General features: G+C 55.3%; 1 protein-coding gene across 2 annotated transcripts; it reads left to right on the forward strand.

Moving 5' to 3' along the window:
* Positions 1-23,975: 23,975 nt before the first annotated feature.
* DHRS3 (dehydrogenase/reductase 3) lies at positions 23,976-60,651 on the forward strand. Of its 2 annotated transcripts, XM_054579722.1 has the most exons (7): positions 23,979-24,743; positions 24,915-25,064; positions 52,702-52,845; positions 53,193-53,312; positions 53,644-53,882; positions 57,796-57,921; positions 60,139-60,651. In XM_054579722.1, exons 2-7 carry the CDS (start codon positions 24,915-24,917, stop codon positions 60,221-60,223), a joined length of 864 nt encoding a protein of 287 aa, XP_054435697.1. In that variant the 5' UTR covers positions 23,979-24,743; the 3' UTR covers positions 60,224-60,651. The 2 variants fall into 2 exon arrangements, with proteins under 2 accessions (XP_054435696.1, XP_054435697.1); XM_054579721.1 differs by having other exon boundaries at positions 23,976-25,064.
* The last annotated feature ends 2,640 nt before the right edge of the window (positions 60,652-63,291 follow it).

A 63,291-nucleotide genomic window follows, 5' to 3' on the forward strand; every position in this document is an offset into this window, starting at 1 on the left:
CAGCTGTAGCCCCTCTAACCGAGCATGTAAACACAGCCCCTGGCACTGGGGATGCAGCCACTGGACTGGCTGATGTGCCTGTCTCCGCACCAGTGTGTCAGGAACACCAGAGCCATTTGCCTTTATCCGGCAGGGCCCACAGTAACCCTTTACAGTCTTGCCTTTGGGCTTGGTCCATCATGCTTTTGCAGGAAGTAGATAGTATGCTACCTCCACACGTAAAGTTTGTGGAAGTCAATAATATACAGAAATCAAAATCATGACAGTCCACCCAACATCACACCGATGACCAGCACTATCTTGATGATGCTGGGCTGATTGGGTCATGTAAGCTGAAAGTGACAGATTCTGCAGAGGCTGTATCAGTCCGTGTCCAACCAGGATACAGAGACAATGAGTCAAAAGATATGAACAGCCACTTCCCCTAGGGCAAGACGTTATTATAGGGGGTATGGCCACAGCTAACTGGAAGGGACACCAAGGGAGCCTTGCTCCAAAACTGCCTGAATGGTACCTAGGGAACCTACTGGCCACTGTGTGGGTGGGTCACAGTGTGCGGCTAGAGCCAGGCAATAGGGAGGCCACTCCCTGCAGGACTCAGGGGCTGGAGAAGTTCCACGCTGCGGGAACCTGTCCTAGAGGAACCACAACCTGCAGGCATCTGGCCATAGGAGCACACCAGAACCAGGAAGATAGCTCTGTCCTTTTTCAAAGTCCTTCCAGCAGTCTTTATTGGCAAACCTTAATGCTGTTCCAGGTGGTGTAAAGAGTGTGTCGGGAACTATAAACTCGGTCTAAGGTTTTACTCTGCTTGCAAACTAACGCCTTCCCCTGCCCCAGTTCCATGGATACATGTCAGCAAGCATGAGCTACTTTGCTTAGATTAAAAAATGAAGCAAACAAGATAAACCTTGTGTGAACGTTGATTCCCCTTGCTCCTGACGTCACATGGGAATGGCACAGAAAATGGGCTGATGAATCTCGGCATTGGAAAACTTGAGTCTTTTACAAGGAAGCAATCCTGCCTGGCCTTTCTCATTTTTTTTTTCTTTTTAATTAGTAAACTTTATTTTTAGAGCAGTTTTAGGTTCACAGCAAAACTGAGCCAAAAGTACAAAGAGCTCCCATAGACCCCCTGCCCCTCCACACATACAATGTTCCCCCACTATCGACATCCTGCACCAGGTGGTACATTTGTTACAACTAATGAACCTACACATCTCATCGCCCAACGTCCGTAGTTATAAGTTTTTGCCCTTGGTGTTGAACATTCTATGGGTTTTGACAAATGTATAATGATACATCCACCATTGTATTATCATACAGAATAGTATCACTGCCCTAAAGACCTCTGCGCTCTGCCTCTTTACCCCTCGCCCTCCCTAAGCCCTGACATCCACTAGTCCTTTTACTGTCTCCTTAGTTTCATCTTTTCTAGAATGTCATATACATGTAGCATTTTTACATTGGCTTCTTTCAATAAGTAATATGCACCAAAGGTTCTTTTTCATGGCTTGATAGCTCACTTATTTTTAGCACTGAATAATACTCCATTGTCTGGATGGACCACCGTTCATTTGATCTGTTTACCTATAAGGAACACCTTGGTTGCTCCCAAGTGTGGCGGTTATGAATAAAGCTGCTATAAACATCTATGTGTTGGTTTTTGTGCGGACATAAGTGTTCCATTTATTTGGGTAAATACTAAGGAGCACAATTACTGCATCACGTGTTAAGAGTGTATTTTGTAAGAAATGGCCAAACTGTCTTCCCAAGCGGCTGCGCCACATGCATTCCCACCAGCAATGAGTGAGAATTCCTGCTGTTTCACCTCCGCACCAGCGTGTGGTGTATCAATGTTTTGATTTGGGCCATTCTAACAGGTGTGTAGTAACATCTCACTGTTTTTTTAATGTGCAATTTCCTTGTGACATACCATGTTGAATATCTTTGCACATACTTATTTGTCATCTATTGATACTTATCTTCTTTGGTGAGGTGTATGTTTAGGTGTGTTGGCCATTTTAAAAATCAGATTGCTCTTTTTTTATTGTTGAATTTTAAGACTTCTTTGTATATTTTGGATAACAGTCCTTTATCAGATGTGGCTATTGCAAATATTTCCTCCTTGTCCCTGGCTTGTCTTCTCCCTATTTTACCATTGTCTTTCACAGAGCAGAAATGTTGACTTTTAATGAGGCCCAGCTTATGAGCTATTTCTTTCATGAATCCTGCCTTTGATGTTTTTTCTAAAAAGTCATCCCAGTGCACAAGGTCACCTAGATTTTCTCATATGTTATCTCTTAGGAAGTTTTCAGTTTTGCATTTTATATATTTAGGTCTACGGTCCATTCTGAGTTAATTTCGGTGAAAGATTTCAAGTCTCTGTCCAGACTTTTTTTTTTTTTTTGCATGTGTTCCAGCACCATTTGTTGAAAAGACAATCTTTTCCTCATTGTGTTGCCTTTGTTCCTTTGTCAAAGCTCAGTTAACTGTATTTATTTGGGTCTACTTCTAGGCTCTCTATTCTATTCCCCTGATCTGTTTTTCTCTTCTTTTACTAATACCACACTGTGTTGACTACTGTAGCCCTCGCCCACTTAGGTACACTAGACAACACTTCTACCCTACACTTGGGGATCATTTTAAACCGTGAAATCATCAAGAAAACCCCCCCACAAAACTGCAGAAAGTGTGATGCCAAAGAGGCTTGTTTACAGTAGGAGAGAGAAAATGGAAAGGCAGAGCACCGCCTTCTTCAGCCTCATATGGGAATGTGAGTGTCAGGCAACTCCAATATATTGCCACCCTGCACGGGTACATGCCTGCAAATGACTGCACAAGCACCATGGATATTCGCATTGAGGTTACAAACGAAATTCAGCAAGTAAGTGAATTCACAAACACTGATTTTGCAAATGATGAGGATTGACTATGCCACTTTTGAGGCAGGGTATTTCGACCTACCTGTAAAGTCAAACCTAAGGCTTCCAGTTTCCCTTGGGGCCCAAGGCAAGAGAAGGTCCTGAAGCTCATCGAAGTTGGAGTGAGTGTGTTCTTGTACTTGGACTTTAAGATCCAGCAGATCCAATGATACTCAATAGGAGAACCCCAATGCCTCCAGGATTTGGAAGGAAATATAGGCCCTCTGCTACAGGTAAATATTCCCCTTTTGAGGAACAGTAGATGGCTTTGCTCCTGGACCTTGGTAGACACTGAACGCCTGATCATGGGCCATCAGATGACCATGCAACCTGTTGTCTGACACACCCAGCTACACGGTTAGGCGTGTGCCGCAGTAATCCACCATCGAATGAAAATAACATGTAAGGGACTGGGCTTAGTCCGGTCCAAGGGTACATGTAAGTTGCATGAGCAGGTAGCTCGGACACCCTCGATATCAACCCCCACGCCATTGCCTCCTCTTCCTCAATCCATGCCTGTGGCCTCATGAGGGTTCCTTACAGCCAGCTGACTGAAGAAGAGGACCCCAGTGGCAGGTTTCCGTGCCCCAAACCCAGCATGCAGCCCCCAGCAGGCATCTTCGTAGGGACAAGCTGGGGGACCTCTGTACCCCGGCCAACTCCTCTGCCATCGGTGGGTCACAGCCACACGTTCACTAGGAAGCCTGAGCCGTCTTCCAAGTCTGTTGTCTCCCTCACCCCCAGGTGGTGGCTGCACCTGCCTGTGTGAGATTCCTAAATTCTTTAGAATCCGTTTTAACCCCCTTTTCGTGTTAACCACTGTTTATTACTTATTATTTAAATTCATTTGCCCTTTTATGATTATTGGTGTCTTCCATAGTGTTTGCTATGTGCCAGCCATTACTTTTAGTACTTTACACATTTTCATTCCTTTCATCCTCGTGGCAAGTTATGAGGTGGGCACTAGAATCATGACCAATTCACAGACGGGGAAGCTTAACTCACTGTCTGGACCCATGTGCTCAACCTCTTCACGCTCCATGCTGTGCTCACCCTTAGATACTCTCTCCCCCTTCCAACCTCTCCCAGCCTCGTCACAAACTGCCGTTGGGTCTTCCTCTGTCTCCTTCAAAAACTTCAATCCTGTTCTCCCTCCTCTGTCCCTACAGCCTCTGTTGTCAAGACTGGTCCCAGCAGCAGCCCAAAAGGAGACCTTAAGGTTGCGGTCCCCACAGGGCCCAGGAAGAGCCCGCCAACAGTGCTGGCATTGGCTGTGATGTCCTTCCTATCTTGGCCTCCTCTGAAGTGACTCTGGCCAGCTCTGTCCGGGCAAAGCCAAAAAGCCACGCCAAGTCAGAAACTTGACATCTGCCCCAACCTCCTGAATGGCGGGGCTCAGGCGCCCCTCGGGGCTCCCCTGCTGCAACGTGCTTTTACAGTGGGGGAAACTGAGGACCAAGAAGGCTTGCTGATTTGCAACCGACCAAGCTGAGACTAGGAGAGACAGGCATGCCTGCCCTGGAATATTAATAATACAGATACGTATACATGTTGTCAAGAAATAAGCAGTGGTTGGGTGGGCCATTTCTGTCAGGGAGAAGAGGCCTAAGAGGTTCTCAGAGGGCGAGTCCATTAACGTCAGCACATCGACCATCCTGGCACAGTGTCAGACGCAGAATTCGTACCAGATCCACCTCCATCTAACTCAACCTTGGTGGCACGCGGAGATACAAGGGGCAGTTTACAGGTCCTAATGCCCAGGCTGAGCGCCAGACCAATTGAATCAGAACCTCTGCGGTGGGGATGTGGGCAACGGGATTTCCCAAACCTCGCCAGGCCCTGCCAGTGAAGGGGAGGCCGGGAGTGACCCGTCTGACAGAGAGAAGTGACAGGGGTGCGGGTGCCGTCAGCACTGCCTGAGGGAGAGGACAAAATGGGTTTGGAATGAGCAGCTCGTGGACAGGTCTCAGCGCTGGATTCGATTAGAGTCACCGGAGAGCTTTTTAAAGAGACTGAGGCCCAGAGGCTGACAGTCCGCGGGGGGCGGGACCTGGGGGTGAGTGTGACTTTAAAGGCCCCCGGGAATCTTAAAGCAGAGCTGAAGTAGTGACCACACTGGGTCCTGAGACTTCCCCACCTCATCTCCCTGCCTGTCCCCTGACATTCTTTCTTTCCCTCACGCACCTGCTTCAGAGCCCTGCACTTGCTTTCTGTTCTGCTTAGAGCAGGGCTGGGACTAGGGTGTGGCCAGTGGGGCACTGGCCTTGGGCACAAAATGAAGGGGCCAACACCCTGGGCCCCCAAAAAACACAATCCTCTGGTCTGATGTTTTAAGGGATCAAAATGAATGCTAAAAGTATCACAATTTTCAATAGACAGGATCCAACTCTGCATTTACACAACTCACCCAGCCTGCTGGGTCCTGCCTTTCTAACATAAATGCTGATATATTGTTCATCACAATTCGTTTTGCAGCACTATTGGTTTTTTAATATTGCATAAAAATATTATTTATATTGATTACCGAGTGTTTTTGGCGGCCCTTTAAATGTGGGTCATAGGGCAAGTGCCTCACCTGCCTTACCCCGTTCCCATCGGCTTAGGATGACCTATCCCGGCCTCCATAGAACCGGCTCCTCCTCATTGTTGGGTGGGCCGGGGCTCAGGTTTTACCTTCTTGGAGAGGTTTTCTCTGATTAGAAAAGCTAGAGAAGCACCCTGAGTCATTCCCTCCCCCACGGCCCTGTGTTCTGTTCATGAGAACTCACCCTACCTGTTGGGTTTCTCTCTCATTGTCCAGGCCCCCCATTAGAGCCAGCGCCATGGAGATCCTTGTGTCCCCTGGACCTGGGGGATGATCTGACACAAAGTAGGTGCTCAGTAAATATTTACCAAACAAACCTTGGTTTTACTCTTAGAAATGATATCATCGCTCTACAGAGGGGAGGTACCAGTCCTAGCCAACTCTTGGGGTGCTCTCAGGGGTCTCAGAAAGGGAAGAGTAATCTTGAACAAGGTTGAGGCCAGGAGGTGGGAGATAGTCACCTGCCTTCTAACAAAGGGGAAACAGCGCACCACAAATTCAGATATTGTTATTTCTACCACCAGGTGGCGGTACATCCTAATCTCAAGGACATATGTAATGGAAGAAGCCAAGCTCATGTCGTTGTTGTTTTTTAATTTCTTTTTCTAAGTATATTTTATTGGTTATGCTATTACAGTTGTCCCATTTTTTTCTCCCCTTTTTCCCGCTCCACCTGTACCCCCATTCCCTCCAGCATCTGCGACCTTAGTTCATGTCCATAGGTCATACATATAAGTTCTTTGGCTTCTCCATTTCCTATACTATTCTTAGCCTCACCCTGTCTATTTTGTAACTACCAATTATGCTTCTTGTTCCCTATACCTTTTCCCCGATTCTTCCCCCTTCCCCTCCCCACTGACAACCCTTCAAGTGATCTCCATTTCTTTCATTCTGTTCCTGTTCTAATTGTTTGCTTAATTTGTTTTTGTTTTCTTTTTTAGGTTCAGTTGTTGATAGTTGTGAGTTTGTTGTCGTTTTACTGTTCGTAGTTTTGATCTTCTTCTTCTTCTTAGATAAGTCCCTTTAACATTTCATATAATAAGGGTTTTGTAATGATGAATTCCTTTAACTTGACCTTATCTGGGAAGCACTTTATCTGCCCTTCCATTCTAAATGATAACTTTGCTGGATAGAGGAATCTTGGCTGTAGGTCCTTGCCTTTCATGACTTTGAATACTTCTTTCCAGCCCCTTCTTACCTATAAGGTTTCTTTTGAGAAATTGGCTGCTAGTCTTATGGGAACTCTTTTGTAGGTAACTGTCTCCTTTTCTCTTGCTGCCTTTAAGATTCTCTCCTTATCTTTAATCTTGGGTAATTTAATTATGATGTGTCTTGGTGTGTTCCTCCTTGGATCCAACTTCTTTGGGACTCTGTGAGCTTCCTCTGGGACTCTCTGAGCTTCCTGGACTTGCATATCTATTTCCTTCACCAGACTGGGGAAGGTTTCCTTCATTATTTTTTCAAATCAGTTTTCAATTTCTTGCTCTTCCTCTTCTCCTCCCAGCACTCCATGATTCAGATGTTGGGACATTTGAAGTTGTCCTGGAGGTTCCTAAGCATCTCCTCATTTTTTTTTTTTTTTAATTCTTGTTTCTTCATTCTGTTTTGGTTGAATGTTTATTTATTCCTTCTGTTCCAAATCTTTGATTTGAATCCTGGTTTCTTTCCCTTTACTGTGTATTTTTCTTTATTTCATTTTGTATAGACTTCATTTCTTCCTTTATTTTGCAACCATACTCAACCATTTCTGTGAGCATCCTGACTACCAGTGTTTTGAATTCTGCATCTGATAGGTTATCTTTCTCCTCATCACTTAGTTGTTTCTCTGGAGTTTAGATCTGTTCTTTCATTTGGGCCATATTTGTTTCTCTGAGCACACCTGTTATGTTGTAAGGGACAGAGGCTTAAGTATTTGCAAGAGTGGGACAACTCACTCTGCTGCAGTGTGACACTGTATGTGGGGAAGGGGTCAGAGAGGCAACTATGCTGCTTGCTCAGCTCTCACCCTGCTTTCAGTCACTTCCCCCTCTATCCACAAGTGAAGTGAGCCTTTGAAGTGCTGCTCTGGTGCTGATTCCTGGGTGGATGGGCTTATGTACATTCTAGGACCCCGTGGGCCCCTCCAACAGACTCTTCTGTGAGGCTGGCAGTTTCTCCTGCTGTCACAACCCCCACAGGTTTTTATAGCCAGAGGTTTTGGGGCTTTCTTTGCTCACACGGGAAGCTTGGCTTGCGTGGTCTGTCTCACTCCCCAGTTGTTGCCCTTGGTTTATCCACACATGAATGTGGGACTGCCCAGTCTGTCGGCTGCCACCTGGCACACAAGACTGTCACCTTGCAATGCATCCTCTCTTCCCCGGCTGCCTGTCTCCGCCCCTCCCACTGGTCTGGATGAATGTTTCTTCTTTAACTCTTTTGTTGTCAGACTTCCATAGTTTGATTTTCTGGCAGTTCTGGTTGTTTTTTGTTTTTAAATTAGTTGTTGTCCTTCTTTTGGTTGCGCAAGGAAGTGAAGTGTATCTATCTATGCCTCCATCTTGAGAATCTAACCTTTTCACATGGGTAAATTTTCTCATGAGTCCATCCATCCATCCATTCATCCATCTTTTTGTTCATGAACACATCTTTTCATCCAATTATTCACCCATCCATCCATCCATCCATCTGCATAGGGCCAGGCTCCAGGCACATTGCAGCCAACAAACCAGAGTCTCCTGGGGGCTCCAAACCCAGCAAGGTGATTTGGTGAATTAGAATTCCACCCTGTGCTGAGGGGTGATGTTTTGAACCCCATTTTACCATTGAGAGCGCTGGAGTTCAGGGAGGCTGAAACCTGCCCAGATCTCACGTAAGGCAGTGAGCAGCGGTCTGGGGACTCCCTCTCCCTCTGAAGGGCCCTGGGTCCCTCCCTCCCTCCCTCCTTCCCTCCCCGGGCTGGGTTGCAGGAGTGGAGCTGCCTTTCTGGGGTGCACTGGGGCTGTGTGGTGGTACCTGCCCCTTCCACCCCTACCCCATGTAGGGAGAAATTCTGGGACACCAACTTCTGGGGAAAATGAAATTGGGACCAGGCCCTTCCAGGAGGCCCTGGCCTCACAGGACAGTGGGAATCCTTGACCTGGTTTCCCCTCCCACCCCATCCCACTCCCTGGGCTGCAGCCCAAGCCCCCTGTGGTGTAAGTCAGCCCTTAGAGCCTGCTGACCCAGCCCTGCAACAGATCCCTTGAGGATACTCCCTCTAGCCAAGAATTCCAAGAATTCAGGGGGCAGGGCCCTTAAAAAAACAGGCATATGACTTACTAAATACCGTTTGGGCAAAAACAGTATTTCCATCCTGGCCTGAGAGGGCTCTCACTTTGAAGCCAGGCTCATCTTCCCAACGGAGAAACCAGGCCCACAGGGGCAGGGGCCAAGGGCCTCCCCCACCTCTCTGACTTCCGCGGCCTGGCCAGGAAATCCTGAGCCACGTGCAGCTGCTGAGGCCTTTCCTGGGAACAAGCTGCCCTTTGGAGGCAAGCAGTGAAGAGGCAGTCTTGCCTGAAGTGGAAACTTGGTTAGGTTGCAAATTCAAGGGAATGTTTTCCTTATTGAGTCTGACACGTACCAAGCAATCAAACAAGGCTTTTCTAGCACCCATCTGAGTATTTACAACCTCTAAGGGGTAGCAGCGTAATGAACAGGGTGCCCATTTGACAGGTAAGGGAATTGAGGCACAGAGAGGTTAAGTAACTTAGTCACACAGCAAGTGAATCACAGAGCAGGAATCTAAACCCAGGGACCCTGACCCCAGAGTCTGTGGTCTGACCATCGGGTGTTAAAGATGACGAGGGGGTCATGACCTTCGATTCTCATACTCTGACCACAGTGAGATCCCGCCATCCCTTTTAACAGAGCTAAAAATGACATCACAAGGGATCATTAGCACCATTTCCTGCAACACAGGGTTGACAGCCCCCCGTGAGCCAGGGTCCTGTCTTGAGTGTGACGAACCGTAGCAGAGGCTGGTGTGGGGGCTGCTCAAGTCCCTTGCTGCCCCTGCAGGGGGACAGAACTGCTCAGGGGTGGAACTCTCTGGTAATATAACCTCAAATGCTCCTTAAAGGGTGAAGGGGCTGCCAGGGGCCAGCCCTTCCTTTGAGAATTTCACCTACGACATCTCATCAAGTCCTCACACAGCCCCCGAGTGTCCCCGATTCACAGATGTGGAGGCCAAGGCTCACAAGCTGTAAGAAACCTGTTCCAGGTGAGGCAGCTGATAAGTGGCAGAGGCAGGTGTAGTCATTTCCTATGGCTGCTGTAACCACTTACCACCAATGTGTCTTAAAACAACCGAAATTTATTCTCTCACAAGTCTAGAGGCCAGACGTCCAAAAGTTAGAGCACCGGCCCGCCACACTCCCCCTGAAGCCTCTGAAGGGGATCACTCCTCCAGCTTCTGGTGGCCCCCAGCGCGCCTCAGCCTGGGATGCAGCACCCTGGTCTCTGCCTCTGTTGTCACGTGTCATGTGCCACGTGTTAGCCCCATCCCTGTGTGCCTCTCTTCTTTTATAATGACACATGTCATTGGATTGAAAGTCTATTGCAATAACCTAAGATGATCCAGATTCTTAACTTAATCACACCTGCAAAAAACATTTCCCAAATTCGATCGTGTTCCAGATATTAGAGTGTAGACATATCTTTTGGGGGGAACAGTGTGACTGCCACCCCGGTTTTTAAAAAGCATAAGGCTGGGCAGGCACACAGTGCCTAGGATGCCAGCCCCTGGGAAGGGCTCCTGCCTACCCAAGGTGGAACTTAAGACACAGAAGACCCATATCCTCAAGATGCCTTGTCACATGGGGACAACATACGCATAGCTTGGGACTCGTAGATATTGGGAACAAGGAGCCTGGGTGGTCTTTTCACCTCCAGTGGTTTCCTCAATTCCCCTACCCTGCCCTAAGCAAGCCTCCCTGGTTGCACGCTGCACCCTGCCTTTGCCTTCGGGACCTCCGCAGAGAGTGAATCTGCTTGTGTGTCCAATGACATGTCCGGGGGGAGGGCAGGGTCCACACCAACATCCCACATGGGGTCCCTATGGCTTTTGTTTTGTTTTGTTTTGTTTTGAAGTAACAGTTTGATCAAGATATAGTTCCTGTGCCATACAATTCACCTGCTTAGAGTGTGCCTAAGCAGTGGTGTCTAGTGTATTCACAGTTTGACAATCAGCACCACAATCAATCTTGGGGTATTTTCGTTGCCCCCAAAAGAAGCCCTGTACCTACTAGTAGTCACTCTACCATCTTCCCCAGTCTTCTCCACCACTCAGGCAGCTGCCAACCTATGTTCTGTCTTGTGGGTGTGCCTATTTTTGGACATTTTCTATATGAAACCATATAATATGTGGTCATCAGTGTCTATCTTTTTTCATTTGGCATAATGTGTTTAACGTTCATCCATCTTGTAGCATTGTAGGTCAGTATTCATTTCTTCTTTTTTTTTTTTTTTAAGATTCTAATTATTTATTTTTTGAGAGGGGAAGGGAGAGAGAAAGAGAGGAAGAGAAACATCAATGTGTGGTTGCATTTCACGAGCTCCCTGCTGGGGACCTGGCCTGCAACCCAGGCATGTGCCCTGCACTGGGAATCAAACCAGTGACTCTTTGGTTCACAGGCCGGTGCTCAGTCCACTGAGCCACATGAACTAGGGCAGTATTCATTTATTCTTATGGCTGAATATGCTATTGTATAGATAGACCACTTTTGTCTTATCCATTCATCAACTAAGAACATTTGGGTTGTTTGTGCTTTTTTGGCTATAATGAATAACACTACTGTGCACCTTCATGCAAAAGGCTTTATGGGAACATGTTTTCATTTCTCTCGGGTAGATACCTAAGAGTGGAGTTGCTGGATCAGGTGGAAACTCCATACATTTAACCCTTTGAGGCCCTCACAGGTTTTTAATGAAAAACTGACTGCCCCTCGCCAGCCATGCGCCTTTGGCCGGGTGACTTGACCTTCCCAAGCCTTAGTTCCTTCACCTGTGTAATGGGAATTGACTTAATAAACATTTACTGAATATCTACTCTGGGCTGGGCCCTGTTTTGGGTTCTGGAACACAACAGTGACCTCAGCAGACAAATTCCTGCCCTCAGGAGCCGACTTCATGGAAGGACCCACAGAATAAATAGACAATTTAAATGCAGTGAGTTGGGTGACTAGCGCTACCTAGGAAAATAGGACAAAGAGGGAGGGGAAGGGTGTGGAGGCACGGAATGAGGGCCAGGTGGTGTCACTGGGTTAATGGGGCTGCCAGGAAGGTCTCACTGAGGAGGTGACATTGAACAAAGACCCAGAGGAGGGGAGGGAACGAGGCCCGTAGAGATGGTGGATTGCAGTCATCCTTACTTGTGGGATCTTTTACCAGAAGCAAATGTACATGTTGATTATTTATGTCCTCCCCGTTTCAGGCATCAATTCCAGTGAAGCCATTATTTACATTCCTTAGAAGTCCAGGGTAGTGAACACACCGGGAGGGGATGAACCTATCTGCCTTGGGGCAATCTGGGAGGGTTCTGGGAGGAAGTGACATTCAGCAGCGCCTTGAAGGATGGGTAGAAATAAGGAGGGACCAGCTGGCTGCAGCCCCTGACCATCAGGGGCCCTCTGGGTGTCTTCCACACTTTCTCAAGGGCCAGGCTTTCTGAAGTCAGGCTGCCTCTGGGCAGTGCCCAGGCTTGGTGAGCAGAGGGCGGCTCCCATTCTCTCCCCTGCTCCACCCCCCCTCCCCCGCCCTCCACAACGGCAGTCTTTGTTTCCTTCCCAGGTGCAGCCTTCCTATCCGGATCACCCCCCTCCCCACTCCCCAGGATGCCACACCCATGGACAGGGAGCTAACTGGAACATGTGAATCCAGGGGCAGGAGAGAGACAGAAGACGGCAGGTAGCCGCTTTGCTTCCCGGCCAGCCTTGGGGAAAACCATCTTGGCGCCTGGCCCTCCTTTGTCTCAGGTGAATCAATAGTCATTTCATTCATTAGTTAATTCGTTCACCAGCGATTTCCCGCACATCTCCACTGCACCAGGCTCTGTGCTAAGAACGCCAGATGACTCGGGCACCACTGTGGCCCTCCCCCTGGGACGAGAGGCCAACGTGGAAGCAGGCGTGCCGTAAAAGGCTCCCGGCCCCCCTCCGTAGCACCTTCCCTGGGTGCAGAGCCAAAATCGCACAAGGTCTTGGGAGCCAGATGCAGGGCTGGGTGCTGTCCTGTGGCCCTGGGCAAGATAAAATTGCATTCCCCTCGCTCACAAATCATGAAGGATTCAAGACGCAAGAGTAGAGCATGAACCCAACGTGGGGCCTTCTAATGGCGGGGCCCATGTGCCCACATGGGTTGCACGCCCATGAAGCCGGCCCAGCCCCTGCCCTGTAGAGGCGCCCAATCTGTTGCAAGATTTGGACAGGCTGCTCCACCTCTGCCCTTCAGTTTCTTTACCTGTAAATTGGGTCTGTACCCAACTCTTACACCAGGTTGTCATGGGCATTAGATGAAATGTATTGATAAATCTACCAGAATAGAAACCAGCATATAGTAGATCCCCAATAAATAATAGCTATTATTATTCCAATAGGCTTAAAAAGGGGGAGAAGGGCCAATGGGTGCAAGAGGGGGCAGTTCCAAGAGCAGCTTCATTAGAAGTGGTGAGTCCGCTGAGCCTTGAAATGCAAGGGTGTGCTCTCCTCAAACAGAGAAATGATACGATCCGTCCTGATTTGTCAGACTGTTACAGTGACAGACCAACCTCCATGTTGTGCTTTATGTATTTGTTCATGTTAATTTATCTTTCCTGGACACACATCCTCTGGCCCACATACTCTGGGGCTAAGCGGCCTGGCTGCCCCTCCTTCTAGCTGTGTGACCTTTACCCTCCTCCATGCTCAGTTTTCCTTATCTGTAAAATGGGTGTGATAGCGGGACACACCTCAGCATGTTGTTCTGAGGATCGTGCACTGAACGCCCTGAGCACAGGCTGGCCTGTAGGCAGAGCTTCTTATTTTAGTTGCAGGAAGGAAGCATCTAGAAGTTCCTGGGATGGCAGGAATGAGCTAAGACCAAGCGGAGGGAAGGCTTACAAAATCTGACCTGTGAGTTACTCTGCTCGGGCTGCCATGACAACAAACCACAGGCTGGGCGGCTGAAACAACACGAAGTTCTGCTCTCACAGTCTGAACACTGCAAGTTCTAGAGAACGGTTGGGTGTCTCTGGAGGCCTCTCTCCTCGGCCTACAGATGGCGGCCTTCTCTCTGTGTCCTCAGGTGGATTCTGCCCGGTACACACACATCCCTGGGGTCTCTCTGTGGCTGAATTTCCTCTTCTTGTAACGATGCCAGTCAGACGTGCATTAGGAACACCCTGACAGCCTCCTTTTAACGTCATTGCCTTTTCAAAGCCCTGTCACCAAATGCAACTGAATTCCGAGGTACTCAGGATTAGGGTGCCAAATATGGATTTAAGGGGAACACAGCTGAGCATGTAACAACCAGCGCTCTTCGGAAATGTCAAGGTCATGAAAGATGAAGAAAGGTAGGAGACCAGGTGGAAGGAGCCAAAAGAGGCATAATGACTAAGTTCCACGTACTCCTCTGGACTGGATCCCGGACCAGAAAGAAATTGTTTGTCTTTTGTTATAACGGATGTTAGTGACACAATTGGCAAAATCTGAACAGGCCTGTAGATTACATAACAGCATTCTACCAATGTCAACTTCCTGATTTCAGTTTCTTAAAAAGTGCTGTTGTTATGTAACAGTTCTTGTTTTTAAGACATATACATCGAAGTATTTGGTCCACAATGTACTCTCAAAACAAAAGAGAGGTAGATAGATAGATAGAAAGATAAATGATAGATGGAAGGATGGAGGGAGCGAGGGAGACAACATGTAAAATGTTAACTAACACATGAGTGAAGAGTACACTGAAATTCTTGGTTCTATTTCTGCAACTTCTCGATAAGTCTTTTCAGGCCTGCAGTTTAAAAACTTTTAAACACTGAGCTATGAAAACCTAGGCCGTAGGTAACCATCCAGGGACAACAGGGTGGGGACCCGGGAGGAAGGGAAAGATACCTGTGGAGTATCAGGCAGCCTCTTTTCAACCGCAGGAAATGGAAGCAGAGAGGGTCCAACTTGCCCGAGGCTGCACCCATACCCAAGCCCACGTGCAGGCGGGGCAGCCAACATGGACACTCACTCTGTCTCGCTTTTGCCACGCCCCCCCCAAGCCAAAGCAGCCTCTCAACGCAGCCCCTGGGGGAGCTGGGTAAGTTATGGCTGGATCTACAAACCTGTGGTTTCCTCTGGGTCCCCAATTTTAGGGGCAGCCTCGATCCCTTCCGGCCCCACAGACGTGCAGCGCTCAAGTGAGATGAAATAAAGACCCAACATGATCCGAACAAAGTGTTTTTATAAACTCATGAAAAGAGTCCTTATTAGAAAGGCTTAGGCAGGAGGCAGGCGTGGGGGTTGTGACATGCCTGATCACTTCTGCAGACCCCTGGCAAGCGGTGATCATTAGCAGATTTTGTTCTGGGCAGGCTCAGTGTCAGCTCCACAATATGGGATTTTATGGGATTTGCGCGCAGAACTTTCCTACAAAGCAAGGCATTATAGGACGGATTAGGCAGTTCCAGAAAGCAAAGGCTCTGGCTCCCCGGTCTGATGTTTTAGAGGATGTTTTAAGAGGCCCATGGTCAGGGGCCCTGTGGCCTCCGTCAGAACTCTTGTCTCCTGCTGACGCGAAAACAAGCGTGCTCGTGCAAAACGATCCTCGGGCGGATTTCTCCTCGGGACTATGTAAGAAGGCATTTGAAAGGATGAAAATCACGTCTACTATCATATCACTACATGACTAGCATCCAGAGACGGCCACTGTTACCGTTCTGATGCGCTTGTTTTCTGTCTTCTTTCTGTGTGTGCACATGCGCGTGTAGGGAGGGACAGAGAGAGAAAGACCAAGCTCTAGGGAGAGAAAGCAGCTGAGAAAAGGGTGTTGAAGTAAAACGGAGCTAATGCGGAGTTCCATACCTGCCATTCATTGACCCCATGACCTTGACCTTCAATTCCACACATCAAAACAGGGAATACAGACTACCCCAAGGGAGCCGTGTTGACTAAATGAGATTAAATTAAACGAATCCAAAGTATTTCGTGTACTGCCTGACACACAGCAAATCTTGACTAAATGGCAACAAACTAAATACGAATCTGTACCTTAAACTTTTTCTTTCCCCGAGCGGCATTACACAAGCTATACAAATTTGTATCCTAACGCTTTAAGGGTTTTGGTGCTATGATTGTGGGAAAACAGACTTCTATTTCCAGGGACTTAAAAAAAAAAATTATCCCCTGCTCTTTCGACTAAATTGTTAATGATGTGGTATCTTGTCAATATTGAGCACACGTTGGGGGCGTTGTTCTTGGTCTTTTCCTCTGTAATCCACCACCCCAGTGTGAGCTCAGCAAGCAGCTGACAGGCCACATCACGCCATCTGGAAGGTCCTTTTATGCCACGTGAGCCAGCACCACCACTAAAATTGGCACAGCTTGGACAGGTTACTGGGCCTGTCTGGACCTCAGTTTCCTCCCCCATCGAAGTCAGATGGTACCAGTTCTCCCTCGGCAGGTGGCTCTGGTGGCTACCAAGGTAACCCACGGGCAGCGTCGTGCCAGTGAGAGCTCAGTAAAAGATACAATAATAACTATTATTCAGCTTCTTACACTTAAAAGACCTAACCTCCACAGGAGGGACTGATGCTCTTGCATTTATCAGTTTCCTCATTGTCTTTATGAACTGATGAGTGCAATATGCAATGAGACACTGAAATAATCGCCCAAGTGGGGCTTTTCAGCAGAGGAGCCAGGGCTGGCGGGCTCAGGGACGCAGGAGGCCAGACTGGCCAAGGAAACCGAGTCCGGAGAATCTGGGGCGTATGTGCGAAGCTTGAGGGCCTCACATCTGTCCTCCCTCCCACCCCGAAGGCATGGGCAGGGCCTTCTTAGGCATCTCTGAGAGCCTTCTAGGAAATGGCAGAGATGTAATCGATTTAGGGGTGTCCACTGCTGAGAGGCAACAGAGGGGAGACACCAGGATCCCAAGTTAGACCCCGAGAGTTCTACCTCCTGCTTGGATGTGTACAAGCCTGTGGTCTCAGGAAAGTGACTCCACATCTGGGGGTCTGAGCATCCTCATCTGTTAGGACCCACTAAGATATTACATCAAAGGAGCTAGAAACAGCACCCAGGGTGTCGCGAGCTCTCAGTAAACGTTAGCTCATCGTAGTGACTTGAATCCATGGTTAGATTCTCATGGCTCATTGCTTTTCTTTTTCAACTTCTCAGTGAAATCGGTCTCCTTTGCGATCGTCTGTTTCTCACTGTGCACGTGAGAACTTCATGGGTCACTTCATGGGTCCCCGCGAACATATTTCCAGGAAACAGACGCTGCTTTTCTGAGGCTCGCGCTTCACTGGTTCCTTAGGTCTTCATAGGTTGACATGTGCTGGCTTGATGGGGCTGGGTGAGGGCAAAAATTGGCAAACCGCACTCCACAGGCCAAGTCTGGCCCACCGCCCTGCCGCCCCAGCCGGGGAATTCAGGGCAGCGATGGAAAGGGAGCCTGCCTGTGTGCCGCCCGTGGCTGGCAGGGGACAGGAGGCATGATTCCACGGAAAGTACTCTCCTGTGTGCGGGAGGTGTTTGTGGTCTAAAAGGAGCCTTCTACCTGTTTTTGGTCTTTTGGGTTGGTTGGGGGTTTTGGGGGTTTTTTTTTAATGCATCCAGTCCTATTAGCGAGTCCTCACCAAGGAGAAAAGGGGCCCTTCTGGAAAATGTTCGATATTCGAAAGGAAAGGTGTTTTATGAGATTTTTAAACATCTCTGACCATTGCCAACCAGCATTTCCTCCCCACGTGGATTTTCCCACTTGTCTGGAGCCTGTTGTCCCCCGTCTCTTTCTAGGACAACTCACCCCCCGGCCCCCGGTATCCATCTCCATGAAGACCCCCCAAGGCAGGCTACCTTCAGCTTCACAGACACTGGTTTCTGCTGGACCAGCAGGTTCTGCAAATCCAACCCACTCGTTCAACGTTGCCAGCTTGTTCTGCTCAGAGCAAAGCAGCCAGTCGTCCAATAAAGCCGTGTGCGCACGCACATGTATGTGTAGCACACCGAGGTATCGATATTAAAACAGGATTGTCCCTTTGCAGAAACTGCCCTCCCAGGAGGTCCCTGAGCTGGTGCTCATGGCAGCAGGGCCTCCAGGGGTCCTTGGTCACCTGCCGTTCACCTGGTCGCCGTGGCTGCCTCTCCTGAACATCCCACGCTGCCTCCTCGCCACCGTCCCTGCGTCCACCCTCAGCTCCCTCCCACCCATGCTCTAGAAGAAGCCGAGCACTGCTTTGAGAACACGGCTCCCGCCCGCCTCCCCTCTGTTCCTGTCACGCTGAAAATGAAACCGCAGTCGCCCTCATGGCCTGCGGGACCATCCCTCCGCACTTCCCAAACCTCGGTGCGTACACGGCGTACCTGCGGATCAGTAAAGAAAACGCAGAGGCTGGCTCAGGAGGCCTGGGCTGGGGCCTGGGAATCGGTGGGTCTCACTTGGGCGTGTCCGGGTGCCCCAAGGGTAGCCCCGCCCACCCATCCCCTTCTCCTACTGCCAAGCATCCTCCTGCCTCCATACTTCCTGTCCCTCCATGGAGGTTCTTGACCCAGAGTTCCTCGGGCTTCGCTCCCCACTCTATTCAGGTCTTGCCCCATTTGTCACCTCAAGGAGGCCTCTCTTGGTCCCCCTACATAAACAGCTGCCCAAACCCCCCAACCCGATCTCTCTGTCCCCCCACATCCATCACTCTGGCGCCCCCCGGGGACCCCATCTCTCCCTACCCCCCACCCTGCTTGTATTGTAGTCGTCACCTGTGGCCGTGAGGGCAGGGACTTTGCTGTCCTTCCCCTGCTGTCTCTCCCACACCCAGGACAGGGGCCAGCGCGCAGCAACTGCTCAGTAAGTATGTGGTGAGTGAGCGAATGAGTGAATGAATGGGGTACACAATGGAAAGCCTTCACTATCTTTGCGTCAGTGACTCAGCGTCTTCACTGGAGGGACAACAGTTCTGACTTCACGTATGAAACACAAGTTAAAGACAAAATTACCAACCGCAAGATGGAGACCGCAGAGCATTCACCCAAATGCAGAGCCCTCTGATCCCTGGACCCTGGGCCACTGCAGGGCCGCACACCCACCAAGCCACCACCCACCCCCCTCCCCCCGCCCAGCTCCCTGTCTGAACACCAGCAATTACAGTGCCATGTGATTGTGCTGGGACGGAAAGAAATACAGGGGCCAAGGGGGGGCACCCCCTAGGCCAGCCTTGGCTGGGGACAGGGACATTGGGGACTGAGCGCGGGACTGGGAAGAGCTTCCTGGAATGAATACCACATGAGCTAAAGAAAACTTTGCAAGATGAACGGGGGTTTACTTGGCCAAGGAGAGACAGTCCCGGAGGAAAGGGTGCTGGTGGGTGCAGGGTGGAAGGCAGCCAGGCGGTATGGGGAAGCACCCAGGCCAGCTGGTCATCCCAGGACCACCAGTGGACGTCAGCCCCGCCTCTCTGACTCCTCAGCAAGACTAAAAGGCCCTGGCCAGCAGGGACCACCCTGAGAGCTGGCCTTTCCGGAGCTCTGGTATCTAATCCTATTGTCATTACCATCCTCCCTTTACCAACGAGGAAGCCAGAAATACGAGCTGGGAAGTGGCAGAGCTGGGATTTGAACCAAAGCTGCCAGAACCCCAAAACAGAGTTGTTGGTGGCCAACTGGACCAGGTGTTAGGCTGAGTCAGACCGAACCTTGGTTCAGCAACCTCGATACTTGAGTTCTGGCCAGGAAAGAATTCAGAGCCAAGACTCGAACATAAGAGAAAGCTTATTTAGAAAGTCACAGAGGTAGAACAAGTGAGTCGTAGAAGACATGGGATCAGGAAACAGGTTACAGATGCAAAAGATGGGCCCTTGATGCTTCGGAGAGAGAAAACAAGGAAAATGTGCGGGGGTGGGGGCGGGGTGTGCAAGGCTGCACTGGGGCATCGTCCGGAGGGTGTTTATCTGGAGATCTTAGTAGGGCCATCCCAACAGAACATTCATCAGCCTTCCAGGCGTGTCCCTGCAGGGTCCCGGCCTCTACTGATTGGTCCGCACCAGGGCAGGGGTCATGGGTCAATGTAACGTCCTGAGGTCAGCCGTGGCATTGCGCCATCTGGTGTTGCTACTTTTCTGGGCCTGGAGCTGAAACGCCACTGCGACCTAGATGTTATCCCTAGAGGGTAACGCCTCGGGGAGTGATCGTGCAAGGGCCCGCATGGCAGTCCCGGGGGTCACTCTTATGCCCCTTGTCCCTCCTACAAGGGGGTTTGCGACCTGACTGGCGACAAGCCAGGGGAGGAAAGGTCAGGGGAAGGTCCGAGCCGCAGGACCAGTGATATGAAAGGTCAGGGGGTTTAAACCGCATGCCAGCGATATGCTCAGGGAGGAAAGGTCACCTGGCTGCAAGGTCCCTGTTTTCCCAGTTTTGTCTGTTGCTAGGCACCCAGGGCTTTCTACCCTGGTGACCTTCCGTCCCTGGCCCGTCGTCCTCGCTCTGCTCCTGCCCCTCTGCCTGCCTACCACAGAGTCAGCCCACACCGCCCCTCTCTGACCCGTCCTGCCTCAGCCTCGCTGGCCTCTCAGCCCCTTCAGGGGGCTGCCCTGGCTGAGGGCGGGGTGATGGTTGGTTGACTGACTGGTGGGATGGATGGGTGAGTGAGCGAAGGGCAGCCCCGTCCCTCCAGCTCCCGTTTCCTTCCCCCTTGGGTCACTGTGGAGCTAGCGAGAGCCTCCGGCCCACAACAGTGAGAACTCAGTGCGAAGGGGGGACGGGCTTGCGCAGGGGTCAAGAAGAGGCAAGGAAGCCTGTGTGCAGGGCTGGAAATAAAGAGGGGCCACGGAGAGGCAGCCTGGGAGGTTCTAGAACAAAAATCACCTGCACTCAGATTCCTGTTCCTCCACCCCTGCTCCCCAGGACGCTGGTTCCAGATGTCTGGGCTGGGCGCCCAGGAACCTGCATTTTTCACAAGCTCCCCGGGTACGTTCTGGGAGAAACCCAAGGACAGAGCAGACAGAGCTGAGCATTTGGCCAGGGTTCAAATCCCACCTTTATCTCTCAGCTATGTGATCTCGAGGGACTGTAACTTCTCTGCACCTCAGGTAGGTAGAAGGTAGAAGGCAAGGCTTGAGGCCCATTTATTGTTCCAGCTCTCAGCAGAGATGGTGATAAGAAACATGCCTGGTTAAAGGACTACACGTGCGCAGTTGTGGGGAATGGTACTGGGGCTGGGGGCTTGGGGAGGACTGGTTACAGCCTGGTGGCCCATCCAGGGCCAGCAGGTTCCCCTGTGGGTCACAGGGGGGCTCTCGTTCGGGCCCACCTGCAATCCTGGAACTGTCCGCCCGGGCCAGAAGGCGGCTCCCGCCTGCCCTGCGGAGCCCTCCCACCTCCGGCGCCCACCCTGGGCTGGGGGAGCTGAGTCATGGAAAAAGTTAGCTCTTCAGGCTGCACCCCACCTCCCTCCTCCCTCAAGCCTACAAAGGCTCCTTTCATGTTCTTTTTTTTGAGGGGGGGAGACAAACTGTGGGGCCCTCTCCCCAGGCCGGGATGTGAAATTTCAAACTTCGCCCTGGAGTTAAATTCCCCACCCCCTGCCCCAATGGAAACTAAGGGAGGAGGGGGTACCAAGAGCAAAGGACCTGGGATGAGGGGATGGGGAGGGGCAGGAGAGCCGCGTCCGTCCGTGCAGTCCTCACTGAAGCCAGGCCGGGCGGTGCGCCCCCAGCCCCGTGCCCCTGGTCTTCCCGGAGGGCTTGGAGGGGGAGCTCAGAGGACATGGCAGCGCCTCTCTGGGCGGCTGGTGACGGAGGGGCCCGAGGCTCCCGGGGATGCCAGACCCACAAAACCCACTTCCTGAAGGTGGAACACGGAGAAAAAAAGGAGTCTGCTTCCCTCCAACCCCAGCTCCTTTCAGGATTGCCTGACCTGCTCCTTTTTCACTCTGATTTCGGCCCAAACCCGTTGGCTTGGAGAAGTAAGAGGAGCGCGCTGTGTGGCCTTGCATGAGTTACTTAGATTTGCGGAGCCTCTGTGTCCTCCTGCTAAATGGGCAGAGTGACACCCACCTCCTCAGGCTGCGAAGGACACTAAGCAAGAATACGTGTAAAGGGCTTGATATGGTGAAGCTCCATCTGAGTTCTCAGCCTCCTTCCTGCTGAAGCAGAAAACATTAGGTAGGACCTAGGGGCCAGCCGGTTGGTCTGGCATCTGAGCAGGGTCGGGGTAGCTGGTTTGGGATCAGGGGACTTAGGGGAACATGCTGCTGTGTGTATGAGTTACTTAACATCTCTGTGCCTCAGTCTCCCCGTAAAGCAGCGGCTGTGTGGGGAAGTGGGGCTATAGGATCCTCCTGAACCTTTTCAGGCCTGGAAGGAAGGTTTGCTGGAGGCGCGGAGAGCTTGGCGGGGCAGTGTCGCGTCCAGGCCACTAGGCGGCCTCGAGGATAGCAGATGAGATCAGGTTGAGCGCACCCCTTCCAGCTCTAGACTTTGTGAGCTGTCTTCTTAGCAGGCCTGGCAGACACCAGCCACCGCGGGGTGGGAAGGGTCTGTCTCTCCAGGGTTAGGATCTCTTTCCCATGTGTACAGACCTGCTGGGTAGGAGGAGGCAGCCCCTCCCACGGAGTCCTGACGTTAGCGGTGGCCTGGGAGTGGGGCGAAGGCAATGGCCTGCCTGCCTTCAGGTCCAATTCTGGAGGGTTGGATGGAGGCACGAGGGAGCCTCATCCTGGCCTCTCTGCTCCCTCCTGCCTGAGTGGGGCCGGTGGACAGAGGACTCAGGTCTGGGTTCGGACCCCTCCCTCCTGCACTTCCTGGCAGGGTAACCTGGCAAATAGGGATAATGGGGTCCCATTGCCAGGCCAGTGGGAGATTCGAAGTCAGAACATAAGCCTTCAGTGCAGGACAGACAGCCTCCAGTCCAACCCCACTCTCCCAAACCCTCTTTGCTCTCCCAGCTGTTCTCCGGATAACAAGTTCCCCAATTCATCTGGCGGGAAGACCCTCTCCTTCAGAACTAGAGGATCTCTGCGGCAGAGGAGGAGGTAGCTCCCAGTCATGCCTCCCCAAACGAGTGCTTTTCAATGGCTTTCTCTGGAGATCTCAGCAGAATCACCAGGCAGAGCATCAGACAAGCCAAATCCAGTGTACCCAGTCCTGCCGAAAAGAGCGCAGGGGTGAGGCCTGAACACGTCTCCCTGCAGAACCGCTGCCCCAGATTACAGGGCAGCTCCCTGGCTCGCCCTCTCCCCTCCTGGCCTGGGCCCATCAGGGGCAGCAGGAAGCAAGTCCCATCAGCACTTTTAACTGGGGCTGCTTTTCAGTGAGTCACCTCCCAGACTTCCTGCAACAGACAGCTCTAAATAGCTGGGTCCCACCCTCCAGCAGGGGAGGCGTTCTTCACGGGGGAAGGCAGGAGGTTGCAAGGTGGGGTGCCCAGCCAGGGCATGCTAAGGAGACCCAAAGAAAGAGGTGGCTGCCAGCACAGCCCAGTGGGCACTGGTGGAGGACGTTTTGTTTACAGGCTTTTGTTATTAAGGAAATTGCTGTCAGTCAAGGTAATTCTAGCCCAGATGAGCAATAAATATGCTCCCACCTAATCTTATGGGGATTTTATTGGCACCTTGGGGGCAGAGGTTCCTTTACCCTGCCCACCCTTTCCCCTCAAAGCAAAACCCTGCTCCCCAGCTGTTTCCCCCATCCACCTGAGAAACTCAGAGCAGCTTTAGAAAGTGTATTCCAAGTGAAGACAGAAGACGTCCTGGCAAAGGCCGGGAGTGGCTTCCTGGTCATACCTGAAGGCAAGGGGATGACCAAAATAACCTGACATAAAGCCTGGGCGACCTGATGGGATCGAGGCGTGCGCGCGCTCCCCCAGGCCTGCCCGGAACGCAGGGGCAAGTCACCTGGTCCCCAGGCGCCCTAGCTCGGGGATACCGCGTCCCGGACAAGGAGGAATGTCTTGAGGCGCGAGCCGGTTCGCAGGAGTCGGTTCCAGCGTGTTCGAGTTACCGCCGCGAGCCCTCAGAGGCACCGCCGGCAAGTCCCAGCTTGCAGAGAGGGGAGCCAGCCCCGGGAGAGCTCGAGTAGGAGCGAGCCCGAGTGCGCGCCTGCGCGAGCGCGCGCCCCGCGACAGCGCAGGGGGAGGGGAAGCAGCGGCAGCCACTCAGAGGAACGGGAGTGAAGCCTCCGACCAACTTTAACTGTCAATCAGACTTAATGGGGTATTAAAAAAAAAATGGGGGGAAAAAAAGGCCGCCCTCTAGCTCCGCGCCGCTGCCGCCCCGGGAGCGAATGAATAAGGCGGCGCAGACCCGGGCGTCCGATCCACGCGCGCTCCGCACCCGGGCCCTTTCCAAGTTGGAAAGGACAAAAAGAAGGCAATAAATGCTAACGAGGGAGAGAGAGGGAGCCGGATCGAGCGGCAACTCCCAGACTCTGCTGGAAGAGAGAGGGAGGGAGCCGCAGCGAGCGAGCGCGCGCGAGGGCGAGCCATGCACGTAAAGAAACTGACACCCGGACCCCCCACTTCTGCTGCACGTTGCTGGCAATCAGAGCGCGTTTAAGCAATTTCCTGAGCCCAAGAATAGCAATGAGTCGGGAGACTTTCGCGGGCTGAAATTGGGAGCTCCAAGCACTTTTTCCCCACTTTTTTTTTTCCTGGAGAAGGGGTGGGGGTGCCGCTACAATTTGGAAACAGCTTTTTTTTTCTTTCTTTTTTTTTTTTAATCTTGCACTTTGAAACCGCGGGACTGTAGCGGGGTGTGCGCGTGTGGTTGGTGCCTTTTTTTTTTTTTTTTTTTTCTCCCTTCCCCTGCCTAAACTCCTCTGTCAGCCTGTAAACATTACCTGAGAATTCCCCAGCCGAAACGGCGGCTGGGGCAAGAAACTTCTTGTTAGAACTTCCCACCTCCGGCTTCCCCTCCACCCCGCTTACTGTCCCAACCTTCTGAGACTCTTTTTCTCCTCCCCAGGAGGATTTATCTTTTTTTTCCTTTTTTTTTTTTCTTCCTCACACGGTGCTTTGCATTTGAGAAGAGGTGATTTCAAGAGTGGCCAGGTGGGACGCCTCTCTCCCCCCCGCGTTCAGTTTATTTATTATTGTTTGGGGCGTTTTATTTTTTTCAATTCCCGTTCGGTCCGGGGAGTTTCGCCCCCCGCCCTGCCCGGCTCCGCGGCGCGGAGGATGGTGTGGAAATGGCTGGGCGCGTTGGTGGTGTTCCCTCTGCAGATGATCTATCTGGTGGCGAAAGCAGCCGTCGGACTGGTGTTGCCCGCCAAGCTGCGGGACCTGTCTCGGGAGAACGTCCTCATCACCGGCGGCGGCAGAGGCATCGGGCGCCAGCTCGCTCGCGAGTTCGCAGAACGCGGCGCCAGAAAGGTACGTGGGCAAGGCGAGTCCGGGGGGTGGGAGCCTGAAGGTGAGAGGGACTCCGGGGGCCCGGTGCGCCCACCTGCTGACGCTGCGGGAGCCCGCGCCCGGGGTCTGGGAGTCGCCAGCCGCCCGGCTTCTCTGCGCCGCCAGCGAATGCTGAGCTAGTCAGTTTCACCTTGTAAATTTCCCGGGCACTGGGACTGTCTTTTTTGGCAAGTCCCGAGCTGATCCGCTCCTTTAGGATCGGTGGCTGGCGGGCTGTTCACCCCCACCCCGAAACTTAGGGGACCCACCCTTTTCCCACATTCCTCCCTCCCGCGGGAAGGTGCTGTGTTCCCCCTCCTCACTTCCCCTCTGAGCGCAGGGTGTGTGCGCTCCTGGGTAGAGCTGGGAGCCAGCGCCTGCAAGCTGGCTCTTGGTATTTTCCTTGGCAACCCGCTTCCCAGCCCCAACCTGGGCGGCTGAAGCTCTGGAGGCACGTAGAGAGGGGGTACTTGGTTTGGGTTTGCAAAAGGGGAAGCGGTCTTTGATGGTCTGGTCTGGCCTGACAGGCACTCGCAGGCCCAGGTGTTTGGAAGTCTGGAGAGAGGGGACCGGGGGGACTGGCAGCTGATAAAGAGCCCTTGTTCCTACCTTCAACCTTGCCCCCGCCCGCCACCCCCCCCCCTCGGAGGGGGATCCTTTTCTCCAAGCTCCGCTTTTACCTTTTTGGGAGCCCCAGCACCTCTTCCTCCAGTTCCCCTAGACCTGGTGCGGGAGAGTGGGGAGGGTAAGCCGGCCGTCACCCAACTCCGACCCAAGCCGGGCTGACTCACCCAGCCCTGTGAAGAGGAAGAGCAAAAACAGGGAATTCGTTTGAAACTTAAACTGTTGAGAGCCGGGGGTGGGAGGGGGTGAAAGGGCCAGCAGCGCCAGCTGATCTGACGGGGGCCACATACCTAGGAGATTAAGTAAATATGTACTGTAGAAAACCAAACCTGCATGTAATTCCAGGTTGCTTTTGTTTTGTTAAATACTGCCCTGAGATTTACAATTCCTCCGGGGTGGCTGGGACTGGGACTGAACTTTGGAGCCTGAGCTATCAGCCAAAGCTGATTGCCATTAACTCTTCCGTCGCCAGCCGGCCGGCCGTGGTCTGTCCTGACCCAGCAAGCTGGGGTCGGCTGTCCAGGGCGCCTGCTTCTCCTTGGGTGGTTTGGACAGCTGCTTGACCTTGCAGTTGGAAGGGGAGTTCGGAAGTGGTTTTAACCCTTGGACACACGGGAAAAGGAGAAGACAGACTTGTTCTCAGCAGTTTCATTTCCTGGGGGTGATTGATGCCCCGTGGAAGAGCTCCCAAAGCCCTTTGTGGAGGGGACTCAGGGGGGCAGATGAGGGTGTCCTTGCAGGGGGCCGTGGGTTTGGGACAGTAATGTGTGATTGTCATTCCTTGGCTGTCTGCATCCCACAGAAACTGTTCTTCTGACCCTTCCAGCTGGCCCAAGTCCTGGGTCTCTTTTACTGCTCTTGTAACTGGCTGCAGTGGGCATATGAAGAACTCTTTTAGTCGATCTGGAAAAACTTGACTGACTATAAACAAGCCTAAATTGAAAGAAGGATATGACATTGGGGGAGGAGGGTGGAAGAGTGCAGAGGGCCCTGGGAACCGTGCCTACCTCTCTCGGAACGGACCCACTCTTCCAAGGAATAACCCCAGGGCCGACCAGAAGTGTGCCTTCAATTGGCATCTGGTCGCTGGAGCCAGGATGCACGGGTCCTACGGAACCCCCGGTGCCGTTCACCCTAGCATCAGGATGGCCAGGAGCAGAGCGCTCCCTGTAACTCACCAAGGTCTGACCAATTACAGGAGCTACTTTTTAGTGAGCCATCCTCTAGCAGTCACCGTGGGAAATTTGGAAGGGAGGCTTCCTGCCTGCATCCCTCTGGGGCGAGAGGGCATTGGGACGATCTCCGGACCTAGGAGCGTTTGGGCACCAAGGGGCAAGTGTTGAGGAGTGGGGACTTTCTGGGCGACTGTTGAGCGGGTTGTGTGACCAGTGGACTGAGGGTAGCCCTGGAGGGGCCGGAGAGAGCTGGGGAGGCCGGCGGCCCCCCGCAGTCTGCTGTGAGGTAGACAGGCGGAGCGTCAAACCACCAGCGTCAAACCGCCGGTGACTCTCCTTCCGTGGGTGGAAGTAGGGGCTGCCTCTGAGCACGCTTCCAGCGTGGATTTGGGTGGGATTGGACTCGGAGGGGAAAGGCCCCTCAGAGAGAAGAGCTGAGTCTCTGCAAACAGCTGGCACGTCCAGGAGAGGCCTGTTTCCTTTTCGTGGGGGGAGTGAACATCCAGTTTTCACATCATGACCTTGAGTCAAACTGGGATTTGGCAATATGTGTGGGCAAGTAGTGTGCCTTAGACAGTAAAGGTGACCTAATAAGGGTTTTTCTTAAAGGGATACAAAGGCTCCAGGAATTGGGAAGTTCCTCACCTGGAGACAAATCTCCCTCCCCACCATATACCAGGACCAATCATGATTAGGCTCTCCAGGGCGGAGGCTCTACCTTTTTATTTTCCATGTTCTCCTGGAATTCCTCCCACGAAAGCATTTATAGAGCTTGGGCCCATCCCTCTCCCCGCACCGCACCCCCCCCCCCCCCCCGCAAGGCTCCTGGCTAGCTAGCCAGCTGGCCCAGCTTCCAAAGTCTTTGACCTTGACAGGGCTGTAGCAGGAGGAAGGGAAAGAGGAGTGGACTGTTTGTTTGGAAGGATTTGCAGCGGCTGTTCCAGCCTTTGGTCCAGTATGAGGAAGTGGCTGGACTAGAGCCCTGGGCCATGCCTGCAGGGGCAGGAGCCACATACCAGGGCCTGACCCCTCCGCTGGGGAGGGGCAGAGCTGGGGCTCAGGGACCATTTCAGGGAGGTGGTATGAGAACTGGCTTGCAGTGGCCTCTGCCTTGCCCTTCTGGAATTTATAGTACGCGGGTCTATAGCCCTGTCTCTGCGGCAGCCGTCCAGGAGCTAACCTCTTGTATAGATGTGTGAATCCTGTTCTCCATCACATCCATTCAGCAAATCCCAGATTCTTCCCATTCCTGACCCCGGGGCAGGCCCAGGCCCAACTGTCCCAGAACAGCTGACTTTGCGAGACCTCAGCAAGCCTGCTGAGTGTCCCTCAGGTGCTGGTGCAGCTCTGGGTCGGGGCGGGGGGGGGGGCAGGTAAGTGCAACAAAGATGGATAAAGACACAGACACGTGACCGGTGCTCACAGTCAGGGCCCAAATTACAGTGTGCATGAGTGTCCTGTGGCCAAACATAGCGCACTGCCATTAACTGGGTGGCTTACGACGATAGAAATGTATTCTCTCCAAGTTCTGGAGGCCTGAAATCTGACATCAAGGTGTTGGCAGGAACCCCCTCCCTCCAGAGACTCTAGGGGACTCCTAGTGGCTCTAGGTGTTCCTCACTCTAGTCTCTGCCTTGGTCTTCACGTGGCTGTCTTCTCCGTCTCTCTGTGTGTCTCTGTGCCCCCACGTCTTCTGCTAAGGACACAGTCTTTGGATTTAGGGCACATGCTAAGTTCACTGTGACCTCCTCTTGAGATCCTTAACTAACTACATCTCCAAAGACTCTTGTGGTCGAAGAAGGGGCCCCCTACCAAACCTGACAAGCTCACGGGAGGCCATCATGGCGGGCGCTACAAACTCAGACAGAAAGCAACCCATGAGATGGTCCAAACATAAAAACTCCTAGCGAAGAGGAAGGGTCGGTGGTCGTCACATCCTGGACTTGGAGCTCCCTGGACTTTGTTACGGGAGCCTGTCCATTGCGTTTTTGCATCTAGGATAGCATGACTTTGAAATGTCAGAGCAACCTCCCTTGCCAGACCCCTTAGGGCACACCTGCCAGCCCAGGGCAGAGGCCAGAGCCCTCGCTGTTATCGTGTGGCCTGAACACCATCTCTACACGCTGTCAATGTCCATTCTTCACGCTCCTGCACCCGCCAGAATAAACGAAGCATGTGCTCCCCTATTTTGCGTTTTATTCAGCCCCAGTGATTCCCCCACTTTGACTTGTCCAACCCCCTGAGTCTATCACCAGTGGATTTCCTGTCACCCTCTTGCTCTTCTCCTTTGATTCTAATGTAAAATAAGCTACAAAACTGCCCTTCTGCCTGAGTCATTTTCTCCATCCACTGAGATTTTGCTTCCCAGCAATTGTTCTCAGTTTGGCTCAAAGACACTCGTAAAAATTCCTCTACAGGTTTGGATGTCTCTTACGTCAACACGCTATTTCCAAATAAGGTCGCTTTCTGAGGTTCCAGGTAGACATGAATTCCAGGGGGACGCTCCAGAGAGGAAGCCCAGGGGAGCTGCTCGTCTTGTTCAGGGAGGGCTTCATGAGGGAGGCGTTTGCGTGAGCCTTGAAGAAAGTCAAGAGTTTCAGCCAGAAGGAAAGGGGGGGGGGATCCAGATGCAAGAAACCACCTGATCAAAGGCTGCATACCTGGCTGGAATTGGGGGAGGGAGGAAGAAGGCAAAGAAAGAGAACACTGCAGAACTTGGGAGGTGAGCGGGGAGCATGTATATCAGACTGAGTTAGGCGAGCCGCGGTGAGAATAGGAAAAAAGAGAAACGGGAGAGAGAGGGGTTCGAACAGTCATCTGCGGGATGCGGAGTCATCAGGGGGCCAAGTGTCTGCATTAAACGATTGCTACAGAATGGTGATCAGGGAGGCTGGGGGGGCTTGGGAGACAGCAGGGGCCTGTCTCCCCCCACCCTCACCCTGAACGCAAGCTTTGCTGGGAATTTCTGGGGAAAGGACCAGGCTTCTATTCGGGAGCAGGAGGGTAGGCTGCCTGTCCTACCGGTGGCATCCAGGGAAAGTCTTTGGACCTATAGCAGCGGGTCCCAGGGAATTGACCAGCACCTCCCTCTTACTGCCCCACCTCTTTCCCCTGGGAATAAAATCTGCCACCTCCAGGGCCACGCCCCCTGTGGCCTGGCTCTCCTGGGCTGGGAGGACAGAGACTGGGTTCTAGACTGAGCTCTGCTGAGACCCTGGGAAAGTTGATACCTGCTCCAGGCTGCAGCTTAGAAGCACGGCTGTGCGTTGATCAGAGGGGGCACAGTGATCGCTGAGACCCCGGCCTACTCTCACGTGCAGCCATCTAAGGAAAGAAACCCATGGCCAAGCTCCCTGAGGTACGAGACGACCTTGGTGCAAAAAAAGGAGAAAAAAAAAGTTAGTCCTCATTGCTGCTGATCTCAGCCTTGTTTTGCTAGTCATCAGATTCTACTGCATGAAAAATAAGCAACTTGGTTAGAAAAAGCGCCCTTGGACGGTAGGACCCCTCCCCACCCCTGTTTCTGAACTGCCTCAGCAGCCACCAGGTAGCCGTCTGCCACAGATTCACTTCTTCTCCTGTAGGAGACGTTAGTATGTTCAACCTGTAGCTCCTAAGAGAGTGAGGGGTCCAAGTTGTCCAACTAGCACGTCAGGCAGAACTTCCTGGGTGTTATTCTAAAATCGCCAAATTGTCTATTTGGGCTTCCGAGAATGCTCCCTAGGTCCAGGAACACTGACCCTGAGTCTCCAAGTCCAGCTTTGGTCAGCCTGGCCCATCTGGCAGTTCTCATTCAGACTCCAGGCGCTTCTGAACGTCCAGCTTTTCAGGGCCCAGGGCATTTGCTGGCCCCTGCACAGAGCCCTCCCAATCGGCCTGCCGTGAAGGCTCCTTTCCGTCTTCTCTGGGTCATTTCCACCTTCTCATTGTCTGAGGGGTCACTGAGAAAATCACCTGGGCCATATTAATGAGAAGTTCGCTCTTAGCCTCCTTTTCTGTCCTGGAAAGAGATCTAGTTGTTGCAATCACTGCCACTTGTCCCCGAAGACCTGGTCCCAATTTGCTGCCCTCGAAATCCAGCAGAGTTCTGGGCGTTGGTGCAGGAAGGATTCGGACCCAACATGCTCCCTCTTCGTCTTTGAGCAAACGCAGGACCACACCTAGAATGTTATAAGACATTCTCCTGGTTGGCTTTAGAAGACATAATCTAAAATATATGCCAAGTATAGAAGATATTTGAGAGGAAACGCTGGGAACATTCAGATGAGCCAAAGAGGTCCGGGAAGAGCTGAAGCCAAAGGAACAGGAGAGAAGCGAATCTCTCTGGACGCGGCATTCTGCAATGTGCGCCCGCCCGCTGTGGGCCAGCGAGGGCCGTGAGCGTGCGTGACGAAGACAAGCGCACGTCCGGAATCTCGGAAAGAGAGTTGGGCCTGGCGCGCTAAATATCGGCCAGGCTAGGCAACGCACGGTTGGCTGGACTCGTTCATTAATTCAACAAGCCTGTCACGCCCCTTCTGCGCGGTGCGCCAGGCACCGTTCTAGGCACTGGGGACCTAGCGGTGAGCAGTGCAGGCACACGTCTGCCCTGGGGCTGACAGGTTAGGGAGGGGCAGACAGAGAATAAACAAGAGACAGAAAATAACACGTCAGATCACAGCAAGTGTGAAGGAGAAAGTGAAGGAGGCAAGGCCAGAAAGGAGGGTGCAAAATTCCAGGCAGAGAGAGAAGGGGAAGGGCTCTGAGGAGAGGATGCACCTTGCTCCCCGGCGCCTGCCCTGCCTCCTGCCCCGGCCCCGCTCTGCACCCCTCCCTGGCTCCCTGCCCTGCTCCCCGACCCCCGCCCCACTCCCCCCGCCCCCTGTCCTGCTCCTGCACCTCCTCCCTGCCCCCCTAACCCCGCCCTGCTCCCTCATCTACCACACTCTCCCCTTTCACGCACTGTGTTCCGGCCACACTGGCCCCTCGCAGTTCCCCAAATATCCCCGGGCCCCCAGTACTGTGTGTGGCTGCAGGACTGCATGAGACTGCACGTGACTGTAGCACCGTTTGTGATGAGAGTATTGGGTACCAGTGGTACTACACGTGGCTGTCGTCCTATAGTGACTATAGTGTTGCCATGACTGTGGTACCGTGGTATTGTGTGTGACTGGTACCATATGTGACCGTGGTCCTGCACATGACTATGGTACCACGCATAACTGTGCTACTGTACATGAACGTACAGTGCTTTTTCACATTCATTGTTTTGCCCAAGCCCAGAAGCGGGTGTGTTCAGCAGCCCATTTCTAAAATGCCAGTGAAGTGAGTTGCCCAGGATGCTTGGCCTGAGTGAGACTTTGAACCCAGGGTGCCCAGCTTAAAAACGAGGGCCTTTCCTGTGGGAAAAGAGAACTCCGCCTGTTCGCCTCCCCCGGTCAGGGTTATGGGGAGGTCAAGAGAAAAGCTGTGAAATAATGGCGCCTGGTGCGCCGAAGGTTCTGGGGAGGCGTTGATAAGCAGTACAGAAGTCAACAGGATGGGGCCAGGATGTAGTTAAAAGTACTTGTACAAAAACATTTTTTTACATCACTGGGTAGCACTATTTGCATACAATGACTGGGCCACGTGCCAGAAGATGAAGGTGGCCGCGGTTATCAGGCTCCGCTTTGAACGACTCACTGGTAAGCAGGAAGCCAACACAGCCCATTCCATTCATTTGGCCACAGTGTAGCCCTTCAAATATGCAGGAGCAGCTTTCAGGGGTGAGTGAGCGCTAACTCCTTCCAGCTAAACCTGCTGGCACCACGCTGGATCCTCGGAAGTCACCCGAGAGCTTTGATAAAGCAGAGGGCGAGATCATAGTAAATTAAGGGAACTCTTGGAAGACTTCTTGAAGGAGGTAGCAGCTGAGGGGGTTGCAGTAAGTCTTAATCTTTTGCTGGTTTTAGAACCTTCGGAGGATCCGAAGACAGTATAAATATTGTATCACGAAGAACGCACAAAGCTACACGTTTGTACTTTTAAGGATCCCCCCGCACCCTCCCCCATGCCAGTCTCAGACACCAGGTTCAAAAGGCCTGGACTAGATCTGACCAAAACCTAACTTCTTCCGGCTCGGATTTGGGCCCAGGACTGGTGCGCAAGCCAGTGGCAGGGGACCCTCTAGTGTCCTGTGACCCAGAAGCCGGGGCCAAGCCCAGTGTGGACAGCACAGATTTGGAGCCTGGTGGTGCTTAATGCCCCCCAGCCCAAGCCTTTCCAACTCCACAGGCCATCCCCCGCTCTGGGGAAAGTGACCTCGAATTTCCTGTCAGCGGCCTTTCAGGGAAGGGGCTAGAAAAGCACTCGGATCAACGAACCATATGGCCATTTGTCCACACTGACAACAGACTCCTGGGGGTGTTTGTGGGTGACTGTGTCCTGTCTGCATGTCCTGCTCTGTACACCTTGGGCCACCTGAGTACCGTCGGCCCCCAAGGCAGACCCAGCGCCAGCTGAGGCCTGGAACCATGTTTCCAGGCGGTGTTCCCGAGCACCCGAGGGGCCCCGGGAAGGCGGGGCCGCGTGGTGGGGCAGTGCCTAGGGTTCTGAGGCCCCGCCTCCCTGTGACTAGGTCGGCTTCTGTTCTGTCTGTCCCGTAGCTTAGAATTCCACGTGAGACTGGGGTGTGCATTTATGAAGCATGCCACAGATTTGAAGAGAAGAAAGAATAGGCTTGAAAATAGCCAAGCTGGAGAGTCATGCGGGACACGCCCCTCTCCCTATGGATCAGCAGAGGGTCATCCCATTGGGTCCTCGACCTTTGGCTCTGTTCTCCAAGGCGAGGAAGCTTGTGCACAGACATGACCTCTTCTTAGTTTGTGCCTCTGCCCCCCTGAGGAGGGGGTCCCACTCCTCTCCCCCAGACCCCGAGCGCATGGAACCCCAGGCCCTGAGTCCGGGCCCCACCATCCTCACTGGGGAGCCCTTATTACTCACCCAGGCCCAAGACAACTCCCCACAGAGACCCAGTCCAAATTCCACTCCCGGCCGCAGGAAAATGTGACGCAGCCACCCCAGCCCCAAAGCCAAGGGCTGGCCCAGAGTCACTGTCAGAGCCACCGAGGTCTTTCGAGTGGTAGAGGCCAGAGCACTCATGTCATTTGTAGTGCAGGCCAGGGCCGCTGGGAACCGGTTCCTGGTCCCACGGGTCCCAGGGGGCCTCCCAGGGATCTGCTGTGTGACCTCGGACAGGTAACTGTATCTCTCTGGGCCTCATTTCCCCTCTCTGAAAAATGGAGGTGTGAAGGTTCAGTGAAATAACTTGTAAAACTCGTAGTTCAGCACGAGAACATTTGCAGAAAATGGTGGCGGGACGACGGACAGCCCCCAGCCCCAACTCCGCACCTTCCGTTTGTGGGGCCAGGTGCTGTGCTGGGCGTGAGGGGCGACCGGCAAACAGCCGCTGGCCGGACTCGCCCTGAGTCTGGGATTCCCCAGGAACGGGAGGGAGGCTGCTGCCTGGGCCGCAGAAATCCTCAGGAATTTCGGCTCTTGACCCTTTCTAGAAATCAGTGGGAGGGACGCACTCTCCCCACAGGGAGGGCTCAGAGCCTGTTGAGAGGGCCGGTGACAACAGCCCCTTTCTTCCTGGGCTGGGGCCGGTCCGGTGCGGGCCCTTCTGCGGCCGAGGAGCGGAGGCTGGCCCAGGGCTGGGCCCTGCTCTGTCCCGGCTTTCCACCGCCCTGACGGCCACCCAGCTCCCCCTGCGTGGGCATTAGTCATTTTCATCTCTGCGTCCAAGTAGCTCAACTGGTCAGGGTTGGGCTGTGGTGAGGTCAAAGTCAAGGGTTACCATGGCAACTCAGCACGCTTTGTAGCTGCTTGTTGCCATGTGTCTTCTCCAAAAAACTGTAAGATCCTCAGGGGCAGGGGATATGTCCTCTTGACTCACTGAGTATCCTCAGGATCTGGCACAGTATCTGGCACGCAGTAGGCGCTTACTAAGTGTTTGTTGCCTGAGCAAATGTGTGACCCGTCCATCCTAACTAGTACAGGCCATGTCTAGTGAGCACCTGCTATGTACCAGGGACACTTCTGAGCACTTTACAGTCATTTCTTCCCCACAGTAAAGTGGGTTCTGTTATCACTCTTTTCCCTGGTCAAGATCCTGGGGGTCACTAGCTTAAGATCACACAGCTTGTGAGTGACCAGGCAGAACTTGAACCCAGGGTACCTGCTCTGGAGCCAGTGACTTTTGTTGCCTCTCGGTTGTTCTGTGAAACAGAAGAGACCACATGGGCGGCCCCTCGCAGCCTGTGCTGTGCAACCTGTTAGCAGCCAGAGAGTCGAAATGGGTCAAACGACACTATCTACAGCTTTCCTGATGGTGGGTCTGGGGTTGTGTCCCCTGAGATCGGTTTATTGGCTCATGTGACTAGAAGGTCGCTGGTGGGTCCAACTCCGGACGTGGCCCCAGGGGTTCACACAGTATTGTCAGGACTCAGCCTCTCTCTACGCGGGCCCTCTCAGCCATGCGGCGGATCACATCTGTGCCTTGCTGGCCTAAATCTCCCAGCCCCCATTCAAGTGGACAGACTGGTGTCCTCCGCCCAGCAGTTCTGGAAGGGTCAAGGAGTTGAGTCTCCCTGGCTGTGGCCGGGTCTCGCCTGAAGAAGTCCCTTGTGACGGCTGGAAGACCGATTAGCCAGCTGTGGCTCACAGGCTCGTCTCTGAGCCAGGGCGCAACAGCCCCAGCCGCGCCGCGCCACGGCGTTTGTGAGCGGGGAGGTGAGCTTCGGTGGGGGAGATCAGGGCGCCAAGGGCCGGGGCATCGGGAGCAGACATCCAGACCTCCTTCTCGTGGCCTGGCCTGTCCGGTTTTCAGTCGTCCTGAGAGGAAGCTTCCGGGAGCTCAGGCCTCCCTGTCCGCCCCACCAGGCCACGCGCTGGTGCTCGCAGGTCAGAAGATGAGATGAGCTTTTCAGAGTCCCGCTCAGACTGCCCGCCCCCAGGCAAAACGAGCAGCTGCTCAGAGTGGCCCGGCCTGGCCAGCTGCGACAGGCCTCCTTTGTAATCTTCTAGATTTAAGGCCACTGTGATAGGACAGGAAAAAGAAAGGCCCTTTGCTAGGTCACCTCCTTTCCCGCTGCAGGCAGGTGAGCCGAGGGAGCTGATACGGGGCCCTTCCAAGGTGGGGCCCTTGAGAGCTCATGGGACCCAGGGGACTCAGTCGAGCGCGGCCAGCCTGCCGGCCCAGCGTGTCCTGCCCTTTCACAGGCCACGAAGCAGGTCATGGGGAGCTGGGGCCAGTGGGATCACAGAGGGCAGCCTGACCTTCCTGCAGACCGGCAGTGCTGCCAGACACGCCCACAAGAGGTCAGGCCACCCTTGGCGCCCCCGCCCCCTCCCCCGCATCCCATGTCCTCACATCTCACTGGGCAAAGAGGGGGGAGTGTCTCCTCACCTCTCCAGGCCACTCCCTCTCCCCTGGGAACACACAGCAGAAGGGGCAGTGCCCTCCAGGCCTGCCAGGGGCAATGGCCATGCCCATGGCTCATGGCCCCTTGGCTGGAAGATCCACGGTCTTGGTTTGGGGGCCACCTCTTGAGTCTTTGTGTTGACAGATGGGTGCCTATGTGTGCGTACATTTTCTTCCTCCTCAAGGAGTCAGCACAGAACAGCGATTCAGATTTTGAGCTCTGGAGTCAACAAACCGAAGTTTATAGGCTAGCGTTTCCACTCGATTGCTGAGTGGCCCAGGGCAAGTCACTAGACCTCTCTGAGCCTGTTTCTTCCTCTGTACAATGAGGATTCAATGAGATACTGTATGGAAAGTCCTGAGCACAAAATGTGTGCACCGTACATGCTGGCCTTGATGGTAAGGCTGTGGGTCATATACGGCTGTCCCCTCCTGCCCCCTGCCCCATGCACTTTCCACAACAGCCTTTTCTTCATGACAGAAAGGGTTCGTTTTTCCTAATGCTGATGGGTTCGCATGGAGATCGGCCCTGCCGTTGAGAGCCCAGGCTTCAGAGCAGACGCAGATTTCAGTCCCAGCTCCTCTGGCTGGAGGCCTTCAACCAGCCCCCGCGGTCTCCACATAAGCTTCCCGTGATGGCTGCAGCACATTACCACCCACTCAGTTCCTAAAAGCAGCTCCCATGTATTCTCTCACTGTCCCGAAGGTCAGAAACGTGACACATGTCTCGGGGAGCGAAAACCAAGGTGTCAGGGCTGCGTCCCTTCTGGAGGCTCCAGGGCAGACTCCGTTTCCTGGCCTTTCCCAGCTCCTATGGCTGCCTGCAGTCCTTGGCGTGGGGCCCCTCCCTCCACCTCAAAGCCAGCAAGGCTGCATTGCTCCGACCCGGCTTCCACGGTCACATCTGCCTCCACCTCTCTTCTTCTGTCTCCTTCTTCCACTGCTAAGGCCCCTTGTGATTGCACAGGCCCATCTGGATAATCCAGGATAATTTTCTATTTTAAAGTCAGTTGATTAGCCAACTTAATTCCACCTACAACCTGAATTCCCCTCTCCCATGTAAGGTAACACAGTCCCAGGCTCTGCGGGTTAGGATGTGGACATCCCTGGGGGAGGCCACATCCTGCCGGCCACTCCCTCTGAGCCTGGTTTTGAAGTGACAGGGCTAGTCCCAACCTCCCCAGGCCATCGGGAGGGTTCCAGGAGATTCCTGACTGCACAGGCCAGGAATCTCCTGGAATCCTCAGAAAATGCTGCTTGGATATGCCCTGAACACCAACTGAATGCAAAGCTCTGTTCCAAGTGCCACCCAGAGTCATCAGGGATGGAAGATGTCACCATCCCTGCTGCAGAGCAGCTGGCAATGTGACTAGGGCAGTAGAACGTCATCGGGGAGGGTTCGCCCTTGGAGAGCCACACAGACATGGGAGGCTTTAATTGACCCCGAACTGGGCGGGCAGCTGCTCCACAGAGGACAAGGCCCTGGGTTGGCTGGAAGGCTCCCTGTGGGGATGGGAGGGAAGGAAGGGCGTGCAGGAGACTCTCCTAGGTCACAGTGACTGGGAGGGCATTGGAGGGGAAAAACAGGGTTCCAGGTCCCATCCTCGGTCCAGCTGGGGAGATGGGCCAGTGAGGATCAGTGACACTCCCGTGTGATGGGCACTTTCATGGAGCAAACAGGCAAACTGTGAGCGCAGGGCGTGGCTTCCCGCCAGTCTCTGAATCGGCCCTCCGGTTCTTCCCACACACAGGTGACTTCAGGGATCATCTGCTGTGCTCCTCCGAGCCTGCCTACAAGGGAGGCGCTGTCACCGACCCCATTTCAAAAACGAGGAAACTCAGGCTCAGAGAGGTTCGATAGTTGCCTCATGGCCCACAACACACACAGAGCCATGGGGCCTGAATCCAGGCAGCCCAGCTCCTGGGGCAGAAAGGCTGGTGGCGATGGCGAGGACTGGGGTCTGAGGCCCAGGCACCAAGGATGAGGTGTCTGGAACTGGGAGATGGGAGAGTATGGCCCCTTCGAGGAATCCCGGAGAGTCTGTTCTGGCCAGCACTGAAGTGTGAGTGGGGACTCGCGGACACGGGCCGGGCCGGGCCGGGCCTCCCAGAGCTTGGGGGCCGTGTGGTGGAGTTGGGCTTGATTGGGAAGGCACTAGGGAGCCCAAGGAAGCTTCCCACAGGATGCAGGACCACACTGGCTGAAAGGAAGGGGAGGGGACCCTGATTCTCTGGGGGCCAACAGCCCCTTTCTGCAGCGCTGTTGCAGAGGGGAAGCCCCGCCCCGCCGGGCTTCCTGGGCTGAGGCCCGTTAGGGTTTGTTCCCAACATCCTGGCCTTTGCAGGATGTGCTGACCAGGCCATTTCCTGTTGCAGTGTCCCTTCACTTCCCCTGAGTCCCCTCCCCCCAACCCTCTGGACCCTGATCCCCAGACGGATAGTGGGGTGCCAGCCCCCAGCCAGGCGGAAGGATCAACTCAATGGTGTTTGACCTTCATCCAGCAGAGATTAAACTGATTCCTAATTAACAGCCTTAGGATAGTAACCCTGGCACAGCTTGCAAGTAATTTAAAGCGTGTCCTTGGAAGGCCAGTCCATAAATTATGCTTAATGAGTTGAAGGTCTCCCTGGGACACACCAGCTCAGGGACCTCCTAAGTTCAGGTTTAGGGAGGATAGGGATGTGGAAAGACACCCTGGAAACAAGTCTGTCTTTCCTTTCCCAGAACAACAGCTATACTGTCACCTCCGCCAGCAGCGCCCAGGAGTGTCACCAGGGTTGGGGTCCCGGGGACTCACCCGCTTCCTGACCGTGCCCTTGACGTTTCAGGACCTCAGTGCCTCCTCTCCAAAAGGGACCCAGAGCTCAGGTCCACAGCCCCTTAAGGACTTGCCTAAATGTGTGGGTCAAGTGAAGAAAAAAAGAAAAGGATGTTCATGTGTTTTTGGAACCACCGTCAAGGGCTGTGAGTTCACAGTAGCAGTCGGAGAAGCCCCCGAACGCATGCTACCTGGGGCGACCACTGTTCCATGATTTCTCTCACCCCCGACTCACGTGCTTCCATACTGACTGCTCTTGCTTTTTGCACGTGTGGCACAGGACGCCGCGTCCCGCCGTGGCCCTGCTGTCCAGGGGAGGGGCGGGAGGCTCCGGCCGGTGTTCGCGCCCCTGGGGCATTGCTGTGCAGCGGCCTCTGCGTCATCGCCTGGACCTGCTTCTTGGCTTTGCGACCGGTGCAGTCACACAGGACCCTGTGCTCTGTAGGCCCTGCTGGTCCATGCCCTGCCGTTGCCGGCTCGAATTCCCCATCATTTTGGAACCAGAGGCCTGAGTCTTTATCTTGCGCGGGGCCTTGCCAAAGATGGGGCCGGTCCTCGTTGTAGCCCTGCCACATGGTGGTCAACCTTTTCCCTCCCAAGGTCCCTTCGAGGGGCACTCTTACCCATTCCACAGGGGAGGCAAAATGACTTCCTTCATTTGTTCGCACACCAAGCCAGGTGCTGGGGGGGTTGAAAGCCTTGGTTGGGGGTGTGTGTGTGTGTGTGTTGGTGAGGGAGATAGACAATAAAACAAATGACTGTGACTATTTCAGACAGTGACAGAATGCTCTAAAGACAATAAAACAGGGTGATGGGAGGGAGAGGGATTTAAACACTAACTTTAGTCAAAGGGAAGCTGGTATTGCCTCTGGTGTTAAGCTGTGCCTACTACATTTCAGGGGCACTTTTCAAAGACTTGGGGTCATTTCTAGGTTCCCCCAATCCCCAAAAGGATGTGAGTAGATGCGGGAGCCAATGTGTGGGGTCCTTGGGCCCCGGGCACCATTTACCCGTCTGTCTCTGTGTCTCCACAGCCGGGGCTTTCCACAGTGACCCCTGAAGGCCCAGTCTGAGGGCGCGGGCGGGGGAGCGGAGGGCCTGCTTTCTTTTCTGCAAGCATCTCCGTGTTCGAGCAGCCCGGCTCTGCGCCCGAGGCTTCTCACTGAGGCTGCTAACCAACCCTCGCAGCCTGGTGAAGGTTTCTTGGACTTGTGACCTTCCCCACTTTCGGTTCTCCCCACTTCCCCAGCGGGAAGCCCAGAGATGCCAAGTGACTCATCCCAAAGTCACACAGCAAATCAACTCCAGAGCACAGCGCTGGCCCGCTGGCCCCAGCCAGGCTGCTTTCCATTCCCAAGGGCCATTCAGACTCCAGGGCTGCCAAGGGCATGCGGTCCAGGACCGCCCTGGGAGATCCCTGGAATGAAGGGTGGCCCCCTGCTTGGTGGAGGCGGGAGTGGTTGGCGGGGACACTTTGGCATCTGCTTATACCTGGAGGAAGGGCCTCCAGCATCTGCTTCTTTGTAGAGAAATGAACTTCCCAGAAAGCCGAGTGCAAAGGCAGGCACTTCCCCAATCTGGTGGGCAGAAAGCCCAAAGCCGACCCCGGAAACCCGGGTTTGGAGCAGCACACCGCCCCCCAACAACCCCCAGGGAGGCACAGGTCGGGTCCCTGCTGCCGAGGCTGCTCCCCACTGGATGGAAGCTGCCAGCCCCCAGGGATGCTCGGGAGGGCGGAGGGAGGCTGTGCTCCAGCTGGGCCAGTGCCCGCCAGGGGGGCGGCGGCGGAGGGCGTCGGGACGGTTCACGCTGCGGCCAGCAGACTGGCTGCGTGTTGCAATGTCTGGTGGCGTTTGCAGCATCCTGTCCGCGTGTGCAGCTGGGGTAACCTCAGGCCGGCGCGGAGGAGCGTGTGTGGCTCGCAGGCTGCGGCCCGGAGGCTGCTGGCACCTTGCATCTCATTTACAGCTCTGGGTTCAGCGGCAGGTCAGCAGCGCCTGACATCACCGCGTTTGTTTACCGCTCTGCAGGAGGGAGGAAGCGAGGGCGGTCCCTGCAGCCGGAGGGGGACCTCTCACCCACCCCCCCATTCGCTCCCCGGCCCCAGCCCCCCTCCCCATCCTGGCTGCAGCCCCGCCCCTCCCCCTCCCCTGTCCGCACCGAACCCCAGCTCCAACCTCCCCATCAGCGCCACAACCCGAACGTGCGCCGCTGCTCCGTAACCCCTTTCCCCACCATCACCCCACCCCTCCCCCTCTGCACCCCTACCAGACACCCCGCCCCACCTCCTCACCATCTACCTACTCTTTCCATCCCTTTCCCATCCGCCAAATGGGATCCCTGCCCAATCCCCACGCAGGACTCCAGCGCAGCCCCGCCCCAGCCCCTCCCGACCCCGGCGCCCCCACCCTCCGCCCGCCCCTGGGCCCACTTTCAGAAAGACTTCCTGGAGCCGCCGGCCAGACCCGTTGAGGTTTCGCCCAGCGGCTCCTCCTGCCACCCCCTCACCCCGGCCTCGTCCTGGGAGCGCAGGGCCGGTCTGCCCGCGCGGCACAGGCCGCCGGCTCCTGACTGTCAGGGGCTGGGTTGGGATGGCCGGCCCCTTTGTTATTGGAAACTGGTGTGTTTACCAGCGGCGCTAGGTGGGTAGCTGGCCCGCCTGGCCGGCATCCAGGCACCTCGGCCTGGGGAGGCCGCCTGGCCACCTGGAACTGTTTCCTCACGTTCGGCCACCCCGCCCCCTCCCTCTGTGTGAGCCAAGGATTCTGGAAGCTGGAGGGGCCGGGGGATGGAAGGCACAATCTGTCTTTCTCCACACCTGGGACTCACCAGAGTCGCCTGTGCCTGGAGCGCGAGGCTTGGGGGCTCAGGACTCAGCCACCCTCGTCTTCCCTGCTCTCAGGTCACAGCCTGTGGGGTCCGCTTTCCCTGGTGCCCAACCCTGAGCCAGGCTGGATCTCTTCTCTTCCATCCCCTCCACCCCAGGGTGCCAGCCCCGGCCTGCCACAGAGCAGCTCTGAAGGGCCCCTCCACCGCCCTGCTTCCGCCCCTCCAATTCAGCAGTCAGAGCTGGCTCCGAGGTGCAAGTCGGACGGAGGCTGCCATTTCTCTGTTCACAACCCTCCACAGGGCCGTCCCACCACGGAGAGCAGAATTCCAGGTCCCCCCATGGTGACAACACCCAACCTCCTGTCTGTCTCCCATTCGGCTCAGCCACTGGGCCTCCTTGCTGGCCCCTAACACACGGCACTCGCTTCCACCCCAGGGCCTTTGCACTGGTTGTTTCTCCCGGCCTGGAATGTCAGCATCGCTGCCTCCTTCGCTTTCTTGGAGTCTAGGCCCCGATGCGGCCCTCCCTGCCCGGCCCCCCATCTAATACAACTTGTACCCCCTACCAAACCTCCTGTTTTGTTTCTTTCCTGCACTTTTGGCCGCCTTTATATGTTATATAGTCAGTTGTTCCTGTGTTTATTGTCACCCATCTTCCACATAGACACATGAAAGCAAACTCCAGGAGGGCGGGATGGATTTGTGGGTTTTCTGCTGTATCCGGAGGCCTCTCACAGCGCCTTGAATGAGTGAGTGAGTGAGTGAGACAGGACAGAGAGCGGTGAAGGCGCTCGGCTTTGGAGTCCAGGTTCAAGGGCTGCTCCGAAACTTCCAGAAGCACAGCCTGCCTGAGTGTCGTAGCCTGTGTGAGCCTCCTTCCTGGACTGGACTTCTGATCCCGTTGCTCTGGGCGGTAATAATACTAACAGAGTGCCCCGTGCTGGAGAGCCGTCTGTGAATGCCGGCTCTCCTCTCCCCGGGTGGGCACCCCGACCCCAGGTCACCTGGATTCCCCAAAAGGCGGCTCAGATGGAGGAACTGGGGCAGGCGGAGGTCATGGGGCTTCGACTGGTGGCTCTGACCTGGGCTTCTCCAGCCCTGTATTTTGCCAAGTGCCGTCTGACGGAAGCACAGCCCTGAGGCCAGGCTGGTAGGCTGGTAACGTGCGTGAACAGAACCATCAATCCCTGCATTTTGGGCTGGAAGCGAGAAGTTGTTCTGGTCTCCCTGGAGTCAGCCTTCCAGGCTATTTCTCTGGAGGCTGTTGCTGGGGGACCCAGAACCAAAAAGATGCTCAAGAATCACACCCAGGGATGAGATGGGGACTTGTCACACCGGTTTCTGAGCACCTGCTCTTGGCTGGTGGCCGTGGTGTTAGGTTTTGAGGGGGGTGCTCTCTCTCCTGGGGGACATGTCCATCACAGAGGCAAGCGTGTGCCTCAGCCCCTGGGAGAGACCTAAAGAGGTGGGACAGGCGGGACGTTGATGGCAGTTCCTCTAGTCACAGTCGCCAAACCTGGCAGCCAAGGCGTCCTTCAGCAGGAGGTGGACGGGTGGACGACAGTCCATCCACCCAATGGGGTGACATTCAGCGCTAAAAAGAAACGCGCTATCAAGCCATGAAAAGTCACAGAGGAAACACAAGTGCATATGACTAAGTGAGAGAAGCCAGTGTGAAAAGGCCCCGTGCTCTGTGATGCCCACTCTGTGACACTCTGGAAAAGGCCAGACTGTGGTGACAGTAAGAAGACTGGCGGCTGCCGGGGGTTGTAGGGAGCCAGGACGAACAGGAGAGCACAGGGGGCTGTCGGGGCGGTGGCAGGTCTTTGCGCGATGCTGCGGTGGGGACACATGTTGCCACACGATGTCCGCGCCCGCAGAGTGCCCGACGCCAAGGGTGACCAGCGTGAGGCACAGACTTGGGCGACGATGACGTGTCCATGGAGGCCCATCCGTCGCACCCAGCGTTCCGTCTGGTGCTAACGTGGCCCGTGCGGGAGGCTGTGCGCGTCGAGGGACCGGGGTTAGCGGGGGGACCTCTGCACCTTCCACTCAGCCTTGCTGTGAACTGAAAACCGCTGTGAAAAATAAAGTCTATTAATAAAACATTATTTTTAAAAAGCAGGGCTAAGGCTGGGAAGCGAGTGCGGGGGCGGGAAGGCCTCTCAGGCAAAGACGCCCTGGAGAAGAACCTATGAGAACAGAGGGCGTGGGAAGAGGGCTGCCTCGGGGAGGAGGACGGAGGAGAGCTGATGCAAAGGCCCTGGGGAAGTGGCTCAGGAGGCATGGGAGCTGGAGGGGCGGGGTGGACAGGAGAGCCACCCCAAGGGCAGATGGCAGGAGGCCTGTGGTCATCATAAACACTGTGGATCTCACTCTGGGTGTGAACTCAGCCACAATTATGTTCTAGAAGGATCTCTCTGGCCACCGTGTTGAGAATAGGCAAGGGCTCTGGGGCAAGGAGACCATTTGGGCCGAAGCAGAGAGCCTCACGTGAGCCTTTGCTTGGGGTCCAGGCGAGGCCGCTCCACAGGAGGTGGAGGTGGTCAGCCTCCGGATTCCAGAGGTCGGCCTGGCGGTCAGGTGTAGGGTGAGGGAAGACGGTTAACATGGGACGTAAGGGTCATCAGGGAGAGGAGAGCGCTGGGCGTCCACCGTCCCCACCAGTCCGACCCCCTCAGCCTGTGGGGCTCCCCCAGAGCCTTACAGTAGAGCGAGGGTCAGCCCTGGCACCCACCCTGCAAACACTTGGCCAGCAAGGCTGTGCCGTCCAGTCCCTGTCATTGGCCTGTGCTTGATGACACCTGTGCAGGGAACAATGTGTCCTCTTACGGGGCCCCCTTTCTCGTATAGGTAGAGCACAGCGGCCAAGGGCACAGGTTGGGTGTCGCACCAAGCAGGCTGGGAGTCCGGCTCGCCCAAGTACTGAGTAACCCTGAGTGTATTGCATAGCCCCTCGGTTCTTCGTGTACAAATGGGCGTGATATCCCCCTTCCCGGAGCTGTCGGAGGGCTGGGTGAGAGACAGCCGCAGGTGCCAGCTGGGCGCGGGCGCAGGCGCGGGCAGGGAGTGAGCACCGCGGGTTAGTCCCACGGCTCCCAAGGGGCCAGCTCCAGGCTGGAGGTCGGCCGCCGGAAGGAAGTCCCATCCGGCTCAGGCTGTGGTCAGGGGCCTGTGCGGGGAGAACACCAGCGGCTGATCTAATTTGAGGACCTTCGTGACAGTCCTCTCCAGCAGCCGAGCCAGCAGTCACCAGAACATTGTCGGGAGGCCCCGACGGGGACAGAGCCAGGGCAAGCGCGCCACTCGTAGCTCTATGAGGATGCCGCGCCTGCCACGCGGCCGCTGGGCCATCCAGGGACAGGAAGGGAGGGCTCACTCCAGCCTAACAGAGGCCTGGCAGTTTGTGGAGCCTCTGCCTCCCTGGGGCGACCTGGGTCAGCGGCTGAGGCTGCCCCAGGGGCAGGGAGTTTGGGCTGCCCAGAGGAGTAGCGCAAGTGTCTCAGGGTGGCACCGACCGCCGCCACCGACCTGAAGGGCTGTCTTTGGAAGAGGAGCTGGTGGGCTTGCTGGTGTGCACACCAGGGCACAGGCCGGCAGGCCCTGGGGTTAGAGCGAGAGGCCTCCTAGGAAAACATAGCTTCGGGGGAGAACAAAAAAACAAAACAAAACAAGACAAAAAAAGAACTTCTGCCCTGGAGAGCGATGGAATCCTTGTAGAATGGCTGTTCTAGAAGTCTAATAAAAGTACCACTGCTCTGGTAGCTCGGGACCCTGTCTACCACGCCCCCAGCCCTCAGCACCCCCTCAGGGTCCTCACTGGAACCCCCAGGGGTCCCCCAAGCTCAGTTAGAAAACCTCTCCTGTTGAGAAATGTTCTCGATGGCCGACCTGCCACGCGCAGTCGGGCCGGTTTGAGGCTGGTCCCCACCTTCCTGGGCCAGGGGTGCAGAAGGAGGAGGGTGTGCTGCGTCAGGGAGCAGGATGGGAGTGGAGAGGCCCCTAGGCCTGCGTGGTTCTGCCCCAGTCAGGGCCGTGCGTGTCTAGAAGCAGAGGCGCCCTGGTGGGGTCGCCCAGGCATCCGTCAGCCCATCCGATCGCCCCAGCTTTGTGGTAGGTGGGGGGGGGGTCTTCTGGGAGCAAGGTTACTTCTGGGGTTAATAATAGTAATAATAATAGCTAACATTTATCATGTTCTTTTTCATCCTCCCAACCACCCTTCAAAGTGCGTGCTTTAATAACCTTAATTTATAGAGCGGCTAAGTAGGTTTTCCAAGATCCCATAACTCGTAAGTGGCAGATCAGAGGACTAAGCCCAGGCAGCCCGGCTCCGGAGCCCGTGTTCTGGGCCACTCTAACCAAGACAGGGCTCTCTTTTTGGAAACGGACAGGGATGGGAAAGAGGGGAAAACTCAAAACTCAACTTGCACCACACACGTGCCTAGGAAGGGCATGCGTGTGCGTGTCCGTGTCCGAACAGCGCCTGCCCTGCCCTCGTCCGCTCGTCCACGTCCCGCTGGCACCTGCTCTAACTCTCGACGTGTATGTTCCAAGTGCTGTTGCTTGTTTGTTCCCATCTGGCCACGAGGACAGATTTTTATTAACATCCGCCTGCTGGAAGTGCCGGGTGGATGAGCACTGTGCTCCCTCCAAGTCGTGACCTTCCCACCCCCCCGCCCACCCTGCTGTGGTTTGGGGTCTCTGGCGGGTATTTTCTTTTCTTCTGAGAAGCCAGCTCAGCGACCCTGGTCCATAACACGGGCCCAGGGGACATGAGCTGGCCTGCCAAAGACCTGCCCAGGGACTTGGATCTTTCCAGAGCTGCCAATTATAAACAGATGCTCCTCTGGAGACCACGCAGCTCAAGTCGCTGGTGGGACTGTGCTCCACAGCCGAGCTCCAGCAGCGAGCGTCAAGCCCAGGCCTAGGTGCGAGCCCCTCTGGGCGAGGAAGGCGAGGCTGCGTGGGGAGGAGCCTGGTCTCTGGTCAGCAGATGTTCCTAGAGGCCTCGAGGGGCCAGTGCCACGTGACTGCGTTAGCTGGGTTTCACTCTGCACCTGGCCCGCGCTGGGTGCTGAGGTCACGAGGTGAGTAGGACTCCCTGAAGGACCTCATGAACTCGTGGCCGGGGGGGCAGGAGGGTTCCCCCACAGGCCCGCACCCCGGCATCTGCTTAGCGGAGGTCCGAACGAGGGTTAGAGTTGGCAGTAGGGAACGTGGATCCTGAGCCACACTGCTCTGCTAACTCCTAGGGCAAGTCCTTGCACCTGTCTGAGCCTCCCCTGTGAAATAGGAGAGTAACCGTGTCCACGTGGGCCTGTGAGGACGAGAGAAGAAAACATAAGGGTGCACTCAGCACAGCGCCTGGCCCACGACCAGTGCCCAGGAGAAGTTAGGCACCATGCAGTGTTGCAGCAAGGACGGAAGGAGCGGCTGGAGAGGCTTAGGAACAGAAGGGGCCTTCGAGCAGGGTTCTGCGGGGTGAATAAGAGCCCACAAGTATACTTGGCATTGAAAACAGACAGAAGCAGCTTGTGCTGAGTACTAGGTAAAGTCACAGAGAAGCCACAACGGGTGGTATTTAGTCCCCGCCTTCCAGGAGACAGGATGTAGACCCCAAATGGCAATGACAGCACGCACAGGGCCAAGCGCGCCGAGGAGGAGTGCGTGGGGACCCGGAGCTCTGGGGCCCAGCGAGCTCCCTCATCCGCCACTCAACAAGGGGAGGGAGATGCAAACAGACAGGGGGTGGGAGCCCCGAAAAGGCTGGACCTGCAGTGCCTGTACGTGAAAGATCTGTGTGGGGACTGATCTGCTGGGAAAGCTTAGTTCTGCTTTCTTGTCTTAAGGTCATTAAATAACATACTTGTCCTTTAGAGACATCGCCCCTTATCCAGAGAAGCACAACGACAGTCAGCCATGATGCCACCCGAGGCGCCCCCTGTTCCTGTGCAGCCTGGTGACCCCCCCCAACCTGCGCAGGTTTTAGAGGGGAGGTTATCCTATGTGGGTGGTGCCACGCCTTTCCCGCCACCCCCTTCCTCCTGAACATTAGATCTCTGAGCATCTTTCCCTGTCGCAAGCTCCCGTCCTTCGAATGGCTGCCGCGGACATGCTGAGGGGCTGTGCTGTGTTCTCAGCTCTTCCTCCCCGTGGGAAATGACGCCAAGAGCACTTAACGAGCACGTGGGGGCGGGGCAGCTTCAGCGCCCGCAACCCCCCAAGGCTGCCTGAGGGGGGAAACGGCCTCTCTCCTGTAGGCAGAGGGAACCGTGTGAAAAGTCTCGATTCACATCCCAGCTGTCACACAGTTGCTGTGTGACCTCAGACTCGTTGCTCAGCCGCTCTGAGCTGCAGTTTCCTTATTATACAAGGATGTGATATGGCAACCCCATGAAGCCCCCAATTTAAATGAAGTTCCCTGTTTGTTCTTTGTCCCACTCATGGTCATCTGTGTCCAGCGGTTTTCTCCTTCCCTTGGGTCTTCCCCGCTGGAACGTGGGCCCCAGGAGGCAGGAGGCCATGCTCGCTCTGTGCTATACTCTGTTGGCTCCCTGGCGCCAGGCACAGCCCCTGGGCCACAGCGGGCCCTCTCTGCTGTCCTGGTGAGCAGATGGAAGAGTCGCCTTGGATGGGGCACAAAGCCTAAAGGAGGACTGGGCAGGAAATGAACGCTGGCGCGCGGACATACGTCACAGGCGCAGGACTCTAAGAGCTCAAAATATGCCATGGTGCCTTGGGGTTCAGGGCTGCTTCTGTGGAAGACAAAGCCTCTGGGTTTGAATCCTGCCTCCACCACCCACTGGGGGTGACTTTGGGCCTTTATATCCTATAAAAAGTGGACAATCACAGCCTTCAACCTGGGGGCTGTGCAGGGGCTCCCTCTGGCTGTCACCCCTGGGAGGGTGGCTCTGCAGGAGGAGGGGCAGGAGCCATGCCTTTGTTAGAAGGCCCTGGCTGGGCACCGCGGCCGTGGCCAGTGTGGGCCCACCGCCCCCGGAGGCCACAGGTCTTTGTCCTCATACCTCCTCCTCCCCAGTCACCCCAGGAGGACAGGAGCTAACCGTTTGCCCAGAGGGGCGGGGAGGCCAGGAGGTGTTGAGCTACCCTGAGCCCTTATTTTATAAACCCAGCTTAAGAGTAAATCCCAGGCCGCTGACCCTCCCCAGCTGCTCCCTGTCATGGGAGTTAATTAAGAAGAGGCCGTATTGGGTTCCCAGGGCTCATAAATCTGCCCCCTCCCCAGCCCGCCTGCCCCACGCTCCTCTCAGACCCCTGCCCCCTGCCGCTGGCCCTCACCTGCATTCTGGCCCTGGGCGGGCCTCTTCTGTCAGCTGCCCAGGGTCAGCAGCAGGTGATTCTGGGCAGGGGCCACCTGGTGGGCCTGCTGAGCTCTTCCAGCCAGTGTCCTGGTCCCCAGAGGGGCCTGGGTGGCAGATTGGAGGGAGAAGAGAGGCAAGGAAGAGACAGTGGCTGCAGCGGCCTCAGCCATCCCCATTCCCTCCACTCGGCTCGCTCGCCGTCCACCCGCCGCGGCCAGCCCCGGCCATGCCGTCACCATGGAGATGCAACTGGGTGCAGAGATGGGAACGTGCCCATGCTGGCTCTCGGGGACTCCAAGTTTCCACCAAGGGCCTGGAGACATGCACAGTAATGTGAAAGAGGGGGACACACACAGAGAACAGGCCCACATACAGACATACTTCTATACTTACATACACACGAAGACACAGACGTACACAGAGAGAAAGAGACACACTCACACACGCACAGACACACTCAAAGAGTGAGGCACATGCATGTCCCCTCCCCCCCAGGGGCCTCATTTTTGTTTGAGGCTAACGCCCCTGCACCTGTTCCCCGGGCCTCACAGCTCAGCCCCAGGGAGGCTTGGAAGCCGGGGAAAGCCCCAGGCCCTGCTCGCCGTTGATCTGAGCAGACTCTGTGCAGAGGGCTCTGAGGCCCTAAACGACTCGGTCAAGGAAGGGGGTATGGCCTTGGCCTTCGAAAGACCGTTTAACCACATCCCACCCCCCAGCTCCCCGTGATCCCCAACTTTCATTCATTCACTCAACAAACAGGCTGTGCTGGGCACTGCGATAAAAAAGGAACATGCCAGAATCAAGGGCCTTGGGGCCCCCAGCCCAGTGGGCACGGGCAGAGGAGTGGGGCTCTGAGCGTAGGAGTGAGGGGGTCCGTCCCCCGGCCACCAGGGGCACCCTCCACAGCGCCACAAAAGGAAATGGCCAGACCACAGGGTCCCGCCTGGGTGTACGCCCGCCCCGCCCCCGGAAAGGTAAGGGGCGCAGGCTTCACCTCCCTCACCCCAGCCCTGTGTCGGTCTTCAGCCTGTCCTTCCAGCCACAGACACAAGTCCAGCCTTACAGGTCCGTATTTCCTGGGCAGACCATGCTGGGGCTTTCGACCCCTGCCCTCCTTGCCACCCCTGGGAACTTGGGGGTCCAGGAAGGATGACTGTGGCCCCGCAGCCTCTAGGCCCTCACTACCGCCTTTGCTGGAGCCCCATGCAACCTGCTTGTGCCAAGAAGAACCCAGCACTCCCAGAACGGAGGGTGCCTAGCTGGGCCGCTGCCCCAGACCCTCTGAGATGGCCTTTGTGCCCCCAGGCATCTGGACCCATGCACCTGACAACAAGTCCCCTGCTTCAAACTTCGCCTCTCTGTCAGCTTGTCCAGAAATTCTGAGAGTCCCCAGAGGCACCGTTACCTGCCTCACGAGACCCGAGGGGACTGTGCAGGCCCCAGGGTCCTGTTTTCCCATTTGTGTTGAAGGCGGGGTGAGGTTAGGCAGGGACCAGAGCGACAGCAAAGAGGCCAAGGATTACCTTCAGCTCACTCAGCTGTACTCAGAAGGTGGATGGAGGGATATGGATGGATGGGTGGATGGAGAGATGGAGGGAGGGAGGGAGGGAGGGATGGTAGGGCGGGGTGGCTGTGGGTAGAAGGAAGGAATGAGGGATGATGGATGGATAGATGGGAAAAAGGAATGGGTGGACAGACAGGTGGGGTGACGAGGAAGGATGAAAGGAAACCTGGGTGGGGAGGAGCAGGCCTACACCAAATGGCCTTCCTGGAACAGATGCGTGAGTCTAATCTTTCCCGTGAAGCGCCTGCCCAGCCTGTCCTGGAAGAGCGCACGCTAGGTCTGGTCTTAGTCCAACAGATAAGAAAGGGCCTCCTGGAGCCTGTGTAATTGCAGCTCCTTTGCCCTTGATGGGCTTCTGGGTCAAGGAGAGCCCCTGAGGGCACCCTCCCCTGTAACCCTTCTGTGGGCCAAGACCACCAGCAAAGTCAACCCAGGGGCCCGAAGAGGTCGGCTTTCAAGCTGGGCGTTCCCGGAGTTGTCTTAGCAGTTGAGAAAACACGTTCATTTTCTTTATAAAACTATTTCAAAAGTTTTAAAATCTCAAATTGAAAAATCAAATTCATTGGAGACCACAGCACCGTCGTGTGTTCCCAACCAGCGACACCTATTTGGGGCTCTTCCTGCTTAAGGGGAAGTTCTGAGATTTCAAGGTAAACAGTTGGTAAACTGTTACTACCATCAGCCGCTTATCCATGTGACTTTGTTCTACCTTTGTTACAAAGCAAAATATAGAAATCAGTTGGATCCTGGCCTGCTGTGGCTGGCCCTCCGTCTTGAAAATGTCTGCCTTCCCCAACACAGCCTTTCTGTTCTCTTTGGTTGCTTTTCAAATAAGAAAATATGGACTTGGACACGTAATTTATTCCTTGTGTTAGTTCCGCACGTTGGGGTTTCCATGGTGGGTTTTATTTTTAAAAGAGGCATTTCACTGATAATTTCTAAAAGCAACAGAAGAAACAAAAATAGAAACCCATCCGCCTAATTCCCAAGGAGGCTTTTGTCTCTTCTTCCTCTGGGGGCCTCCAGCCCCAGCCTTCCCTCCCTCTGCGCTGGCCAAGCTGAGCCTCAGTTGTGGCTCTTAGCCCCCTGCCTTCAACCTTGTACCAACAGGGGCCTCTCTGGACTCCAAGCCACGCCATGAGGTGTGTCGTTCTTGCTTAGGTCAAGGTTAAGAAATAGCCCGGCCTCTCTGCTGAGCCTTTATGGCTGGCCATTCATAAATTTAAGAATCCATGTCTTGGTCCTGCCAGGGTCACCTCCTGGTATCATGAGTCCTGGGTTTATTAATTGGAGTGGGGGAGGGGGGTGGTGAGGCAGTTTCCTCCTCAGCGGGCGCCTGGCTGCCTCCCTTCTTGGCCCTCCTTCTGCTGCATGTGACTGGGTATGACCACAGCTGGGCGGAGGCTGGGCTTACCCTCCGTGCGCCTCACGGTTCCATCTCACCGTGGATGCTCAGAAACCGGGCCCTAGACCTGATTGTTGAGAAAGCCAGCTTGTTCCTCACTAAGAACCTTCTGGAATATTCTGTGGAAAGGGCTATGCTATTGCTCCTAACTATGTAGGATAACTGGAACTGGGCTGGGAGGCGGTGTCCTGCTGGAAAGAATGTGTAAGACTTGCAAATAACATGTCAATGGATTGGTCAGAAGTGGGCTCAGAAGCTATGGGTTCACTTCAGAGTAGGCTGTATCCCTTTAAAAAAATCATTGTTAATTGGCTTTGCATACTCTCTTTGGATGGAACCAGGGGGCCGTTTCTTGGGCAGATTACATTAAATACTGGATTTCTGACGGCGATCATTGCATCATGACGACTTGCTCAGTGCTGTTATTCTCTCCTTCCAGATTGTTCTTTGGGGCCGGACCGAGAAATGCCTGAGGGAGACGACAGAGGAGATTCGGCAAATGGGCACGGAGTGCCACTACTTTATCTGTGACGTGGGCAACCGGGAGGAGGTGTACCAGACGGCCAAAGCTGTCCGGGAGAAGGTAAGTCGCCTGGGAGGGTCCGTGCTCAGCTCAGCGGGAGTCAAGAGTAGGCTCCAAGAGAGCAAAAACCACCTTGTTAAGTATGTGGCACATGGTCAATGTCAACAGTTTTTATGAAACAATAACCTCATTTATTATAAATGTGCCCTGTGCCAGGTACAGTATGTGCCATAAGGTATTTCTAATCCTCAGAACAACTCTGGTATGGTCATTAGCTCCATCTGACAAACCAAGGCTGACACTCAGAGGGCGATGCGGCCGCCCCGGGTCACACAGTGGGGCCCCACCCTACAGGGCGCAGGCCACGGGGGCTGCCCTCATGGGGCCTGCGGCCCTGTCCCCTGCAGGTGGGCGACATCACCATCCTGGTGAACAACGCCGCTGTGGTCCACGGGAAGAGCCTGATGGACAGCGATGATGACGCGCTCCTCAAATCCCAGCACATCAACACCCTGGGCCAGTTCTGGGTAAGGACTCTCTCGGGCCAGACCCGGCCCCGGGCGTGACAATGGCAGGTTCCTTCCCTCCAGGGGGCCCAGGTGCCGTGAGGGAGCTCAGAGAGACCCACCAGGACCTGGGCTCAGGCCAGGAGGGATGTCTAAGGACAGGGTCGCTGGACAGAGGAGCGATGGGGCGGACTTCCTGCGGGAGGCAGCCCTCCGGCCCCCACCCGCCCGGGAAGGCTCCATCGCTGGGCCTGTGTGTGCGGGCCGGGTGGTCGGTTCTTCCTGAGTGAGGCGGGGAGAGAGGCTGTAGGGGGCACGGTTGCTCCCCACTGACCTCCCCGCCCGCCCTCAGACCACCAAGGCCTTCCTGCCACGCATGCTGGAGCTGCAGAACGGCCACATCGTGTGTCTCAACTCTGTGCTGGCCTTGTCCGCCATCCCCGGCGCCATCGACTACTGCACCTCCAAAGCCTCGGCCTTCGCCTTCATGGAGAGCCTGACCCTAGGGCTGCTGGACTGTCCAGGCGTCGGTGCCACCACCGTGCTGCCCTTCCACACCAGCACCGAGATGTTCCAGGGCATGAGGGTCAGGTCAGTGAGCAGGGGACCCACCCTTCCCGAGCCGGGTCCCGCCGGCCAATGGGACAAGGCAAAAGGTTCAGTACCCACAGAGAGAGCGCAAATACACAGATAAACCGGAGCTCTTTGTCTTGGCTTTGAGGTCTGCTTCCCGATTCTCCACCTGCAAGACAGCGGATGCTGCAGAGGTTGAGGGTCCCACTCCTCAGGTCAGACGGCTTTTACAAAGCACCAGGGCGTGCAGTGGAATACCACGCACTGTCAAAAGAGAGCAGAGTGCTGATCTATGCGTGAATCTTAGAAGCATTATGTTGAGCAAAAGAAGCCAGGAACAGAAGGGTTCATCCTGTGCAATTCAATTTGTATGAAGTTCTAGAACAGGCACAACCGGGCCACGGTGCTAGAAGTCAGAACCGGGCCGCCCCCGCAGGGGTAGGGTATAGCCTGCAAGGGAGCAAAGGGAACTTTCCAGGCTTTTAGAAACGTCCTCTCTTCTTGATCTGGGCAGTGGTTACATAGCTAAAATTTAATCCCATTGTACACTTAAGGGTTATGCCCTTTGTTGTAGGCAAGTCACAGGCCTTCGGTGTAATGTGGGCCGTGTGGCAATCACTCAGCACACCCTTGTGATGGTAACCGGCTGTGGTTTTGGTGATCAAGAATCAAAACACCTGGTTTAGATCACACCTCACCTGTGTACAGCTGGGAAATCTGTGCCAGTTTTGTTACTTCTCTGGGCTTCATGTGCTCATCTGCAAAACGGTGGAAATGTGATTTTCTTCAACGGGTTATTGGGAGAATTAAAAACAACATGGGTAACATATCTAGAGCAAAGCCCGGGGCGCACTCGGTGCTCAGGAACGAACCGCTGCTCTTGTTATCCTTTCTACCAATAAACATCTTCACAAATGCATCTGTTATTAATCTTCTCGGCAGACTGTATGTTCGGTTTGTCACAGAAGCACACATTTCCACCTGACCTGCATGTAGATTATCTTAGATTCTGAATTCAGAGGAGGCTGGATTAAAGACTGCTAATGTTGCGTGTTGGCTCCCCACCCCCTTCCCTGGGAGGTCTTGGGTTGGTTTCTTTTCATCTGGGCATACAGCAAGTGCTCAATGAGTGCACAGTGGATGGAAATGCAGCAGCCAGCCATCACGGTTTTAATTGGGCGCCCTGGGTACAGAAGTGGGTGGGACACTTGCAGACCCTGCCTTCCAGCACTTGAACAAGGAAATGTGAGATTTTCCTCAAGTCATTTTTCCACAGTTGTGAGGGAGGGCCCAGACTGCCTGCGTCTCCTTGGGCAAGTCACTTTTCTGTGCCTCGGTTTCCTCATCTATAAGAAGGGGCCGATGCTCCTGTGTGTGAATAATTAGCCTGCCTGGCCAGCAGTAAGCTCCAGCAGGGGGGTCCAACCTTTGGTGTCTCTGGGCCACACCAGAAGAAGAAGAGTTGCCTTGGGCCACACATTAAATACATTGTGACACATGATCACCAAAAAATCTCATAATGTTTTAAGTAAATTTATGATTTTGTATTGGGCCGCATTCACAGCCATCCTGGGCCGCAGGCGGCCCGTAGGCAGCGGGTTGGACACCTCTGCTAGGTGAAGGTCGCTTACCTGTTGGGCAGGAAGCCCCAAAGGCTTGGAAGAAGACTAGTGAAAGGGCGCTTGGTGTTGTTGACTAGTGTCTGACCAACTCCCACTTCCCGAAAAAAAAGAAAAAAAAAGGAGAAAAGTATTGGCTTCCTCCCCAACCAGGCTTAGCAGCTTCCCAGGGCGGAGGGTGGGAGACAGATGTTTAGGACAAAATTGATGGGTTTCCCAGCAACAGTGGCCGTAGAGTTGGGTGCTGTTATTCGTTCATGGCTGTTGACTGACCTTGGTGTTCCAACCACACCAGGCGCTCTACAGACTCTGCCACATTTGGCCCCCGGCTCCCCCGGGAGAGAGCTCGTATCCCCATTTCACAGACAGGGAACTGAGGCTCAGAGACGCAGGGTGACTGGCCCAGGGCCACACAGATGGAAATTGGCTAAGCATGCTTCCCCTAGAGTCTGTGCAGCCTCTGTGGGAGTGAGTAGCTTGGGTCATTCCCGGATACCCCTCCCACCCTCTATGGAGAGAAAGGAGACTGCTTCCCCAGCAGACGCAAAAGGGGCCCCACCCTCAGGTTCTCCTGCAGTCTTGCCCCCCGCCCCTGCCTTCCCTCCCCCCAGGAGCGCGGCTGGCCCAGATGAGGCCTGGAAGAGTAGCTTGCCTGCTGGGTCTGCAGGGCTCCAGCACCCATGAGCTGCCTCAACACGCTCAGCCCTCAGCCCTGCGGGACCTTGGAGGCCGGCCATGCTTCCAGACTGCGGGCTTGTGGGACCTTAGCTGCCCCTTGTGACAGCAGAGGGAGCCCAGGGTGGGGGTTGGTTGAGATCCCTCTGCTCTCTGAGGCCAACCCAGTTGGCATGGGGACTCAAGAGCTGTCCTTCGCTCAGGGTGACTTCAGACCCAGGCGACTCATCGCCTTTAATCCTCCTGGTGCCAGAGCAGCTCGCAAGCTCTTTGTGGGACGGAGGTCAGAGCCAGCAGCCTCAGCGCTGTGCCTACAGGCCCCAGAGGTGGCGCGTGAGGGCAGGGCCAGAGCCTGGGGCTCCATGCAGGCCTGGCTTGCATCCCTCATCCCCCACCCACACCCCAGAGTCTGTTTCCTTCTCTGTAAACGGGCGAGTGAGGCCCGGTGCGTATTCAGGGCAGACCTGGCTCTCAGGGAGCGGCGTCATTCTATGGGTCTCAGGTGAGGCGCCTGTGAATACATAGGAGAAGCCCCCGCTGTTTGCTTCTTCGATCCCTTGTGCGTCTGTCCACCCCAGGGAAAGCACTCCGTAAAAGTTTTGATGAATCAGTGAGCGAGCGAACCAGCGGGCTGGGCAGGGAAGGACTTTCTCCGCAGAGTCCCTGCCTCCAGGCAGGATAAGCAGGACACATTTGGGGAAGAGCAAGTCATTCAGTGTCTGTTCAATCAGCAAGCATTCTTTTTTTTTTTTTTTTTTTAAGAATTTATTTATTTATTTTTAGAGAGGGAGGGAGGAAGGGAAGCAGAAAGGGAGAGGAAAACATTGACCAGTAGCCTCCTGTATGCACCCCGGGGACCAAACCCAAAACCCAGGCATGTGCCCTTCCCAGGGGTTGGACCCGTGACCTTTCGCTTCGTGGGACGATGCCCAACCCACGGAGCCACACTGGTCAGGGCCCAGCACATGGGGAATGCGTCAGGGAGCAAGAGCCACCAGACCCCTGCCCTTGTAGAACTCAGTCTGAGGCAGGGACAGCCACTGACAAGGACACAAGCAAACAGGCAAGGTCATTCTAGATGTAAATGTGGCGAAGCAAATTAGCAGGGGGACGAGACTACAGGCTACTGTGCGTGGATGAGCTGAGACACCTCCCTGAGGAGGTGCTGAGAGGAAGGAGCCAGGCCAGTGGGCCAACTGGTAAGAGGCCCTGAGACAGGAAAGCACGTAAGCCACAGGAATCAAGGGATCGGCTGGGGTGGCGGGAGCAGAGTGAGAAGGGAAGAGGGGGGCCAGGCGGTAGGCAGTCGCCCTCCACCTCCGCCCCTCAACACAGGCAAGCCGGCTCTAGACCTAGACCGCGGGAGCCCCGGGCGGGCTGGAGCCCTGGTGGCGGGGCCTCGAGTCACTGATTCTCACAAGGATGGGGAGGGGCTCAGGGGGCAGAGCGAGGGGCGAGGATACCCTGCCCCATCTGCGGGCAGAGCAAGGCAGAGGGCGAAGACCCCAAACGGGCCTCCAGTCTCCCAAACGCAGGGAGACGCCAAAGGGATGACCTAGACCTGTCGGCCACAAAGGCCTTTGGCAGACGCACCTGCTTCTCCTGGAAATACCCACGGAGTCTCTTCCTGCCTCCAGGTTCCCCAACCTCTTCCCCCCACTGAAACCAGAGACGGTGGCCCGGAGGACGGTGGAGGCGGTGCAGCTCAACCAGGCCCTCCTCCTGCTCCCGTGGACTATGCACGCCCTCATTATCTTGAAAAGGTAGGGGGCCGGGGGGTGCCCAGGGCTGGGCGGCGGCCCACCGCCACCCCTCCTCCCCGGGACCCGGGCAGGGAAGGGGCTCCTACATTCACGATCGATTTGTCGTGTCTGCTGTGGGCATGAAGGCGCGGGTGGTGGCTTGCATGCCACGGGTTTCCTGTCCTTATTTTGGGGCAGCTGTTCCCACACTTGCTGGTCTCAGGACGCCCTTACAAGCTTAGAAATTACTGAGGCACCCCAAGAGCTTTAGTTTATGTGTGTTGTCTCTGTTGCCGTTTACTCTATTACCCGTGAAAATGGAGAAAACATTTTACGAGATTGATGCGTGCGTTCATATTGACAATATTTATTTATTTATAAGGAACAAGAAAAATCTGTTTTGTTAACATACATAGCGTTCTATGGAAAAATCAGTGAATTTTCAAAACAGAAAAAAGAATGTAGTGAGAATGGCGGTGTTTTATTTATTTATTTATTTACTTATTTACTGCAAAGCTCTTTATTGTCTAACATAATTGAAGACAACTGGATTCTTGTATCTGCTTCTGATTTTGATCTGCTGTGATGCCACGTGTCCTGTAGCCTCTGGAAAACTCAAGTGGACATTCACGAGAGAAGGAGCGGGAAAGCACCTGACACCTTAGTGTGATTCTAGAGCAGTGGGACCTCACAGACCTCTGAAGAGGTCCCGGGGACCCCCACGGGTTCCTGGGCCACACTGCGAGAACCACTGTGCAAGACCAGTAGTTGTCCCCAGGCTTCTGCCTCACGGGGAAGACAGAGCTTTCGATGCCGACTGCTCAGGATTCGCAGACATGTCACAGGGCTAGTTGGGTGGGATCCACCAGGGCAGGCCCCCAGGGGAGGTCAGCTTATTGGAGGAGTTAGCCCTCCTCCAGAATTTGCCCAGAATCACATTCTTTAGAACTGTGGGCAGCAAAGCCTTTTCATCGGAGCCCCGTACGAAAGGGGCCACGCCGTCCCACCCAAGCACGGTTGGACTTTTGGCTCCTCCGCGTCCCCAGGCATCTCCAGCCCCCGCCCCCTGGCTGACTGAATCCCTCTGATCTGGGAGGCCTTTTCGGGAAGTGAAACACGCAAGTTCCTTTACCAGATACCAACTCCCAGGAAATCAGCGCTTCCCCTATGGCTGCGCGTCACGTGGGCTCCCACGGCGGACACAGAAACCTCCTTACGGAGAGGAGGCGTCGACTCTGTCAGAGACACAGAGCAGGGGACGGTGGGGGACACGGCGGGGGAGAGGCGGCTGAAGGCACCTGAGGGCACAGTGTGGCCTCACCTAGTCTGTACTGACAGGGGTCCCCAGCCGAGCAGGGACTTGGGTTCTCACCAAAGCCAGGCTGCCACCTTCCACCTGAGGGAGCTTGTTAGAGGCCTTTCAGACATCCTAGAAAAAAGCTGGTTTGTCTGGAACATCTCAGCGCCCTCACAGTAACCTTCCAGCCAACATTTTCTGTTCTGTCCCCTGCTACTTTCCCACAGGAAGCAGAGCCCTCCCGCCCCCTTTCCCTGTACTACACCCTCTCTTCACCTTCCCCAAGAGAAATCTTCATAGCCGCAATGCCATTGCCACCACCTCCAGGAAGCCTTCCAGAGTGCTCTCGCTGGAAGGGGGCCTTTCCTGTCTTGCACCTAGAGTGGGCCAGGGCCCTTCAGTTTAATTCGACAAATGGACAGAGGCCCTGTAATGTGGGGCCCTGTGCTAGGGACCAGAATCAGAGGGGACATATCTGCCACAAGGTCCCGCATGGGCTTGACAAGTAAACAACAAGGACAACACCAGGGCTTGTTGGGGAAGCAGTGGACTACGGGAAGCCCAAGGAGAGGGCATGAGTGTGTGAAGTGTCTCTGGAGGAGGTGACACGCAGCACCTAAGTGCTCAGCCCCACGGAGCAAATATTTGTTGAATGAGTGGCATTTGGAGTTCACCGATCTCTGAAGTACTTATGGGCCCTAAAATGCAAAGAATGTGGCTTTGAAGGTTTATTTCTCCCGCCCACCCGTTGCCTTGTAAACAGTCGTTTATCCACTTACTCGAAAGCTACTCCAAAGCGCTTCCTCCATGGAGGGGCGGGTGGGGGTGGCTTGTGAGCATCGCTCCACTACACCATCTGGGCATCTTCTAGTGACCCAGCAGCTGGCCCCCACCCCACTGAACATCTTTTCTTTCCTCCCTCCCCGCCCCCCCAACCCCAGTATCCTCCCACAGGCCGCCCTCGAGGAGATCCACAGATTCTCAGGGACCTACACCTGCATGAACACTTTCAAAGGACGGACATAAAGGCGGGACATAGACGCGCTTGAAAGCCACGGAGCCTGCCTGGACCGTGGCACCTGGGCACACACCCCCGTGCGGGCCCCTGGGCACACTTCTGCGGGATGCGCAGGACAGCCCCCTGCCCAGGGAAGAACCCACCTGCCCCCTAGGCCAGCCCCAGGACCTTTGCACAGGACTGACGGGCGTAGCTCTGACCCCCATGGGGAGGCAAGAAACCAGCCAGCAGCCGCCTTGACACTTTGTACATTTCTAATTCTGTAGAGTTTTATTGTTAAATTGCTTATCAAGTCTAATCAGCCTCAGCAGTGTGCAAAGACTATTTCGGGAGGGTCTGGGCCCAGAGGTTCCCCCTTTCCCTCCAAAATCCACTCATCTTCAGCTTCTGCAAACTGGTTGAACGGCAGGAACGAAAAATAAAGAGAGAGATGGCTTTTGCGAGCTCCTTTGTTGGAATCCTTGGCTCCTGGTCCTTGGGGGGCAGTGGGGAGGGGACCCATCCCAACCATAAAACCCCGTCCTTTGAGAGAGAATTGTTCCGTTTGGGGTCCCCAGCCGCCTGGAGTGAAATGGGGGAGACGGGGACAGGGCTCGAGGAGAAGTCGGAGCCCAGGCCTGGGTACATACACGTGCTCCTCGCCAACTCTGCCGGGCCCCCGACAGCAGCCACGGGTTAGGGGACACTTTGCTTCCCCACCCATCTCCCTGAATAGCCCTTACAGACTAGGCTTTAGGGAGCAGCCCTCCGCCAGCCACGAAGCCACCACGTCAGGAGGACAGAGCCAGCCTTTACTGAGCACCTGCCACCTATACCTAGCATGTGCTGGTGCTAAGAGGGGAATGTCGCTGACAAGCCAAAACCCTGAAGACCGCCAGCAGCACCAGGCCAGTGCTAAGGGGGTGCTCCGGGCCCCAGTGCCACACCTGGTTGCAAGGAATAGAAGTGAAAGGACAAAGGAGGAGGTAGGGGCCTGGAGTGGCTGAGGAGATGGTCGCCGGCTCAGTCAATAGGAAAAATGACAGCCAAGGAGGAGTGCGGAGAGAGGCCGCCTGGCTCTTCTGGGGTACGTTCTCCCCCCGTGCAGCAGCTTCATGAACCTGACCTTGGGCACAGGGGACAGGTGGACCATGGGATCCCACCTAAGTAGGCTCGGTCTGCACTGCTCTTGCGGGAGTGAGGGGACGGGTTCAGGGAGGGGAGCACGAATTCAGTGGAACTTCCTTCCCCGAGGGCTGCTTAGAGCCTGCCATTGTATGGTCTACGCCGCTCACGTTTACATTCGAGAAGATTCGCCTCGCAGCCTGGATGGCGGTCAGGCCGGCCTATGTGCAGAAATGCCAAGCTGGGATTGCGCCCACTGTTTACTGTGCACCTACAGAGGACCACCGAGTCCCGAGGCATAGCATTCCACTGGTGATTACCCGCTGCCTGCAGCAGCTGCCGAAGACTGAAAAGCAGCTCTCAGGAGCCCCTTTGAGGACTTCCAAAAGCCACAAGGTGTTTTCAGCCAGGATATGACCCCCAGGACTCATGCCACCTGCCCTTGGAGGGTGGCTGCCGCTCTGCTGTGTTATCTTCACTCAGGGACCCTGGCTGACAGAGGAGCCTCCATGGGTGTGGGCGATGGCCTCCCGGGGCAGAGGTGGGCTCACCTGGCTGCCCGCACGCGGACTCTGAGAGCTCCTGCCCAGAAACAACACAAGTCACTCCACTCGCATTTCATTGGCCAGAGCGGGTCACGGGGTCAAAGCTGCCAGGGCTGCAGCTGGGCGCTGAGTCCCCACGGAGGAGTGGTCAGTAATTCTGAACTATAATACAATCGGTCACACAGCAGAAGAAGATGTCCGTAAGAGCAGAAAGAAAAGCTGAAATGCTGGCAGAGGATGGAGGAGGCACCAAACGCTGCCCTGGGACAACATGGTGGCCTCTCAGGGGTCCACGCCGGGTGCTGAGCGAGGGCCAAAGAGGCCCTGACCTTTTGGTGGTGGGGGGGGGGAGTTGTTAGAAAGACCATTTTGCAGGTGAGAAAACAGGCTCGGAGCAGAGAAGCTGCGTGCCCGGGATTGTGTGGCTGGCGAGAGCCTCGCTCACTGTGTCAACTTCATTTTGGTCCTTGAGGATATGTGGCACCAAAGTGTGGGAGCGAGGAGAAAGGTACTATAGGGGTCCTCCCGGCAGCCTTGGCAGCCTGGGGAGGTCAGACCTGGGGTGTCCACAGCCACACGCGTCACCCAGCTTGGGCGCGGCGGGATACCACGGGCGGGGCCCCTGGGCTCGGCCCGCCCCGCCGCTGTCCTGGCGCCCACAGGGGACAGGCCAGGGGCAGACACAGCTCAGGGAGCAGGGGCAGGAGAGGAGGAAGAGGCAGGGGTGCGGTCTGCGGAGCCCGGACTTTTCTGAGCACTCCTGAGTGGCAGGCAGCCCTCTGCACTCAAGACCTGGCCACAGGCCAGCCTTCTGGAGAAGGTTTGACCCCTGAGGTTTCCATGAAGTTGCATTTGGCCCGCAGGCCGGGAGCGCAGCGAGGACCCCAGGGGCCTGAGGGGACGCTGGCCCCACCAGCCCTCCACAGGGCCCACTGAGAACAGAGTGGCGGCCTCGGCTGCCCAGAGCCCCAGGGCCTGGTCCCACCCTACCCCCTCCATCTCCGATTGGACACTTTTCATTTTTTTCTGGATCTTTTCCCAGAGGAACCAGGGAAAAAGCCTTGGGCAGGTTCCCAGGAGGCCCATCCTGGTTCCTCCCCGAGATGGGTTTGGCTGCTGGGAGAGTGAGAGTGGAGAGCTAATTCTGTCCCTCGGCACAGCCAAGTGAAGGGGAGTGACAATCCCTCTGGGTCCCTGAGCCCCTAAGGGGCGGGACAGGGTGAGCCTGCCCTGGGAAGGAGACTGGGGCCCTGGGAAATGACCCGGTTGCCGTGCCCGGGGCTCCTCCCCATCACCAGAGAGAACCAGGTCAGAGGTAGGCACCTGGCCCAGGGAGGCACCAGGCCCGAGCCCCGTTCTGACGTGGTTCCGGGCGACCAGGCTCTCTGGCCTGACGCGGGGTCGGGAATGGAGCCCTGCGGCCACCG

The sequence above is a fragment of the Pteronotus mesoamericanus genome, unplaced genomic scaffold, assembly GCF_021234165.1.
Source record: "Pteronotus mesoamericanus isolate MK-2021 breed Mesoamerican mustached bat unplaced genomic scaffold, CSHL_Meso_final contig_557, whole genome shotgun sequence".
NCBI classification, from domain to species: Eukaryota; Metazoa; Chordata; class Mammalia; order Chiroptera; family Mormoopidae; genus Pteronotus; species Pteronotus mesoamericanus.

Coding starts and splice junctions, on each gene's coding strand:
- DHRS3 (XM_054579721.1), top strand. CDS start 24,870: ATGGTGTGGAAATGGCTGGGCGCGTTGGTGGTGTTCCCTCTGCAGATG. Junction 52,846..53,192: donor CCAAAGCTGTCCGGGAGAAG/GTAAGTCGCCTG, acceptor TGTCCCCTGCAG/GTGGGCGACATCACCATCCT. Junction 57,922..60,138: donor GCCCTCATTATCTTGAAAAG/GTAGGGGGCCGG, acceptor CCCCAACCCCAG/TATCCTCCCACAGGCCGCCC.